General features: G+C 55.5%; 4 protein-coding genes across 7 annotated transcripts; 1 reads left to right on the forward strand and 3 right to left on the reverse strand.

Annotated features, from left to right (window-relative positions):
• Positions 1-4,399: 4,399 nt before the first annotated feature.
• LOC115640482 (chemokine-like receptor 1) lies at positions 4,400-5,497 on the reverse strand. Its single transcript, XM_030543270.1, has one exon. It carries the CDS (start codon positions 5,495-5,497, stop codon positions 4,400-4,402), a length of 1,098 nt encoding a protein of 365 aa, XP_030399130.1.
• Positions 5,498-12,260: 6,763 nt separating this feature from the next.
• LOC115640483 (chemokine-like receptor 1) lies at positions 12,261-17,328 on the reverse strand. Of its 4 annotated transcripts, none has more exons than XM_030543274.1 (3): positions 17,087-17,328; positions 16,373-16,563; positions 12,261-13,988 (listed from the first exon to the last, which is right to left on the reverse strand). In XM_030543274.1, exon 3 carries the CDS (start codon positions 13,945-13,947, stop codon positions 12,856-12,858), a length of 1,092 nt encoding a protein of 363 aa, XP_030399134.1. In that variant the 5' UTR covers positions 13,948-13,988; positions 16,373-16,563; positions 17,087-17,328; the 3' UTR covers positions 12,261-12,855. The 4 variants fall into 4 exon arrangements, with proteins under 4 accessions (XP_030399134.1, XP_030399135.1, XP_030399133.1 ...); XM_030543275.1 differs by lacking the exon at positions 16,373-16,563 and adding an exon at positions 16,928-16,931 and having other exon boundaries at positions 12,261-13,982; positions 17,083-17,328; XM_030543273.1 differs by having other exon boundaries at positions 16,359-16,560; positions 17,087-17,327.
• An 11,921-nt stretch (positions 17,329-29,249) lies between these two features.
• Positions 29,250-30,323, reverse strand: LOC115640430 (chemokine-like receptor 1). The gene has a single exon (XM_030543167.1). It carries the CDS (start codon positions 30,321-30,323, stop codon positions 29,250-29,252), a length of 1,074 nt encoding a protein of 357 aa, XP_030399027.1.
• A 14,710-nt stretch (positions 30,324-45,033) lies between these two features.
• Positions 45,034-51,141, forward strand: HAS1 (hyaluronan synthase 1). The gene is made up of 5 exons (XM_030543263.1): positions 45,034-45,129; positions 46,530-47,233; positions 48,079-48,304; positions 49,055-49,187; positions 50,275-51,141. The coding sequence occupies exons 2-5, from the start codon at positions 46,532-46,534 to the stop codon at positions 50,948-50,950; spliced, it is 1,737 nt and encodes a 578-aa protein (XP_030399123.1). The 5' UTR covers positions 45,034-45,129; positions 46,530-46,531; the 3' UTR covers positions 50,951-51,141.
• Positions 51,142-69,194: the final 18,053 nt, after the last annotated feature.

The raw sequence follows: 69,194 nt of genomic DNA on the forward strand, positions 1-69,194 counted from the left end.
GGAAACGGGCAACGTTATGCCTGTGTGGCCAATCGGGGTTGAATGGGTTTTGGGGACAGCATCAGGATGCGTCTCTATTTTCCCAAAGGGCTGCAAATCACAATCCTCTCTCAACCTTACAACCACTACTACCACATTACGGGTACTAAGTCGGGCACACAATTTACTAATCTCTGCCTCACACACCTGATGGCCCACTGCTGCCTTGGGTGCCTTATTCTCACCGGCCAGGAAGCGAGTTGTTGTTCTCACGTCTTCTAACAACGTTTGTGTGCGTGTGTTAAGGCTTTCTTATACTGTTCTGCATTCCTGCTGGCCTCGTCTCTCTCCTCTTGCACATTTCTATATACCGTCACCGTCTGAAGCTTTTCTGCTATCAGTTCACACCCGCCTGTCTCACATTTGTTCAAACGCTGTTGTAGCTGCTTGTTCTCCAGCTCCAGTTCCTGCCTCCTCTTTATCATTTCAGCCATGTCTGGACATGCATAAAATAACGCTGTCATGGTATAATTCCCCACTCTGAACCTTAGCGTCCAAAAGATGGGGTACCAGCATGAATTCCTCTAAGCTCAATTACCAGCTTAGAACCAGTAGCGCTGCCACCAACCAGGAATTCCAGCGCCTGGTACACTGTGGTCCCCCCAAGACCTTGCCCGGGGACCCCCAAGACCCAGTCCCTCTGGATCTTAACACAAGGAAAGTAAACCCTTTCCCCCACCGTTGCCTCTCCCAGGCTTCCCCTCCCTGGGTTACCCTGGAAGATCACTGTGATCCAAACTCCTTGAATCTTAAAACAGAGAGGAAAATTCACCTTCCTCCTTCCTTCTCTCTCTCCCTCCCAGATTCTCCCTGAGAGAGAAAGTAATCCTAACACAGAGAGAAATTAACCTTTCTCTCCCCCTTCCCTCCTTTCTCCCCACCAATTCCCTGGTGGATCCAGATCCAGTCCCCTGGGGTCTCACCAGAATAAAAAACAGTCAGGTTTTTAAACAAGAAAAGCTTTTAATTAAAGAAAGAAAAACAGTAAAAATTATCTTTGTAAATTTAAGATGGAATATGTTACAGGGTCTTTCAGCTATAGACACTGGGAATACCCTCCCAGCCTAAGTATACAAGTACAAATTAAAATCCTTTCAGCAAAATGCAAATTTGAACTCCTTCCAGCCAAATACACATTTGCAAATAAAGAAAACAAACATAAGCCTAACTCGTTTTATCTACCTAGTACTTACTATTCTGAACTTATAAGAGCCTGTATCAGGGAGATTGGAGAGAAACCTGGTTGCACGTCTGGTCACTCTCAGAACCCAGAGAGAACAATCACCAAACGCAAACAGCACACACACAAACTTCCCTCCCTCAAGATTTGAAAGTATCCTGTCCCCTGATTGGTCCTCTGGTCAGGTGACAGCCAGGCTCATTGTTCTTGTTAACCCTTTACAGTCAAAAGAGACATGAAGTCCTCCTGTTCTATTAACTCTTAACTATCTGTTTATGACAAACGCCCATGCAGCAGCCGCATCCTTTGTGCCACCCTGTGGCTTAAAAGTTCTGCAATATTGTTCAAGGCTCAGACTCGCTTCAGTCAGGGGATTCTCACCCTTAAAGCCTTCCCCAGGGGCATTTCCTCTTCTTCATTACCCATCTCTCAAACCTGTTGGTTTTCTCCTGGCTCGAGCGAGCAGCCATGGGGTTGGGGGTGGGGGGAGTTTCCAGCCTTCTCTACTTCCCTGATCTCTCTAATGAGCCCCACCAAAAGCTCTTTCACTTTCACAAAATCTTTACTTTTAAGGCACAACTCTTAAGCTCATTGCATGGTCCCACAGTTATTCTAAGCGCGATTCTTAGCTTAAATGTTACAGGACGTTACCATATATTCTATGAGAGGGAAGCCTCACTAAAGGAGCTTAGTCTGAAAAAGGAAGAGACAGTTTGTTCTGGTCTGTGCCTCAGTTGCCTCACTCCGCAGCAACTACTCAACAAGTACCATGTGATTAGGGTCACATGCTGCCCGCGTTCCTGCACCGATTTGTTACCAGATTTGCCCATTACTTTGGGGTACGCTCATTTCTTAGGTTTACTCTTCTGGGGGGAGGAGGCGGGGGGGTCTGTGCTTCTATCAATGTGCTGCTTGTGTCACTTGTCTTCTCATACGGAGCTTGAATTCTCCCTGCTCTAAGTTCCCTCTCAATGGGGCTACCCTGCAGGACCTCGGTTCCTCAGGCTGGATCCTTCCAGCCCCAGAATCAGATGAACATACACACACACACACACATTAACAGAGCGTGTCTGAGAGGACCAGGTTAATCAGCATTCCCAAGCTGACCCCTTAGATGTCCCTGGACTCAGTAGGCTGGGTCAAGCTGCTCTTCCAAGCTGTCATAGAATCATAGAATATCAGCGTTGGAAGGGACCTCAGGCGGTATCTAGTCCAACCCTCTGTCACCTTCATATGTCACAGGTTCAGCACATTCCTATCCCCACTTTCGCGTAACAGTTGTTCAGGTAGTAACCCATATGATGAGCAAACCCCACTGGATTTTTGGGCATTGCAGGGATCTTTTAGCTTAGGTACAAGAAGCGTTTCTGCAGAGCGAATGAGGAAGCCAAAAAACCACCCACGAGGTGGGGAGAGAGAGAGAGAGAGAAAAGCAACCAGCTTAACCATGAAAGTTATCTATTGCCAGGTAATAACCGTAGGGGAGGCAAACAAAACAAGGATAATATTAAATCTAACTTAAATTTGATTGCAAAAGTCAGGTTTATAAAACTATAACTGAACACAAAAGTCAGGGTCAGAAGGGTCACCTACAGAGAGAAAGCTGGGTTCTCACCACTCCGTGAAGCTTGAATCAATCAGGGGTCCCAGGTGGTGGTAGCTGGTCGGAGTGCTGGAGTCAGGCAGAACCTCCAGCACGATCAGTCAGGAGAAGATGGAGTCCCAGTGGAATTGATGCAGATGTTGGATCCAGTCATCAGAACCCTGACTGGAGCATGGGTAGGTGTTTTTGAAGAGAAAGAGCAATGGTTCAAGGAAGAACACTAGATTTGTTCATGGGTAAATTGATGGCTCAAGGGAGATGCCAAAGTTGTTTTGTTCAGGCTAGACAATAGGAACGGATTTTCCTGGTTTGGGGCGGTGTTCCTTGGAGGGAGCTCACAATGCAGTTAGGGAGCTTCACTATTTTGGATACCAATCAAGGATTCGTTACTAGCGTTGGTCTGATAACTGCTGAGCTGGGTGTGGGCAGGCGGGTTCATTAACATCTGGAGCAGAGATCCCCCATCATGCACTGCTTCCCGGCTTTTCTGGTTCCAGAGTTCCACGCGGTTCTTGCCTTGGGATCTCTGTTCTCCATTCTGTCTGCTAATAGAGATGCCTCCCTGTCCCATCTTCAATGCAAATGAGGCTAGGGGAGTTTCCTTAATCATGTCACCCTTTTCCGGAGGGGTTTAGGTGTGTCTCCCACAACCTTTTCATTCCTTTTGGTAAGTCTTTCTTCTGAATGGTTTTGATTCAAGCAGACGCAGGGGTTGGGGAGGGGGAAAGGTCTTTCATGAGTCAGACAGGCTCAGTACCGCACCCTGGTTCCCATCAATGGCAAATTTTAGATCGAGATTGGATGCTTTTCTGAAAGATAAACACTAGGTATCATTTTTTTTTAATTTTATGATCTGTGTTATCCAGGAGGTCAGACCACAGTCTGAGCACAATGATCCTATCTGGCCTTGGACTCCAGGGTTCTTTCCCAGATCTGGGAAAGAGGGGAGCTAGTGGGTCAGAGAAGGGGCACTGGGCATCACTTCCAAAGATTTTATCATCTAAACAGGCAAATGCAGGATTTTTTTACAGCATCGAAAGCTCCTGGTCTGAAGTCCTGGCTTATAGGCTGGGAACTGAACTCCTGACCTCAATCCTGTGGCCAAATGTAAACTGGGGTCATGGCAGGTACTGGTTCTCTTTCCTTGCTGGTTCCTCTTTTTGGAAAAACAGAACCAGAATCAACATTAAAACTGACAGCCTTTATTGTTTGCCTTACACGGGATTCCATCCTAGCTAGGTGATAGCTCTGGGAGGGGAGTGAGGTCCGGTGAATAGAGCAGGGAGGTCTGTGAGCCAGGATGCCTGGGTTCTATCCCCAGCTCAGGGGAAGGGAGTGGGGTCTAGTAGGTTAGAGTGGAGGGGTTGGTAGCTAGGACTCCTGGGTTCTATCCCCAGCTCAGGGGAAGGGAGGGGGGTCTAGTAGCTTAGAGTGGCAGGTTTGGTAGCCAGGACTCCTGGGTTCTATCTCCAGCTCAAGAGAAGGGAGTGGGTTCTAGTAGGTGAGAGCAGGGATGAGAGCCAGGACTCCTGGGCTTCTATCCTCAGCTTGGGAAGGGAGAGGTGTCAGTAGCCTGATCATAATGGGGGCAATTCTGCCTCTAATCTACTGCTGTCCTGGCTCTTGCTGGGGAGGTTGGCCTGGGCCTCAGCTTCACCGAAGGCCCTCTGGAAGGCCAAGACCACGGAGTGCCACAGCGTGTCCTTGCAGCCCCAGCCCATGAACGCATACAGGACAGGGTTGAGGCAGCTGTTCAGATAGGCCAAGGGAAGCGCGACATCAAGGAGCACCTGTATTGCTGGAGTCACCCCTTCTGCCGACATGGCCAATAGAGTAGAGAGGTGGTAGGGGAACCAGCAGAGAAAGAAAGCCGTCACCACGGCCACCATGATCTTGTAGGGCCTGCCAGAGTGGACCGGATGGTTCCTCGTCAATTTGGCCACCATGACTCCGTAGCAGGTCAGGATGATGGCAAACGGCACCAAGAACCCAGTCACAAAGCTGGTGAGCACCATAGCCTGGTGTCGATGCTTCCACACCATGGTCACCTCCTGGCTAGTGAAGTTCCCCATTGGGATGTAGTTGTTGTAGCAGAGGGTGATGTCTCCTTGAAGCGGGAAGCTCCTAATGTCCCGGAAAATGATATATGGTGAACTGAGAGCCAGAGCTACCAGCCAAACAGCCACCGCAACCCAGAAAGCCAGCCGGGGTGAGCGGTGGTTCTGGGCCCAGACCGGCCAGGCCACGGAGATGCAGCGGTCTACGCTGATGACGGTGAGGAGGAAGACGCTGGAGAAGAGGTTGAGGAAGGACACTGCACTGTGGATCTTACACAGTGTCCGGCCAAAGGGCCAGTGGAAGTTCAGAGCTGCATAGGCCACCTCAATGGAGAGGAAGGAGGTGAAGATGAAGTCGGCCACGGCCAGGTTAAGGTACCAGATCGAGACCACAGTCTTCGTCATCCGGAAGCTGGCGATGAAGATAACCAGGCCATTGCCTATTACTCCGAGTAGGAATCCCAGACTGAAAAGGATGGCAAAGAGAACTCCTATCCATTCACGTTGGGCTCCATCCTCTTCGTGCTGGTAGGGATCCCTGAAGGGGTGTAAGGTGCTGTTCACATATGCAAAGGCAGAGTGGGCCCCGAGGGACTGGAAGGGTGTGGTCTCCTCCATCCTACAACATCCAAACCCAGATCCACTGTCACTGTTAGCGCCAGTGGGCAAGAGAGCAGGGGTTAGAAGAGCTGGGCAGAAAACTTTTTTCCCATCCCACAAATTTTTGAACCTTTTGAAAAATTGTCCCATCCTGAATTGGAGCCAAAACTTGAAATCTCGACATTTTCATGAACCAAAAACCAAAAATCAGTTCAGGGCAATCATAGATTCCAAGGCCAGAAGCCACCATTGTGATAATCTAGTCTGAGCGTTACAACACAGGCCAGAGAACAGCCCCAAATCCCAGCCTGCTACCGAAATTGCCCATGGTTGAGAATCCACCCTCATCAAAACTCTCCATTCTGATCATTTCTAAATGTGGCATTTTCAATTCCATCTGCTTTTCATTTCTTTTTAATTGTTTTTACAAATGATAATTAGCTTAATTTTTCCCAAACACAAAAGCTGTCAATGAATCAGCTGTTTTAGACATTAAACCATCTTGTCAAAAGTTTCCTGACCAGCTCTGGAGATAAGTAGAGTGAGACAGGGTGAAAACCCCACCCCTTACCTCCCCTTGCAGAGGGCATGGGGCATTCTCTTTCCTGGGGGGTGGGCTTTCCCTGTTTGTCTCCTGTAGGAGTGGAGCAGCTTCCTCCCTGTCTCCCCTCACCCACACTCTGGGAGGGACTCGGGGCTGAGTTGGAGGGATCTGAGCCTTTCCTTACCCAGGTCTCAGAGGGACGTCTCTTCGCGGATCCCCAGAGTGGCTCTCCTACAGTGGCCCCAGTAGCTTGCACTCTGGCCAGGCTGGGAAACTTGAAGGGGTCATGGGAAAGGGAAGGAGGAGAAAGGGGTTGGGTCTGGGGCTGCAGACTCAGATCTGGAGAAGCTTCAGCATTTTCATTTCCTCTGGTGATTTGTTGCTAGCAAAGGGATCAGACAGCTTCTCAGGACTGCCCAGTGCTCCCCTCTCTGGTATCGTTCTAAGTTCCCTGTTTACTTTTTATCATGCCCCCTCCCTTGTCCCACTTGGACCCCACTCCCCTCCCAGAATGGAGGAGAGAACCCAGAAGTCCCAGCTCCCACCCTCACTCCTGTTCTAACTCACTAGACCCCAGGAGTCCTGACCCTTTCTAGTTCCATCCCTGCTCCCTTTACACAACCTCAGGGGTGTGAGGAAGTGGGGGATTTCCTGGTTTTTGACTTGTTTTTCCAATGGTTTGCATGCAGAGGGGGTGGGACTCAGTTTCCCTGGGTGTTACTGGTTTAATGAAGTGATGGGAGGGGGAGTTTGTTGTTACAGAGGACCAGGGACGGAACCTGGGACCCTGGCCAATGGCTGGGGACCTGGGGACCTGGAGGCCCAGCTCAGGAGTCACAGCCATTCTGGCCAGTAGGAGGGCAATGGGCTCTAAAGAGAGGACCCCGGTGACCTAACCAGCCAGTTACAGCCAGAGGGGGCCAGAAGAGAGGAAAGGAGGCCCAGCAACCCTGTTTACCTGGATAGATGACAATGGATGGAGGGAGGACTTGGGGCCGGTGAGATCAGATGCCCAGCTGGAACGCAGAGGATGTGATGTTGCAGTCTATAAGGTTTTATAAAAGTATGCTAATGAGTGTAACTGGAATATGCTTCATGCAAAAGGTCTGTTGTAAGGTATCATTACAAAGTTTATAATCTACTAAGTGTGATTATCCTATTTGTATAAATGTCTCACTCTTGTATGTGAAACTAGAAATACGAAATATAACTCTGAGGGCCTACTGTAATTATGCAAAGTGTGGGCCATTAATGGTGGTTTGGAATCTCGATGACTCCCATTAACCAGGACCATTGTCTGCAGATGGGTGTGTTTTACCTGTAAGTCTCTCTGTATACCTATGTGCTGGCAAGTGGGCAATGAAGTCTTGCAGTGACATGTGATCATGTCACCTGAACTGGAATCCATCTTTAACCTGGTGCTTTTCCATTTCAAAGGAGGGGGTGGGGACCCAGAGAGGGACAAAGGATTCCCACCTTATGCAAAAGATATATAAGTGGGTGGAACAGAACAAAGGGGTGAGCCAATTTGAGGAATCCCCTAGCTAGCACCTGAGCTGTTACAAGAGCTGTACCAGATGGAAGGATTGTGCCCAGGCCTAGAAGGTATCCAGTCTGAGGAAAAAAACTTACTGAAGCGTCTCTAAGGGTGAGATTATCTGTATTCAGTTTGATTAGACATAGATTTGTGCGTTTTATTTTATTTTGCTTGGTGACTTACTTTGTTTTGTCTGTCACTACTTGGAACCAGTTAAATCCTACTTTCTGTATTTAATAAAATCACTTTTTACTTATTAATTAACTCAGAATATGTGTTAATATCTCGGTGGGCGAACAGCCGTGCATATCTCTCTGTTGGTGCTATAGAGGGCAAACAATTTATGAGTTCACCCTGCATAAGCTTTATACAGGGTAAAACAGATTTATTTGGGTTTAGACTCCATTGGGAGTTGGGCATCTGAGTGTTAGAGACAAGCACACTTCTGTTAGCTGCTTTCAGGTAAACCTGCAGCTTTGGGGCAGGTAATTCAGACCCTGGGTCTTTGTTGGAGCAGACGGGAGGGTCTGGCTTAGCAAGACAGGGTGCTGGGGTCCCGAGCTGGCAGGGAAGGCAGGGTAGAAGTAGTCTTGGCACATTGGGTTGCAGCTCCCAGGGGCAGTTCTGTGAGCCAACCTGTCACGGGGGGCTCTGGGGTGTAGAGGGGGAGCAGAGAGAGCCCACCTGGATGCAGGGGGACTGGGATGTGCTGTGCTGAGGGAGGCCAGGCCTGAGGCTGAAGAGTTTCCTGTGCTCTGTTCAGACGCTCAATAAACCCTCCTGTTTTACGCTGGCTGAGAGTCACTGCAGTCTAGAGAGGAGGGTGGCATTATTCCCACTGGGAGTGGAGGCCCCAGGGGTCCAGAGCGCGTGGACTCCCTGCGGGGGCCCACGGCGAGAAGCAGGCGTGCTAAGGCTCAGAGAGGTGCAGCTCCAGGAGGTGGAGGGGCTTAACCCTCAAGAGAGAACTGACCCCTGAGAAGGGCTGTCACTCTGAAGGGGGTTCCCCCAGGGACTGCACGGGGCCAAGAGTGGGCGCAACCTGTGAGTCTGTGACAAGGGGCAAGAAGCAACCCCCTCTGCTTCTCTCCCCCCACTTGGACCATCCCCTTGTCTCTCTGCTCTTCCTCTACCTGCCAGTCCCTCAGGATCTCCGTTCTCCAGCTTAGACCCATGGTGGAGGCAGGGATACCAAGCTCTAGGGCAGAGCAAAGGGCATTTAACGAGGGAGCAGGATACCAGTCTCTATAGGCCCATGGGTCTGATCTAGTGTGGCAGGAGACACCAGGTTACCTGGGCCCCTGGATCTGTTCCAATGATCCCGCCATCCCTGCACTCTAACCTGCTAGATCCCACTCCCTTCCCGGAGCTGGAATGGAACCCAGGACTTGGTTCCTCCCTCTCCTGCCCCCCGCCCCCGGCACTGGTCTAGTCAGAACTGGATTGGACCAACTCCTGCCCTTTCATCTCTCAATATCCCACAGCTAATTATTGAGTGGCACTGACATGTGGCCAATCAGCAGGTGGCAAGGCATGGGGCGGCAGCTGCCAATCAACAGACAGAGCAAGAGCGGAGGGGGAAGACGTAGCCCCGCCCTTCTGAGAGAAAAGTGGGGAAGCCCCGCCCCCAGGGAAGAGAAAGCTCCGCCCACTCTGCAAGGGGAGGAATGGGTTGGGGGGTTCAGCCCATCTCACTACTTATCTGAAGAGCTGACATTTTCAACAAGAATTTTTTGCTTGTCCAAAAACGCCAGTTGGAACTTGTCATGGGAATTCCATGGATCTCCCAACTCAAAAAAGTTTTTGGTTTTTTTTTGGGGAGGGGGAGTTTTGAAATTCCAGACGAAAGAGTCTGATTCTTCCAAAACAGCCTTTTTGTTTTGGCAAATATAAGCTGCAAAAAATGTTCAAAGGGGTGGGATTGAAACACACCCTTTTGAAGTGGGTGGAACAGAGCGTTTTGGGGGGGGGAGCAGGGGCGGCTCCAAGCACCAGCATGCCAAGCATGTGCCTGGGGCGGCAAGCTGCGGGGGGTGGGCTGCTGGTTGCCATGAGGGCAGCAGTCAGGCTGCCTTCGGCGACATGCCTGCGGGAGGTCCGCCGGTCCCGCGGCTTCAGCGGTAATTCAGCGGCGGGGACGCTGAAGGCACGGGACCCGGGGACTTCCCACAGGCATGCCACTGAAAGCCGCCTGCCTGCCATGCTTGGGGCAGCAAAATACATAGAGCTGCCCCTGGGGTGGAGTCTCTGCCACTGGCAAGTTTTAAAGCGAATTGGGTTATTCGTTATCTGCCCCTGTTCAAGCAGAAATTAAATCAGGAGAGTCCTATGACCTGTGTTATCCACATGGTCAAACTAGATTAGAGGTCCCCGGTCTGGGAAGGCCGCTCCCTAGATGGGTGGTGAGGAACATTCGGGGATCACGGCTGGCACGGCTCCCCACCCCGGGCTCTGCTTTAAGCCCTGGCTGCCATCCCCACACCCAGGGCTCCATGTCCACTCCCAGCTGTGGCCCCAGCCTTGGCCCCCTTACCTCTGTCCGCACCCCTCCCTCTCCTGGAGCTCTGCTCCCAGCCCCAGCTCTGGGAGGTGGGGTGGGGGACATGGACAGCTGTAAGAGGGAGGCACAGTGTAAGAAATGTGGGGACCAGTGGACTAGATGATCACAATGGTCTCTTCTGGCTTTGGAATCTCTGATTGTCCCAAATTGATTTTTCCCCCCAGGTTTATGGTTCATGAAAATATTGGAATTTCAAGGTTTTGTTCCAATTTGGGCCAGGAACATTTTTCAGAAATGTGTGGCATGGGAAAACCAATTTCTGCCCAGCTCTATCAACTCCCTGCTCTCTTGGCCCACTGGCACTAATGGGGATGGTGGATGTGCGTTTGGATGGCATAGGATGGAGGAGACCATGCCCTTCCGGTCCTCTGGGCCCACCCCGCCTTTCCGTATGTGAACAGCACCTTACACCCTTTCTTCGGGAATCTCTACCAGCATGGAAAAGAGGATGGAGCCCAGCATGAATGGACAGGAGTTCTCTTTGCCATCCTCTTCAGTCTGGAATTCCTACTCAGCATGACAGACAACGGCTTGATCATCTTCATCGCCAGCTTATGGCCACCGTCTGGAACCTCAACCCAGCCATGGCCGACTTCATCTTCACCTCCTTCCTCTCCACGGAAGAGGCCTTCGTCATCCTCCTGGGGGGCAAGAACCAGCCCCCTCTGCTGCTCCCGCCCCACTTGGACCAGCCCCTCTGTCTCTCTTCTCCTCCTGTAACTCTTAGTGCCATGTGCTCTGAGATGGTGGAGCTGTCCAGTCCTGAGAAACCTACCAGGCCTTCAGGAGCTCATGACTGCGAATTTGGCATCTGAAAGGATGAACGCATGAGGGAGGGGGCAGGATACCAGGCTAGATGGGCCCATGACACTGATCTGGGGTAAAAGGCAGGGGGTGGAGTGCAGGATTAGATGGGCCTGGGTCTGACCCAGGTAGGCAGGGAGGGGGCGGGACACCGGGCAGGATGGGTCCATAGGGCTGATCAGTGATGGTAGTTCTGTGTCCTCGCCCCTGTACAAGTCTGGACGAGGCTGACGCAGGCAGGGGAAGGTGGCTGGCACAGAGTCAAGAGCTGCCATGGGGAGGTGGGAACATTGACAGGGAAGGAGTCAGGGCGTTGGTCCGGCTGCTCTATGGTGTGTCAGTCACCCCAGCCCAGAGCAGGAGGAGGATGGGCCTTGTGCTTTCTTGCAGCCGCAGCCAGAAGTTCTTTCCCCAGCTCCGGGAATGGGAATAGCATCTAGTGGGTAGAGCGGGGGGCTGGGATCCAGGATTCCTGGGTTCTCTCCCCAGCTCTGGGAGGGGAGTGGGATCCAGTGAGTTTGACCTGGGTGTCCTTTGTGCATTAACTCCATTTGTTCAGGAGTTAGTGCTTGTCAGATCCCTGCTCCCACCAGGTTTTAAATCCCACCATTATTATGAAGGCTGAATGCATCTGGCGAACCAGAGGCAACAAGGAAGGATCTGGTTTGTCCTATTCTGGCAACTGGCCCCTAAGTGCCAGTAATTTGGAACCATCAGACAGGATACTAACGCCGACCAACTCCAGGGTCCCTTCTGTCCTGTGCCCAGCTGTTCGCAATCCTTCACCCCCTCCCTTCAAAAAAGCCACCTGCCCCATAATCACATACAGGACTCCTGCCTCCAAGTCCCCACCATGCCCTGCTGTAACCCTTGACCCCACTCCCCTCCCAGAGCTTTGAATAGAACCCAGGAGTCCTGGATCCCAGCCTCTCCCCTGTCTGCCTCCCCCAACTTTAACCCACTATGCCCCACTCCCCTCTTAGAGCTGGGGAGAGAACCCAGGAGTCCTGGGTCCCAGCCTCTTCCCCGTCCTCCTCTCCCTGCTCTAAACCACTAGACCCCACTCCCCTTCCAGAGCTGTATTTCCAAACAAATAATCTTTTATTATAGTGATAACTTCTGATAATGAGCTCATAACCCCTTTGAGAGACCGTCCCAAATAATGAACTAAACTCCCCTACAGAGAATCCCCCCTTATAGTGAACAATTTGCCCCTTATTGAGAAGGTGTCTTTTTTTTTAATGAAGAAACCAGAATCTTTCTACAACACAGTTCTATTGTCTCTATTATCTTGACTGTGTCCACCATTCAGATACAATTCCCAGCTCCAAAGATCTGCAAGCACTAGCATTTTATTTCATACAGCCTCAGCTTTCAATAAAACACTGTTAATTAAGAAATCGAGCAACATGCTATTAAGAAGGAATGGAGAAAAGCCAAGGTTTCAGTGTCTGTTCTCAGAGACAAAATGGAGCAGTTTTAAAGAGATGTCATTTTGACAAAGTCCCTCTGAACACCAGATCTCTCTAGCTGGTTGCCCCCAAAATCACTCTTAGGTATAGAAAATGCTGCTCGAGTTATGCTCTCTGAATGCATTTACAACAGAGAAATCAGCGAAGGATCCCACCACCAGGTGATGGCATTTTGTTCTTTGCTGTCTTCTATCCATCCATATGGAAGCATCTGTTCGCAGAAATGTAGGGTTAGAAGAAACCTCAAGAGGCTTCCAGGCCTCTTCTCCCATGGCGAGACAGAACCAAGTGAACCTAGACCATCCCTGGCAGGGATATATCAGCATAAGTAGAGCTGAGTGGGAAATCATATCTGTGGAAGGGTGGAGTTCCCTGAGTCAGTTTTGCCCCTGTTAATGTGGGGGATAGATTCTGGCCGAACACAGGTGAGGTTCCCAGCTCTCAGCAGACGCATGGTACCTAGAAGACCTGGGAGTCCATGTCTGTGGACTTGCTCCTTGTGTTCGCAGTGGTGCTGGCGGCCTCGTCACTGAAGGCACTTTCGAAGGCTGAGAAGAGGGAGCGGCGCAGCTTCTCCTTGAAGTCCTGACCCATGAAGACGTAGAGGATGGGGTTGAGGCAGCTGTTGATGAAGGCCAGGCTGGCGGTCAAGGGAAGGCCAATAATGAGGGTGGTGTCCAGGCTGGGTGTCCGGTTCAACTCCAGGAAGGAGAAGATGTGGTAGGGGAGCCAGCAGAGGAAGAAAGCCACAATCACAGCGGCAATGACCTTGAAGGGCTTCCCAGATCGAGCCAGTTGGTTCCTCTTTAGCTTGGTCCAGATGGCACCGTAGCAGCACAAGATGACGCTGAAGGGGATATAGAAGCCTAATATAAAGCGGCTGATGATCATTGCCCGGTGGTTGGTGTTTACCGTCCTGGTTCTCTGCTCATTGGTGGCCCCTTCCCCGGCTGTGTCGAAGTTGTTGTAGCAGTTGGTGATGTTCTTGTTGAATGGGGAGGGTGCCGTGTGGCGGAAGTATAGGTTTGGAGAACACAAGACCAAGGCCAAGACCCACACACCCAAGGCTACCAGTAAAGCCAGGTTGGGTGTGCGGTGGTTTTGGGCCCACACAGGGTGCAGTACAGAGATGCAGCGGTCTATGCTGATGACCATGAGGAGATAGACGCTGGCGTAGAGGTTGAGGAAGGCCAAAGTGCTGTTGATCTTACACAAGGCCCTTCCAAATGGCCAGTGGAAGCCCAGGGCTGTGTAGACCACACTGAGGGGGAGAAAGAAGGTGAAAATGAAGTCGGCCACAGCCAGGTTGAGAAACCAGATGGTGTTGACTGTCCTCTTCATCCGGAAGCCGGTGATGAAGATGACCAGCCCGTTGCCCATCACTCCCAGCACGAAGGCGATGGAATAGATGATCATAGTGACCACATGCATTGTATTGAAGAGCGCTTGCTTCCGGACTGCATCTTCATAATCATAGCCAGAGTCATCATAATAGGAGGCAGAGGAGACATCTAACAGAGTTGTGGGGAGAGAGGTGCCCTTCACCGCCATGGGGATGTCTTCAATTCTCTCCGTCTTACCTCTTTCTCCACCTGTCACACACCAACACAACTCATCAATTAGTTATCTCCCCTGGCAACCTCCCAACCAGCCAGTGACTTGGAGGGAACACTACCTTTCAGAAGGGTCAAGGGAACTTGGGACTCCTGTATTCTGTTGCACCACATTTACACTCGGTGAGAAACTTAGACAAAGATGATAGAGAAAAGGGACCAAGATACTTTCCTGGCCCCTAACTGATAAATTAACTTACTTATTTACTGGTCACTGCATTAGGTCAAAGTCTTCAAATTCAAGGATGGTGATAAATTGAAGAGGATTCAGAGAAGAGCGATGGGAATAATTCAAATATTAGAACACCTGCCTTACAGTGAAAGATTCCAGGAAATCCATCTATCTGGCTTAACAAAGAGAAGTTGAAGGGGTCCCAGTCTATAGGTACCTACATGGAGAATAAATATTTGACCATGGGTTCTTTGGTCTTGCAAAGACCCAATGGCTGGAAGTTGAAGCAAGACAAATTTAAACTGGAAATAAGAGGCAACTTTTTAATGGTGACGAAATTCACCATCGGAATAACTTCCTAATGCCTGTAGTGGATTCTCCATCACTGGCAGTTTCAAAATCAAGACAGGAGGTGTTTCTAAAAGATTGGCTTTAGTTCAAGCAGGAATAACTGGGGGAGGTGTATGATCTGTGTTGGATGCCATTGGGTGCCCTCTAATAATGGACTTTTCAGTTTGTTGATGATTCCGAATCGTCAAGGAGGAAAAATTGTTTCAGATCGAACCACAATGAAATATTTTTGCAATTTTCATTGACTGAAAAAGTCAGGAAAAATCAGTTTGGGGAACCAATTCCTTCAACCTGAACAGAATGATTTCATTTGGATCTCAAGTGTTTTTCATGCCTTTGAATAATTTAAAAATGGATAAAATTCAAGGATATTTCAAAATGAGAAGTCATTTCCAATAGTCACTTTTTGTTTCCAAAAATGTCCAGTGGAAACATTTCAATGGGGGAGGGGGTGTTGTTTTTTGGCAGGCCGAGTGGGGGCAAGATCCTGAAATGAACAATTTAGTGAAACCAGCCTGGATTCATGAAATGTTTCAGTGTCACCAAATCTGCATTTTTCACTGAAAAAAACAATTTGATCAAATTATTTCACCAGGTGATACTCAAAAATCTGTAGGCTGCCAGTGGAGGGCACCGGACGCTGAGAAATTAGATGGAAAATCAAAATGCCTGTGGTTTGTTGTGTGTTGCACCATGATCAGTGAATTATTTACTACTATTTCAGTGGGGTTTAAATTATTATTCAGCACAGGCCCTCCCATAGTTACCTCACTATGACCTTCAAATCATGCAGTAGGGGACGAATTACCCAAATGTGGGAAACTGGCAGAGGGGAGGGTTTCTGTGCCCCACAGTGATTAGCAGGCTGTTCATTAATAGCTCCTCTCCCACCCAGGATATGCCTTGCAAACTTTCAGAAAAAATTGGGGATGATCAGCAGGCCTGGGTTCTATCCCCACCTCTGGGTGGGGAGAGGGATCCGGGGGTTAGAGCAGGGTGGCTGGGGTCAGGACTCCTGGGTTCTGGTACTGGGAGGGGAATGGAGTATGGCATGGGGAGTTGGGGGTCAGGACTCCTGGTTCTATTACTGGTACTAGGAGGGAGGACTGGCTTTTAGAGTACCTGCCTCTGGGATCTAGTGGTTACAATGGTGGGTCCAGCCCGGCTAGCCAAGTCCATAAATCTGGCCCATTCCTTCTGAGAGGCCGCGATCTCCACGTGAGAAAAACTTCCCACAGTCAGACCGCCCCTACCCTGAACTCTGCCCCCAGTTAACTGATCTGTGCAGGGAGAGCAGGGGCTACCTCCCCAGCTTTTGGGGGGCAACGACCTGGAGGCCTTGAGTTAAACGAAGGGCTGAGAAGTGCAGGGAAAGATTTGTAAAATCTGTAGAAATTGATTATAGTAAACGCTGGTAACTTGGCAGCTGGAAGGCTCTCTGCCCCCCTCTCGTGGTTCTCAGTCCGCTACTGCAACCATTTCTCCGGCACACCCTGTTCTTCGACAAGCAGGCCTCAGGATCCGTCCCACCCGATGTCCCAACCCAGGGCCGGTTGTTAAACAGGGGAAGAGGAAAGACAGACTCCACACCACCCCCGTCCCAGCGCCACTTCCTCTTCTGCACAGGATGGGAGCTCTGGTTACTTTAGTTATCTATTTACCCCTCCAGAACCAAGAATACATCCCAGCAGTCCTGGTTCCCAGCCCTCCACAGGTGGGGAGAGAACCCAGGAGTCCTGGCTCCCTGCCCCGCTCTAACCCCTAGACCCAGCTCCCATCCCCGGAGCCATGTAGAGAACCCAGGAATCCTGGTCACCCTCTTATACCTCTGAGTGCTCACTGTGTGTGTGATGTCTCCTTTCCTGTCTGTGGGGGACCTCCCCTGCTGATCCTCTCCTCTGAAGCCAGCCCCGTCTGTTCTTCTCAGGTAGAGGATCTCAAACCCTTCAGAGGCCCGGGATGGCTTTGTATCGTGCTGTCAGCAAGGCGTGATCCGCAGCACTTGACCAATACAGGAAGAACACTGAGCTTCTGACCCAACAGAGAGAACAACGGAAATGTGATGTAACCCCTGAAATCTGCACAGGCGTGGAACAGGACTCCTGGGTTCTATCCCTGGCTCTGGCTGAGGAGTGGGGTCTAGTGGGTGATAGCAGGGGGGTTGGGAGCCAGGATTCCTGTGTTCTGGCTCTGGCTGAGGAGTGGGGTCTAGTGGGTTAGAACATGGGGAGCTGGGTCCTGGCTGCTGTCCTCCCAGCTGTGGGTCTAGTGGTAAGAGTAGGGGGATGTTGTATTAATTTATACTAACGGACCCCAAAACTCAAAGTTGTGACCACGAATCTGAAACTGTTCAACATTAAACAAGGTTCAGTGTTTGCTCCACAGAGTCTGCAGCCTGTCTCTGACCTCAGAAAACACCCTTTTATTAAAGAAACAAGGGGAGGGAGGAGAGAGTGAATGCCCTTGCAAGGTAAATTATTAAGTCAGGCTTTCACTTGAACTATAACCCGTGTGCCCTTGGATGCAGAGAGATTTGGGGAAGGGAAAAACCCACCTGGTCTGATAGTGTTTTAGCTGGTGCCAGACTTGATCCCTGTCCTTTGGGGGATGGAGGAGAAGTCATCTGGGTTGAGCTGGAACCGGCGTCCTTGCCACTGTTGTTAAGGTCTGATGCTGTTTCCTAGAAGACAAAATGGGACAAACCCACAGAAAAAGGTGAGAAAACCCCAGCAAGGCGAGAAAACGCCGCTTCTGTCTCCTGGCATGACTCTCGCTTGCAACTTCGCTGCTGGAAAAGCCCCACCCCTAGACCTGGCAAACTCGTACCAGCATCAGACTGTGCTGGGTGCTGCTTTTAGCCACCCCTCTGGACGCAGAGGAGTGGCAGGGCTGCAAAATACACAGGCGTGGCTGGCTAAGCCAGGCTCTTTTGGGCCAGGTGGCAAAAGGAGAGGGATAGGAGCAAGACGAGGAGAGGGAAAGGACCTACAAAGTGGGGTGTCTGACTTCACTGGTGATAGTTACGGCGTCCATCAGTTATGCCCAGTATCCGACACCCCAACTGTGGTTCGCTGATCTCCACTCCCGCACGTCTCGAGTTTCCCTGGCCTCAGCTTAGCACCCACCAGACTTTGGGGTCCTCCTCTTTGGTTCCCTTTGGTACCTTTTCCCATCGACATCGATCGTTCAAGGAGGTTGTGACAGAGATGGAATTTTCACTCGCTTCTCCCAGCTGAGCTCGCAGTTACGATTCGTTTGTGGGCCCAGTTATTACAACAGAGTGGGAAGCCAGGACTCCTGGTTTCGATCTCCAGATCTGGGACAGGAGTGGGGTCTAGTGGTTAGGGGGGAGGGCACTAAGAGCCTGGGGACTTTCTGAGGTGGGGGGAAGGGTAACCCAGATCAGGAGCTTTACAAAGCCCAGGCAGATCACCTGGAACTTCCTGCTACTTCCAAGTGTTGCAACGGAAACTTTTCTCTGTCCAGCTGGGGACCTGAAGTCCCCACAAGTTTCTGTGCCACCCTTTCCCCCTCCCCCCTTCTATGTTCTCAGCGACATGAGCTCTCTTGCGGTTCGTGTAGCTTGGACGCCCCCGTGGAGCCGGACTCCTAACTGGTGTCCATGGCACAGATCCATTGACTGAAACACATCACTTTGCTGCAGCCGGGGATCTAGCCCTACTGATTCCAGTGGAGCTATGGCCCATTGACCTCAGCTGGGATCTGGCCCGATTGACTCCAATGGAGCTACGGCCCATTGACCTCAGCTGGGATCTGCCCCATTGACTCCAATGGAGCTACGGCCCATTGACTCCAGCTGGGATCTGGCCGATTGACTCCAATGGAGGTACGGCCCATTGACCTCAGCTGGGATCTGCCCCATTGACTCCAATGGAGCTACGGCCCATTGACCTCAGCTGGGATCTGGCCCGATTGACTCCAATGGAGGCTATGGCCCATTGACCTCAGCTGGGATCTGCCCCATTGACTCCAGTGGAGCTACAGGCCATTGACCCCAGCTGGGATCTGCCCCATTGACTCCAATGGAGCTACGGCCCATTGACCTCAGCGGGATCTGGCCCCATTGACTCCAATGGAGCTACGGCCCATTGACCTCAGCTGGGATCTGGCCCCATTGACTCCAATGGAGCTACAGGCCCATTGACCTCAGCTGGGATCTGCCCCATTGACTCCAATGGAGCTACGGCCCATTGACCCCAGCTGGGATCTGCCCCATTGACTCCTATGGAGCTACAGCCCATTGACCTCAGCTGGGATCTGGCCCCATTGACGCCAATGGAGCTACGGCCCATTGACCCCAGCTGGGATCTGTCCGATTGACTCCAATGGAGCTACAGCCCATTGACTCCAGTTAGGGTTCTGGCCCCATTGACGTCAATGGAGCTGCAGCTGATTGACCCCAGTTGGGGGGCTGGCAGATTTGCTTTGTCTTTCTCCCATAACCTATGCTGAAGTTCAAAGTGAGTTTAATACGTCAGCTATAATGAGAGACTTGGCTAAAGTAGATTAGATAGATAGATAGATAGATAGATAGATAGATAGATAGATAGATAGATAGATAGATAGATAGATAGATAGATAGATAGAGCAGATGTCTGGGGATGGATGGATGGATAGATAGATAATATGGGGATGGAGAGAGAGGGGTGTATGGGGATGGACGCATGGGTGGTGGGTATAATAAGCCCAGGGAGGAAAAGCCTCCCCTAGCTAAGCCCTGGCCCCGCCAACGCTCCTGCAGGGTTAGCCTCCCCAAAGCGGGGCTTATGTGCCGCCCATAGATGGAAGGGTAGTTTGGTAGATCAGTAACAGGCAGTTTCTTCTTCCTTCCTGCCCTGTCCCACAACTGTAAATGAAGCAGGTTGGCAGGACTTTGCTCAATTCTGCCCACAGAGTCGCAACTTCCCCAGTAGGGAGATGATGAAATGACTGGTGCTTGTGGAGCTAAAATCATGTGGACGGTGCATGCAGACTGTCAGTCCAGGCTCCGGGGCCCTGTTCCCAGCACTGGGAGGGGAGTGGGGTGTGGATGGAAAGCTGTGGCCAATTGAGACCAGCTTGGGGTCTGATCCCACTGACTCCAATGAGGAAAAGGCCGATTGAGCTTAGCTAGGATTCTGGCCAATTTGCCTTTTCTTTCTCCCACAGGCTATTTTCAAATTCAAACTGATTTTCATACATCACATGTAACGAGAGGTTTGGACAGAAGAGACTTTTACTGCATCTTTTGTGGTGAGCCGAAGCCTACATAGATTGATGGTCTGTATCAGGATAGATAGATAGATAGATAGATAGATAGATAGATAGAGGGGGTCGATGGGGACAGATAGATAGAGGGGGGCTATAGGGATAGATAGATAGATAGATAGATAGATAGATAGATAGATAGATAGATAGATAGATAGATAGATAGATAGATAGATAGAGGGGGTCTATGGGGATAGATGGATAGAGGGGGGCTATAGGGATAGATAGATAGATAGATAGATAGATAGATAGATAGATAGATAGATAGATAGATAGATAGATAGATAGATAGATAGATAGAGGGGGTCTATGGGGATAGATAGATAGAGGGGGGCTATAGGGATAGATAGATAGATAGATAGATAGATAGATAGATAGATAGATAGATAGATAGATAGATAGATAGATAGCCCCCCTCCAGTTCCCACTGATCCAGGCACTCCGTCCTCTCCAACCTGCAGAATCCTAAACCTACAGTAACTCAAGTAGTTTGAGAGGATGTTACTCATGTGTTACTAAGACCTTGTCCAGATTACAGAGTTTTGTTGACAAAAGCTTTTCTTCTTTAATTAAGCAGTTGCGTGTCCACATGAGCTCCGTGTGTCGGCAGTGCGCGTCCACACTCGCAGCTCTCGCATGGACACAGAGAGCAGTTCGGTGGGCTTTGGGAAGGGTTCGCAGCGCCTTGTGGGGCAGGGACAGCGTCACACAATGCCGGTGTCTCAATCCCATCCTTCCATGGGCATCCTGCTAGCTTGCCAGCTGCTTTTCAATTGAAGTGTGGGGGGAGGAGGGGGAACGGTGTGTGACAGGGACCAGTGGAGGCAGGGGAGACACCAAGACTAGTGTGTATTGGGGGAGTGAGTACATCATCACATAAGAACACAAGAACGGCCATACTGGGTCAGACCAAAGGCCCATCCAGGCAAGTATCCTGTCTACTAAGAGTGGCCAATGCCAGATGCCCCAGAGGGAATGAACCTAACAGGCAATGATCAAGTGATCTCTCTCCTGCCGTCCATCTCCACCCTCTGACAAACAGAGGCTAGGGACACCATTCCTTACCCAGACTAGCTAATAGCCATTAATGGACTTAACCACCATGAATTTATCCAGTTCTCTTTTAAACGCTGTTATAGTCCTAGCCTTCACAACCTCCTCCTGCAGGGAGTTCCACAAGTTGACTGCATTGCGTGAAGAAGAACTTCCTTTTATTTGTTTTTATTTGTTTTGTCACGCTCTCTTTAAGTTCAGACAGTGGCTGTAAGCAACTAGGCCTGAGGTAGAGGAATGGGGACACTCCTGACATTACCTCCCACCTCCCTTCCCACTTTGCACAGCACAGCACAGCAGTTGCCCGCCCCCCCGCCCCGAGCTGTGTTCCTTTTGCCGACCAAACTGGGTTGTGTAGACAAAGCCTAAGTCTCCACGTACAAAAATGATGCAATAAACAGAGGATGCTTGTGGGACAGACGTGCGGCTGTTACAGCGTTCGGAGGTGAGTGGGACTGCAGGTTCCATTCCATTCCCAGCTCTGGTAGGGGTGTGGGGTCATGTGAATGTTGGTTCAACGTTCAAGAGATCAGCATTGCTTTACAGAGCATGGTCTCTAGGGGGCATCTCCTCTGACATTAGCGATAACCGTACCTAGCAGACCACAGCAGGAAATAGCCATAGGAAGATATTTTATGTGGGAGAGTAAAATTCATAGACCCCAAGGCTGGAAGGGACCATTGTGATCATGCCATGTGATCTCCTGGATAGCACAGGCCAGAGAACTGCCCCTAACTAATTCCTAGAAAAACACCCAGTCCTGATTTTAAAATGGTCAGCGATGGAGAATCCACCATGACCCTGAGGAATTGTTCTAATCGTTACTTCCCTAGGCTGTCAAACAGTTACACTTCATTCCAGGCTTCAATTTCCAAGCATTGGACCAGTGTCAGACCTTCCTCTTCTGGATGGAAGAGCCCGTTACATGTTCACCATGAAGGTACTGACTGGGGTCAAGTCACCCTTTGACCTCCTCTTTGTTAAGCTAAATAGACAGAGCTCCTTGAGTCTCTCACTCTAGGGCAGGTTTTCTAACCTTACAATCAGTCCCTGTAGTTCTTCCCTGCTCCCTCTGCAATTGATCCACATCCTTCAGGAATTGTGGGCCCCAGGACTGGACACAGGATTCCAGTCGCACCTGTGCTAATTCCAGAGGAAAATGACCTCTCTGCTCCGACTCGAGATTGCCCTGTGGATGCATCCCAGGACAGCCAGATCCCTTTTGGCCACAGCATCGCAGTGGGAACTCATGTTCAGCTAACTATTTAGCACCAGCCCCAATCATAGCCAGTGTCCCTGCTGCCCAGGAGAGCGTCCCCCATCCTGCAAATCCCCCCGACACTCTTTGTTCCTAGATCTAAATGTTGACATTTAGCCATATTAAAATGTTAATTGTTTGCTTGTGCCATTTACCAAGCGACCCAGAGTGCTCTATATCGCAGGCCTGGCCTTGTCATTATTTACCACACCCCTGATTTTTGTGTCATCTGCAAATGTTATTCATGATCATTTTATGTTGTTGGTTTTTTTTTAGCTCACTAATAAAGATGTTAAAGAGCATAGGGCCAAGAATCAATTCCTGCAGGACCCCACTAGAAACACACCCGCTTGATGACGATTCCCCGGGTACAGTTACATTTTCAGGCGAATCAGTTAGCCAGTTTGTAATCCATTTACTATGGGCCATGTTCAGTTTATATGCTGGTTTTTTTAATCAAAATGTCATGCAGTACCAAGGCAAATGTCTGATAGGAGTCTCTGTCTACGACTTCGATACTGTTACTTTTATCAACCAACCTCCAAAAAAGATGTCAAGATGATTTGACAGCAGCTGTTTTCTACTAAACCAAGATTGATTGGCATTACTGACGTTACCCTCCTTTCATTCCTTATTAATCATGTCTCTTATCAGCTGCTCCGCTATCTTCTCAAAATCGATGTCCCACGTGACAGGCTGATAATTCCAGGATCATCCCATTTATCCTTTTTAAATATTGGTACAACATTCGTTTTCTTTCAGTCTTCTGCAACTTCGCCAGTGCTCCAAGACTTATTGAAAATCAGCTCTAAGGAGTTAGGGGCAGGGACTAGTTTTAGTGCAGAGTTAATAGTAGGGGCTAGTTTTAGGGTTAGGAGTGTAAGTTTGAGGGTAGAGTCAATGTTTAGGGTGAGGATGTCTAGTTAATTTTTGCTGCTTGGGTTAGCACTGCGGTAGGGTTAGGGTTAGGGTTAGGGTTAAGGATAGGGCAGGGGTATAATTAGGGTTAGGACAGGGATTAGGGTTAAGGTATCAATGAGAGTTAAGGTTAAGGTTAGAAGTAGTGGTTAGAGTCAGTGATCAGTTTTAGGGTTAGGGGTTGTTTCGGTGATGGCGTAGGGATATGTTGAGGGTTAGGTTTAGATTTTGTCATTAGAGTTAGGAGAGGTGGATTATGGGAGATTACAGTGACGAGTTTTATACACACACACACATCATATTAAATAAAAAAACCCTCCTGGATTATGCAAAGTATGAAGTGTCAGAGAATTAACACCAAAACCAATTCAACAGATCATGACACCACTGTGCCGGGCACTGCACAGACCCCAGCCGAGATCAGGGCCCCATCGCCATGGGTGCTGCACAGTACCAGAGTGAGAAGAATGTCCCTGCGCTCTGGAGAGCTCACAGTTTAAACAAACAAAGGCAGAATTATTTCCCGTGTTTTACAATTGGGGAAACTGAGGCACAGAGCGATCACGTGACTTTCCCACAGTCACCACCAACTTCTTCCACAGAGGCCACGAGATGAGGAATGACTCATCACCAGATTACAACCACACTCAATAGCCAGGAATGAGTGCAGGCAATGGGGAGAGCGGGATGGCGACGCTTGGAGCCAGGACTCCTGAGTTCTCTCCTCAGCTCTGGGAGGGGAGGGGAGTCTAGTGGATTAGAGCCGGTGGGTCTGGGAGCCAGGACTCCTAGGGTCTATCCACAGCTTGACTCCATACCCTGAACCAGCCAGTTCCCCCGCCATGGGGCCAGCTGGGGAGGGCATAGTGTTACCTAGCAGGTCTGTGTTCTTGGGGAACCAGGGCACTGTACCCAGCGTGTCTGACTCACGAAAGACCTTCCCCCTTCCCAGCCTCTGTTTGAACCAAATCTGCGTCAGAAGAAAGACTGACAAAAAGTAATGGAAAGGTCGTGGTAGATGCACCTAAACCCCTGGGATAAGGGTGACAGGATTAAGGAAATTCTCCTAGCCTCATTAACATACAGAAAGACAAACAGAGATCCCAAAGCAAGAACCGCATGGAACTCTGGGACCAGAAAAGCTGGGAAGCAGTGCATGATGGGGGATCTCTGCTCCAGATGTCAATGAACCCGCCTGCCCACACCCAGCTCAGCAGTTATCAGACCAATGCTAGCAATAAATCCTTGATTGGTATCCAAAATAGTGAATGGCCTTGTGAGCTCCCTCCAAGGAACACCGCCCAAAGCCAGGAATGATCAGCTCCCATGTCTAGTCTGAACAAAACAACGTTGATATCTCCCTTGTTTACACATCAACAAATCTAGTGCTCTCCCTCGAACCATTGTTGTTTCTCTACAAAAACCCCTACCCATGCTCAAGTTCCACTGGGACTCCATCTTCTCCTGACCTGATCGTGCTGGGGGCTCTGCCTCATTCCAGCACCCCAAACTCTCAGCTACCACCATCACCTTGGACCCCTGATTGATTCAAGCTTCACGGAGTGGTGAGAACCCATCTCTCTCTCTCTAGGTGTAGCCTTCTGACCCTGACCTGTGTGATCAGTTATAGTTTTGTAAGCCTGAGTTTTATCATCAAATTTGAGTTAAATTTAATATTATAGTTGTTTTGTTTCTTTGACTCCTCTATGGTTCAACGTCATCATGTTTCTATTACGCTTCTGGCGTTTAGGGCAATGACGAACTCCTCCACTCCTGTCTCTTTCTGGCAAGTCATTCAATGGTTCCCCAGCTCTGCCCCAGTTTTTTGAGCTGGGCTTCCACAGCTCTTCGCCGTGTTGTTTTCAGGTGGCTTCATTTTCACTTCCCTTCAGGTGCCCATCTTATTGCCACTCTGGTGATGGAATCAGTTTCCATTCGAAGCACACGGCTGATCCGTCTCCAACGCCTCCTGGCAATGATGGTGCTCAGGTCCTCTCGGCTGCACTCGGTCAACAGATCTTGGTTTGAGATTGTTCTGGATCAAAAGATACGGAGGATTTTTCTGAGGCAGGTTGTATGGAATGAAGACAGTTCAGACGTGTCCGACTTTCTCATTCCCCAGCATTCTGCTCTGTAAAGTAACGTTGAAAATATGCAGTTCTGATAAATCTTGAGTTTGGGTTTGGTGTTGTATTTTGATGATTTCCAGACTGTATTTTAAGCTCCTGAAGGTGTTCCTGGCTTTATTCATTTTGTTCCGGATGTCCTGGCTTGTTTCACCGTCCTGGCTGATGGTGCTTCCCAAGTATGTGAATGTTTCTACGTTGGTGAAAACATGATCCTCTATCCGTACTGGTGATGGTGAAGCAATATTAAAGATCACGATATCTGTCTTATTGTGGTTGATTTTCAGTCCATTTTGCTGGCTGAATGCATTGAGTCGAGTTGTTTTTTCTTGTATATGGTGGTGGGTATGTGATAGGAGAGTGACATCATCTGCGAAATCCAGGTCTTCAAGGGATGAGAAGAGTGTCCATTTAACGCCTCTTGGCATGTCTTCTGTTGTACGCCGCATTACCCAGTAGATGGCAATGTTGAAGAGGATTGCAGACATGACACACCCCTGACGTACTCCTGTTTCGACTTCAAAACTGAGCTCACTGTGATCAACACTGCATGTAAAGGTGAAACAGAAGCTTTTGATAACGTTGATTATACGGAAAGGAATTCCGTATGCCCGCAGAATGTGCCATAGGTTGGTCCTCTGAATGCTGATTTTCAGTGGCACTCACACTGCCCAGGTCCTGGCCACCAGTCTGGGGGGCTCTGCATTTTAATTTAATTTTAAATGAAGCTTCTTAAACATTTTAAAAACCTTATTTTCTTTACATACAACAATAGTTTAGTTTTGTATTATAGACGTCTAGAAAGAGACCTTCTCAAAACGCTAAAATGGATTACTAGCAGGTGAAACCTTAAATTAGAGTGAATAAATAAAGTCTCGGCACAGCACTTCTGAAAGGTTGCTGACCCTTACTGTAGAGTCACAAATTTTAGCAAGCTTATTCTTAAGTACACCATTTCGTCTTTCAACTGCACTTGTGCTCTGTGGGTGGTAGGGACAGTGCAACAGGTGTGTGATATGTAATACACAATCCAGGTGTTGAGCAAGTTATCTGGTAAAATGTTTACCCCGGTCACTGGACAGAGTGGCAGGAATTCCCTTGGCAGGCATAAAATGATTTAACAAACATTTGGCAACAGATAGTGAGTCAGCCTTGCGACAAGGAAAGGCTTCGATCCAACCAGAAAATAAACATACCGTAACCAAGATAAATTCATATTATTGACACTTGGGCAAAGCCCTGTCCATTTTCACCTGGTTGCTGTATACCCGAATGTTGCAGAAAAACATCAGTCAGCCGGGTGCGATAGTCGCCCGGGTTTTCTCCCTGTCGCTGTTTACAGCAGTGTATGGCTGTCCAGTTGATTTTAGGAGTCCATACTCGAGGGATGGCTTCAAGCAGATTTTTAGCGAGGTCCTTACACTTTTCCCGGTATTCAGCATCAGGACCGCTGTCTGGCAAATCAGAGTGGCGCTCACTGATGGGACAATTTGTTGCCGTGAGCCATTTTTCATGCTTGCTAGGGGTTACAAGTAGCTTGCACAGCTACAGGAGGTCTGCCTCAGAGGGTTCATAGGTGTCGCACACTAACAAAATTTCTTCTGTGAATTTGGTAGGATTTTCCAGGGGCTTCGGAAAGCCTTTTACAATTGAATGGAGCTCTGTGCGGGTCCAGGGTTTATAGTTCCAAGTGGGACCCACTTCTTGGCCCCCAGTATGCAGGATTCGGAGGGGAACCTGGACAGTTTTAGAGTCAGAGCACAAGTGGTAGGCCCAATTCTTAGTCAGGTTATCTTTGCATGTATAAGAAAAAGCAGAGGAGTCAGGCAGACTGGAGGGTTTTGGGGGAACAAAGGATTTTTCTTTACAGGCCTGAGTGCTACCAGAAGAATGGGCCTGGGTAGCATTGGATGGTCCAGACAGATCTGAACTGGTGACCTCTGAGACTTGTTCCTGAACTGGGGAGGCTGGGGATCGTCTATTGATCTGATGCAAGGCTGCCAAGCCAATTAATGCGTCTTCCTCATCAGCGTCCCCAGAATTTAACAAGGGGTTTTCTTCGTCCTTTTCCACAATGAGATGGGAGTATGAAGGGGGTTGGGATCGATCTGAGTCCGCTCGGAGAACGGGGTAAAGGGGAGTGCTTGGTCTGGTGGTGGGAGAGGAGGCTTCCAATAAAGCTTTTAACTTATCATTTGAACCTTTGAGAGAGGCGAGTTTTGATTCTGTCCACCTACAATTTGGCTCTTCCCACCACTGCATGAAACAATCAACCTCTCCTCTGGCCAATTTAGTTTTAGTTGGCCAAGTTTGTCTCTTAAGACGGCCACTCAATCTTTCTTGCAAGATCCTAACAGTGGCCACTAAGTTTTGGGATCCCCCTGAGTTAGCCTAGACAATTTTTCCAGAAATTTACAGGAGTCCGGACCCTTCCTAAAATCCATAAAAGGAGCCGGCGTTCCTTTAGGGAACTGACCCGACTTAGACGTCTGGTTACCCATACAGGAGGACTTCACACACCAATTGCACAAGAAGGAAATTCGGGTTCGTCAGAGCGATGCCCAGTGCAACATACAAAAGGAGCCCACAGGCTACTGCCTCAATCGCCCTTGCTTTCACACCAAGGGTTTTACCCAAGGTGCGGTGCGGCTGCGATTGTGCAGATTTCACTCAGACCGCGGGGACAGGAACCCCTTGGTTGGCCGATCCCCAGACGGAGATGGCACCCAGACTCAAACACTCTACAGGGAGGATGGATAGACATAGAGACAGGACAGTCCCCAGTCTGCACAAAACACAGAAATAATCACCTGACCAGATTCCTGATGTCAGATCCCGGGATCCCTACCAGAACAGAGTGGGAACCAACAGGTTCGATGGCATAGACTTCACTGTGATCGTGCGCCTTTCCATTCAGGCGGAGGACCACTCGGGCCAAATGCCCAGGTACTGGATGCCACGGTCATCCTACAAAAACGGTCAGGAATCACATAGCCCCAGTGAAGACGGTTGCCATCTCGGTGGGACCTCCAAATTGTCAAAGTTAGACTCAGGACTCACAGTTTGTCAGACCACTCTGTTTTATTAGCACAGCGCTCTGCTAATACACCCAGATAATGTGAGCACCATGCAAGACCCACCCTACCTTATTTTATACAGATAAAAAGGGCGCAAACTTAACAAGAAGACAAAAGAAAGCAGAACTGAGAAGTTTATCTGAGGCTAGACATACATGGCTAATTTCCTTACTAACTTTTACCAATCTCCAGTTAAAGTTCCACCATTAGCTTGAGTGGACTCATTGTTTATGCCTTAATGTTTCTTTTCCTGACACCTGTATTTCAACATTCCTTATTTCTGCTTAAAGGTACATTCAGCATTTCTTTAATCCATTCTATTTTCACAATGAAGATGTGGTCTGTGCATCCACGCCCTTTCCAAAAGGCTTGCTTCCAGCTTGCTCTTTTCTGAGAACACTATCAACTGCCTCTGATAAAGGCTGGACTATGATCTTACACAATACTTTGCTTGGCACAGATAAAAGCATGATACCACTCCAGTTATTGTAAGCACTGAATTCCTTTCTTCGGTATCTTCACTATGACTATAGATAGATAGAGCCCTGCAGTGCCCAAAAGTCCTGTGGGGTTTGCTCATCAAGTGGGTTACTCCCAGAACAATTGTAACGTGACAGTGGGGATAGGGACATGCTGAACCAGGGACATATGAGGGGAGGTGCTGCTCGACCCAGCCTACTGAGTCCAGGGACATCTAACGAGGTCAGCTTGGGAGAGCTGATTAACCCAGTTCCCTCAGACGCTCTTCTGTGTGTGTGCTGCAGGGCAGCTCCATTGGGAGGAAACTTGCAGCAGGGAGAAGTCAAGCTCCATATGAGAAGACAAGTGACACAAACAGCACATTGATAGAAGCACAGAACCTCCCTCCTCCCCCCAGAAAAGTAACGCTAATAAATGAGTGTACTCCAAAGTAAAAGGCAAAGCTGGTAACAATAAGTCCCATTCCATGACCTCCTTTTGGCCAGTTGGGAGCCGGTGCCCCTATAGAGGAAAGACCCCTGAGCCAACCCATCCCCTCTACACCAGGTGACACTCAGCCTCGGCATTGGCCTTGCTTTTGCTGGCTGGGAGGGAGGACTGGCAGGAGACCTCGCTGAAGGCGCCTTCGAAGGCCAACAGCACCGAGCTCCTGAGCTTCTCCCTGAAATCCCGGCCCACGAAGACGTAGAGGAGGGGGTTGAGGCAACTGTTGAGATAGGCCAGGCCTGAGGCCAGTGGGATCCCCACTGCCAGGAGTGACTGAAGCTGGGGCGTCACCGCAGTGACTGACACTTCCAGGAAGGAGAAGACATGGTAGGGGAACCAGCAGAGGAAGAAGGCCGTGACCACGGCCACTATGATCTTGTAGGGCCTACCAGAGCGGGCCAGCTGGTTCTTCCTCATCTTGGCCGCGATGACTATGTAGCAGGCCAGGATGACAGTGAATGGCACCAGAAAGCCAACCATGAACCGGGTCAGCACCATGGCCTGGTGCCGGCTCTCCCTCAGCCCAGCCATTTCCTCCCCCTGGAAGCCATCCGACAGGGCATAGTTGTTGTAGCAGTGGGTGACGTTCTCCTGAAAAGGGGAGCTCCCAGTGTCCCGGAAAACCACATAGGGGCAGCTGAGAGCAAGGGCTGCCAACCAAATGGCCACGGCCACCAGAGAGGCCAGCTGGGACGAGCGGTGGTTCTGGGCCCAGACCGGCCAGGCCACAGTGACGCAACGGTCGGCGCTGATGGTGGTGAGGAGGAAGACGCTGGCGAACATGTTGAGGAAGGCCACGGCGGTGTTGATCTTGCACAAGGCCCGGCCAAAGGGCCAGTGGAAGCCCAGGGCCACGTAGGCCACGCCGAGCGGGAGGAAGAAGGTGAAGATGAAGTCGGCCACGGCCAGGTTGAGGAACCAGATGGCGTTGACCGTCCTCTTCATCCGGAAGCCAGTAATGAAGATGACCAGCCCATTGCCTGTCACCCCCAACACAAAGGCGATGGAATAGATCACCATGGAGACCACGTGCATAGTGCCACGCAGCCTGGCACCGGCCTCCACGCTGGAGTCATCCTCATAGTCTTCATCATAGTCGTAGGGGGAGGAGGCATTTTCAGCCATGCTGAAGGAGAACCTGCAGAAAAGGAGTCATTTGCCATAAGGAGAAAGGCCCCGTGCCCCATTCCCCACCCCTCCTGAGCCAGCCAGTCCCCATCATGGGGCTGGATGGGAGCCAGCACCCCCTATAGGGGAAAGATCACATGCCCCATTCCCCACTCGGACTGACCCCCTAAGACACCAAGGCCCCACCCTGGGCTTGGATTGGGGCCAGCGCCCCTTAGAGGGGAAAAGCCCCATGCCCCATTACCTGCCTCCCTGAGCCAGCCAGTCCCCGCCTTGGGGCCCAATCTGAGCCAGCGCCCCTGACGGGGGAAAGGCCTCCAGTCCCATGCCCAGCCCTCCTGAGTCAGCCAGGCCTCAAAACATTTAGCTGTGTGGTACCAAGGAAACGGTAATTGCATCCAACTGACACTTTCCCAGATCCAGCCGCGTTGCCACATCGCTGTGGTTACTGGCTGGGCTAGGAAAATCCTGAGGATGCGCAACTTCATTCTGGAGCCAGGATGCTGGTCACTCAGCCAGGAACACCACAGATGTGTGGGATGGTCCCCAGTCCAACACCCCCACTCCCCACCCAATCTCAGTCAGACTCTTCCCTTGTTCAGCACAGTAGGGAGAGACCCTGAGATGCCCAGCTCGGACCCGGCTCCTACCAACTGTGACGGCTTCCCCTGAGCTCTCAGCTCTTCTCTGAGCATGACGAGCCAGGGGGCTGGGAGCCAGGACTCCTGGGTTCTCTCCCCAGCTCTGGGAGGGGAGTAGGGGCTACTGGCTACAGCAGGAGGGGGCTGGGAGCCAGGACTTCTATCTATCCATCCCCATCCATTCCATCTATCTATCTGCCTATGAATCTATCAGCTACTACACTGATGAAGATAGATAGATAGATAGATAGATAGATAGATAGATAGATAGATAGATGGGGTGTATGGGGATAGATAGATAGATAGATAGATAGATAGATAGATAGATAGATAGATGGGGTGTGTGGGGATAGATAGATAGATAGATAGATAGATAGATAGATAGATAGAGGGAGTGTATGGGGATAGATAGATAGATAGATAGATAGATAGATAGATAGATAGATAGATAGATAGATAGATAGATAGATAGATAGATAGATAGATAGATAGATAGATAGATAGATAGATAGATAGATGGGGTGTATGGGGATAGATAGATAGATAGATAGATAGATAGATAGATAGATAGATAGATAGATAGATAGATAGATAGATAGATAGATGGGGTGTATGGGGATAGATAGATAGATAGATAGATAGATAGATAGATAGATAGATAGATAGAGGGAGTGTATGGGGATAGATAGATAGATAGATAGATAGATAGATAGATAGATAGATAGATAGATAGATAGATAGATGGGGTGTATGGGGATAGATAGATAGATAGATAGATAGATAGATAGATAGATAGATAGATAGATAGATAGATAGATAGATAGATAGATAGAGGGGGTGCCTGGGGACAGACAGACAGATGATAGGTTTGCTCATGCTGGCCCAGAGGTTTGTTACCTTGTTCCTGAGTCTCTCCTCTGCTGGCTTCGTGATTCACTCCCTCTCTCCCTGATGCCCCCGAGTGTCTGCAGAGATCTTGGTACCGCCGGTGGCTATGGGGAGGTGCCAGGAAGTGAGGTGGGAGGTGGGGGGATCCTGGAAGTGGTGCTTCCCCTAGCCTTGGTCTCTGTCCTGGCACCAGGTTGCCCTCTGCTCTGGGATTCTCCATGCAGTGGGGGGAGCGTGGGGGTGTGGGGGCATTGTGGGGGTCTGTGTGTTGAGATCTGTTGTGGAGATTGGGGGGCTGAGTCCGGGGGGCTTGAGGAATTATGTGGGTTGTGTTTGGGAGGTTCTGGGGAGCTGTGGGGTGGGGGCCTGTGTTGGGGCACTGTGGGTCATTGTTGGGGACTGTTGGGGGGATTGGGGGACTGTGTTTGGGGAGAAATTGGGGTGGCTGGGAGTATTAAGGGGGCTGTTTATGGAGGGTTCTGGGGAGCTGTGAGGGGTAGGGACTTGTGTTGGGGTACTGTGGGGTGTTGCTGGGGGGCTGTGTGTTAGACGTTATTGGGAGGATTTAGGGGCTGTGTTTGGAGGGAATTTGGGGGCTCAGGGGAATTAAGTGGGCTTTGTTTGTGGGGGTTCTGGTGAGCTGTGGGGGCTGTGAGCCTGGTGGGGTGCTGTGGGGTGGACTGTGGGGCATTGTTGGGGGTCTATATTTGGGGGGGTGGGGGGCTGTGGGGAGTTGGGGGGATTATGGGAATTGTGTTTGTTGCAGGGTTCTGGGGAGCTTTGAGAGTGAAGGCCTGTATTTGGGTGCTGTGAGGAAACTGTGGGGCATTGTTGGGGGGTTGTGTGTTGGGGGCTGTAGGGAGGCTTTGTTTGGGGGGAATAGGGGGGGTTGGGGTAATTATGGGGGCTGTGTTTGTGGGGGGGTCGGAGGAGCTGAGCCCCTCCTCCATGAGGGAAGGGGGGTCCGTGTGTCCGTCAATCGTCCATCCCCCCACCTCCAGAGCTCGTTCCCACAGAGACAATTAGATCCAGGCTCTTACTCCCCCCACCCCACCCCACCCCCCGCGCAGGGTCTCATATTTCCCCATTAAGTGACTCAGGCCTTCCCAAACCAGGGCCACGGCAATTCCCCCTCCCCTGCTCTGCCAGTGCCCCTCACTCCTGACCCGCAGCCACCTCTAGCTGTGGCCGGGGGGGGTGGGTCAGGACTCCTGGCTTTACGCCAGCCTATGCATCCAGCCTGGAGGTGGAGCAACCCAACAAACTCAACACACAGTGGTGGGTGCCCTCAGACCACATCCTCGCACCAACGGGTCACAGGGACCAGATCCATCTGCGGCTCCGAACCTACCCGTGGAAACACAAACAGTCCTTAGCAAAACCCCAACCCCAGGAAAACAAACCCCATTAAAAACCTCGTAACTAAGCAAAATTCCCGGCTGCTTGGTGGGCAGAGAGAGAACCACCAAAAGCCACTGTCTGGGCCCGTGCCAGAGCTGCCCAGTGCCCGGGGCCAGCCTGACGCTGGCAGAGGAATTTCAAACGGGGCAAGGGGGGGTGGGATGCCCTGGGGTGACGCCGCTGGGCTCCTGCATCCGGTTCTGGGGCCCACGGTTCACCAAGGATGTTGGCCGGCTGGGGAGGACTCAGAGAAGGGCCGGGAGGAGACCTGCCTCAGAGCGAGAGGCAAGTGAGAGGCTCCGTGGTTGTCAACCTCTTTTCCTCTGCGGGCTCCTAAAACCTTCCCCATGCAGGTGCAGACCCCTTGGGAAATCTTAGTCAGCGTCTGTGGGCCCCCGGGGCCCCGCTGGCCACGGGTTGGCAAAGGGGTGAGTGGATCCTGTCTGTCCGTACCGACACGGGGAGCAAATAATCAGGCATGAAATCAGGCGACACTTGTGACCCGAGGGGGGGGGGTGAACCGGGGGGCAGTGGGGGGCAGTTGCCCAAGGAGTTGAGTGGAGTCTCAGTCCCCGGCAATTTTTAAATCAGGCTGGTTTGGTTGATGGGGACAGATGAAAGGGGGGGCAGGTGTCAGATCACAAATGTTTGGGGGATTTCGAGTTGTCGTCTAGATTTGAGAAGGGAACAATTGTTGGAGGGGGTCAAAAATATTTACCAAAAAGGGGAAACAATGTGTGTGTGTGTGTGTGTGTGTGTGTGTCCGTCCCTGCTGCCCCCTGCTGGAAGGGACAGGCCCTGTTCTCTGTGTGTGTGTGTGTGTGTGTGTGTGTGTGTGTGTGTGTGTGTGTGTGTGTGTGTGTGTGCTGCCCGGGACAGGCCCTGGTTTTGTGTGTGTGTGTGTGTGTGTGTGTGTGTGTGTGCTGCCCGGGACAGGCCCTGGGGTGTATGCGTGTGTGTGTGTGTGTGTCCCTGCTGCCCCCTGCTGGAAGGGACAGGCCCTGCTCTGTGTGTGTGTGTGTGTGCATGTGCATGTGTGTGTGTGTGCTGCCCGGGACAGGCCCTGGTTTTGTGTGTGTGTGTGTGTGTGTGTGTGTGTGTGTGCTGGCTGGGACAGGTCCTGGTCTTTGTGTGTGTGTGTGTGTGTGTGTGTGTCTGTGTGTGTCTCTGTGTTACTGTCCCTGCTGCCCCCTGCTGAAGGGGACAGGCCCTGCTCTGTGTGTGTGTGTTTCTGTGTCTGTTAGTGTCCCCGATGCCCCCTGCTGGCGTGGACAGGCCCTGCTGTGTGTCTGTGTTTTTGTGTGTTAGTGTCCCCACTGCCCTCTGCTGGCGTGGGCAGGCCCTGTTGTGTGTCGCTATACAGCACATCTGTGTGTTCATGTCTGTCTCCGTGGGTTGCTATGTACGATGTGTTTAACTATATATATTATGTGTATTCTTTGCGTGTTGCTGTACACTGTGTGTGTGTTCTCTTTGGGTGTGTCAGTGCGTCTCTGTACAGCCCCATCACTCCCCTACCCCCCAGCTCATCCGAACCCCAAGGGCTACAGGCAGAAGCCGGGTGTCATCCACCAGATCCCAAGCTACAGCTGCCGTCCCAGCCCTGGGGGAGCGGCTGTAGTTAGCTCTGGGGCTGGGTGACACATGGCCCAGCACAGCCAGCACGGCTGTGACAGGAAGGGGCCGTGGGAGGATGTGGCTGACTCTGTCCCCAGTTGCGGTTGGGATCAAGGGAGTGTGTGGCCGGTGGGGAGTCCCAGTGGGTTGCTTGGGAAGGTTTCAACTCCAGATCCATGATCCAGTCAGCACAGAGACACACCACAGTGTCTGCACCCCTTCCTGCCGCTCCAATCCCCAGCTCCCCCCACTCCCACTGTAAGCATTAGATCCCACTTCCCTGCCAGAGCCAGGGAGAAAACCCAGGAGTCTTTGCTCCCAGCCCCCCATGCTCTAACCACTAGACCCCACTCCCCTTCCAGGCCTAGGGAGAGAACCCAGGAGTCCTGGCTCCCAGCCCCCCATGCTCTAACCACTAGACCCCACTCCCCTTCCAGGCCTAGGGAGAGAACCCAGGAGTCCTGGCTCCCAGCCCCCCATGCTCTAACCACTAGACCCCACTCCCCTTCCAGGCCTACGGAGAGAACCCAGGAGTCCTGGCTCCCTGCCCCCTGTTCTAACCCTGTCAAGGTTGAATCCCCACTCTGGCACTTCGAGTGCAGAAGATGGGGCTCTCAAGGATACTAAAAATTAACACTGGCTACTCCAGGCTTGTATTCAACTCCCAGGGTTACAGCTTTTCTCTGACCTTGGCTTGGTAAACGCTGCCACCACCCAAATGCAGAACCCCTTGGAGAGCCCAGGAAGGGACACTTGGGAATTCCTCCCTGTGGGGTACCCTCAAGCCCTTTCACCCCCACTCTGGGGAAGAGCTGAGAAAGAAAACAAAAGAAATTAGCTGTTGCTACCAGAGAATCAAATAACATCCACAAACCTCTTAGGACGCCAACAATCCAGTTCTGTTCTTAAAAAAAAGGTAAATTTTATTAAAAAGAAAAAGAAAGAAAATGCATCTGGAATGTACGCTTTTGCTAGATTTAAAAAAAACAATTCCAAAAATCAAGCACCTACAATAGCTTTGGGGGGGAGGGGGGTTCAGCTAAAGGTTCCAAGCAAACAGAAGCATCTGGGGTTAGCACAGAGGAGTCCACAAGGCCAAGTAAGAAATAAACCTGATCACGTCTACCTTGGCATTCCCTGTCCCAATGAGTCCTTCCAGGTATGGAAAATCATTTTTCATACCTGATTCACACCTTACACAGATTCCTGCTTATAGCATGGCTGCTCTGTGTCCCTGCAGCCATAGGCGCCGGCTCCGTGGGTGCTCTGGGGCTGGAGCACCCACAGGGAAAAATTGGTGGGTGTACTGCACTCACCAGCAGCTTCCCACCCCGCCATCCTGCCCCAGCTCACCTCCTCCTCCGCCACCTCCCCTGAGCACGCAGGGCCGCCCAGAGGATTCAGGGGGGCTGGGGTCTTCGGCAGCGGGTCCCAGGGCAGGAGGACCTGCTGCTGCGGGACTTTGGGGCACTTCAGTGGCGGGACCTGGAGCGGAAGGACCCCCTGCTGCCAAATTGCCACGGAAGACCTGGAGCGGAAGAAGCTCTGGGGACCCGCAAGAGTTTTCCGGGGCCCCCGGAGCAAGTGAAGGACCCCACTCCAAGGCCCCCAAAAAACTCTCATGGGGGCCCCTGTGAGGCCTGGGGCAAATTGCCCCATTTGCCCCTGCCCTCTGGGCAGCCCTGTAGGCACGCCGCGTGGCTGCTTTTCCTCCCAGCATTTGCGCCACAAAACAGCTGTTTCACGTGGCTGGAAGGGAGGGGGGAGGAAGGGGAACGCGGCGCGCTCGGGGAAGAGGCGGGGAGAGGGCGGAGATTTGGGGAAGGGGTCCAACAGGGGCAGGGAGGAGGCGGAGTTGGGGTGACGATCTTGGGGAAGAGATTGGAATGAGGCGGGGCAGGGACGGGGAATGGGTGGGGCAGGGCGGGGATGGAGGGGGGGGAGTCCAGAGACAACAACAAACAAAGAGAAAGTTTCTTTCCCAATTTTGAAAAGTTCTACCTTCCCATTGGCTCTTTTGGTCAGATGCCCACTTCCGTTTCTTTATCTGGGGGACTTTTTAACCCCTTACAGGTAAAGCAATTTAAGAACAGCTACCAAGAGGGATTTTACAGCTAATTGGCTGAGTGAGTGTCCATCAAAGAGAGCTACCTCCCCCCCACTTCATTTATCACATGCCCCCCAAATCACAGCCGGTGCTGGCCAGCCTGGTTCAGATCAGGTCCATGCCAGCTGGGATTTCTTCCTGGAGGCTTAGGAAACAGAGTTAATAAGATACATGCACCTCTAATTTCACTAATAATTACATGAGGAACCAAACAGTCCTTTATACATTTCGGGGACTACAATGACGTAGAATACAGGGACATTGTCACCGGGCTGATTCTGGGAAACCTTCCCAGGAGAGTGCATCAGCCACTCTGTTAGAGGCTCCTGAAACGTGTTGTACCTCAAAATCAAAGTCTTGAAGAGCTAAACTCCACCGAAGAAGTTTTTTGTTAGTCTCTTTGACCACGTGAAGCCCCTTCAGTGCAGCATGGTCAGCGAGCAGGTGGACCCGCCGTCCCCAAAAGCATGGGCCTAGCTTCTCCAGAGCACACACAACAGCGTAACGCCCTGTTTCTGACACTGACCAGTGGCTTTCCCTCCCCTCTCAGAAAGCTTTTTACTGAGAAACACAACAGGATGGAATTGTTGATCTGGTCCTTCCTGCAATAAAACTGCTCCCACACCACGCTCGGGCGCATCTATGGTTATCACGAACGGTTGGTCGAAGTCGGGGGCCCTCTCAGACATAAGGGCCACCTTAAGCTGGTTAAAGACTTTCCGACACTGCTCAGTCACCGAACTGCATTTGGCTGTTTTTTCCTGGTCAGGTCTGTCAGTCGGGTGGCAGTTGGGCTGTAGTGTGGTACAAATCGTCGGTAATACCCAGCCAAGCCCAAGAAGGATGGACCTGCTTCTTTGACTTGGGGACAGGTCAATTTTGGAGAGCATTTTCCTTAGCCTGTAGGGGGTTGATAGTACCTTGACCCACCTGGTGTCCAAGGTACATTATTTGACACTTTTTGACCTTAACGGTTAATCCTCGATCCCTCATGCGCTGGAAGACAGCTTGGAGATGTTCCAGGGGGTTTGCCCATGAATCTGGGAATATAGCCACACTGGTGACTGCAAATTCCCCAAACCCAGCCAGAAGGTTATCTAGCAGTCTCTAGAAGGCGGCAGGTGCATTAAATTCATACAGCCCTACGTGGGCGATGAAGGCTGGCCTTTTCTTGGTGCATTCATCGAGCCGTGCTGGCCAGTTCTCCTTAGTTAAGTCTAAGGGAGAGATGAATTGAGCACATCGCAGTTTCTGCAATAGCTCATCTGTGCGTGGCATTGGATAGTTCTCTGGGTGAGTTATAGCATTTAGGTTACAAAAGCGGATTTCCCCATCTGGTTTGGGAACCAGAACCACTGGAGAGGCCCATGCCCTGATTACACCCATCCGTAACATGTCCTTGATCTCTCTCTCTATTGTGGTTTTGGCTTGAGGAGCCATGCGGTAGAGAACCCAGGAGTCCTGGCTCCCAGTCCCCCGCTCTAACCACCAGACCCCACTCCCCTCCCAGGGAGAGAACCCAGGAGTCCTGGCTCCCAGCCCCCCACTCTAACCAAGAGACCCCACTCTCCTCCCAGGGCCATGGAGAGAACCCAGAAGTCCTGGCTCCCAGCTCCCCCGCTCTAACCACCAGACCCCACTCTCCTCCCAGGGCCAGGGAGAGAACCCAGGAGTCCTGGCTCCCAGCCCCCCGCTCTAACCACCAGACCCCACTCTCCTCCCAGGGCCAGGGAGAGAACCCAGGAGTCCTGGCTCCCAGCTCCCCCCTGCTCTAACACATCAGCCCCAGCACACGCTGCACAGGGGTCTAGGACAGGGGTAAAGATGAGCGGACAAGATGCGCTGCACAATTTCATCAGCAGGTGGCACCTAAATCATTCCAGAACATACAGGGCACTTCTGGGTTCTCTCCCCAGCTCTGGGAGGGGAGTGGGGTCTAGTGGTTACAGCGGGAGGAGGGGGCTGGGAGCCGGGACTCCTGGGTTCTCTCCTAGGCTTGGGGAGGGGAGTGGTGCCTAGTGGTTAAAGCGAGGGAGGGGCTGGGAGCCAAGACTCCTGTGTACTCTCCCTGGCTCTGGGAGGGGAATGATGTCGAGAGGTTACAGTGGGGAGCCTGGGAGTCGGGACTCCCGGATTCTCTCCTGGGCTCAGGGAGAGGAGTGATGTCAAGTGGTTAGATCAGGAGGGACTGGAAGATTGGACTCCTGGGTTCAATGCCCAGCAAAGGAAGGGGAGTTGTGTCTAGTGATTGGAGCAGGGGGCTAGGAGCCAGGACTCCTGGGTTCAATCCCCAGCTATGAAAGGGGAGTGGTGTCTAGTGATTAGACCAGAGGGGCTGAGCACCAGGACTCATGGAACCAGAGAGGTCATCTACTACAGTCCCCTGCACTCAAGGCAGGACCAAGTTTTATCTAGACCAGGGATGATCAAACTATGGCCCGGGGGCTGTATCTGGCCCTTCAGAAGTTTTAATCCAGCCCTCGAGCTCCCGCTGGGTACCAGGGTCCAGGGCTTTCCCCGCTCCAGCTGGGGAGCGGGGCCAGGGGCTCGCCCCGCTCTGCACGTGCCGTGACTCCACGTGGCTCCTGGAAGCAGCGGCAAGTCTCCCATCAGGCTCCTACACATAGTGGCAGCCAGAGGGCTCCGCATGCTGCCCCCACCCCAAGCGCTGCCTCTGCAGCTCCTATTGGCTGTGAACCGTGGCCAATGGGAGCTGCAGGGGCGGTGCCTGCGGACGGGGCAGCACACCAAGCTGCCTGGCCATACCTCCACATAGGAGCCGGAGAGGGAACATGCTGCTGCTTGAGGTAAGCACCACCTGGAGCCTGCACCCCCAACCCCCTCCCATGCCCCAACCCCCGTCCCCAGCCCTGATCTCCCTCCCACCCTCCAAATCCCTTGATCCCAGCCCGGAGCACCCTCCTGCACCCCCATCCCCTCATCCCCAGCCCCACACCCCCAGCCAGAGCTGCACCCCCCCGTCCCCCGACCCCCCTGCCGCACCCTGACCCCCTCCTGCGCCCCAACCTGCCCCAGCCTGGAGCACCCTCCTGCACCCCCAGCCCCTCACCCCCAGCCCCACACCCCCAGCCAGAGCTGCAGCCCCCCTTCCCCTGACCCCCCTGCCGCACCCTGACCCCCTCCTGCGCCCCAACCTGCCCCAGCCTGGAGCACCCTCCTCCACCCCAGTCCCTCATCCTCAGTCCCACCCAGAGCCCACACACCCAGTCGGAGCCGCACCCCCCTGAACCTCCAACCCCCATGCCGCACCCTGACCCCCTCCTGCACCCCAACCTCCTGCCCCAGCCCGGAGCCTCCTCCCATACCCAGAACTCCTCATTTCTGGCCCCACCCCAGAGCCCGCACCCCCAGCCGGAGCCCTCACCCCCTCCCGCACCCCAACCCCGAATTTCATGAGCATTCATGGCCCGCCATCCAATTTCCATACCCAGATGTGGCCCTCAGGCCCATCCCTGATCTAGAGCATCCCCTGGGTTCTCTCCCCGGCACTGGGAGGGGAAGGGGGTGTAGTGGTTAGAGCAGGGTGGGAATGGGGCTGGCACATCTCTCAGCTCCTGCTTTGTCTCAGTGACAGGCGGGCGGTCCCAGGGGACGGGTGTTGCCGGGCGGAGGTTCCCAGGCAGCTGCAGAGGAAATGGCAGCGCCCTGAGCCATGGGCTGATTAGGGCTCAGCACAGACTGTTTGGGAGACGTCGGTTCCCCTGCTGCCATGGAAACGGGGCCCTACCAGCCTCTGACCACTAGATCCCGCTGCCCTCCCTGAGCCGGAGAGAGAACCCAGGCGTCCTAGTGCCCAGACCCCCACCCCCTCTAACCACTAGATCCCACTGCCTTCCCTGACCCAGGGAGAGAACCCAGGCATCCTGGTTCCCAGACCCCCACCCCCTCTAACCACTATATCCTGCTGCCCTCCCTGAGCCAGGGAGAGAACCCAGGTGTCCTAGTGCCCAGACCCCCACCTCCCTTCTCTAACTGCTAGATGCCACTGCCCTCCCTGAGCCAGGGAGAGAACCCATGAGTCCCGGCTCCCAGCAGCCTCATGCTCTAACCAGTAGACTCCCCTTCCCTCTGAGTCATGGTGCCATTCCCTTGTTCCCCCGATTGCCCAATGCCCAGTCTGGGCTGGGGAGTGCCTGACTGAGGTCAGGGCTGAGTCAGCCCCTTGTGCGGAGCACATGCCGGGAAGGCTTCTCCCTGGACCGTGTCCCCATGCCAGTGTGTGCTGGGGAGGCCGCCATAGCTGGATGGGTGTGGTGGGGGGAGCCTCTGGGATCCTGGGCCAACCTGCAGGGAGGGGCCAAGAGGTGGGGCAGAGCGCTGGGGAACAGGGTCAGCGAGATCAAGGGGGCAGAGGTGGGTCTGGGGGCCTGAGGTTAGGGAGAGGCTGGAGGTTACAAGGCTTGGGGACTGGGAAGGAGTTGGGGGCAGGGAGGCTGGCAGCTGGGGGTCTCCAGGACAGAGATCCAGCCCCTTGGCTGGCAGCGGTGGGGGTCACAGCTTCCCTGGGCTGTCGGGTGGTGGAGCCGCAGGTGCTGAGCCGGGTTACACCAGCACGTATTGGGGCACATTCCCTCTGAGAGGCAAAGCAGAGGGCAGGACGCCTGGGTCCTCTGCCCAGCCCTGCCATGAGTCCGGTGCCCTCTGGAAAGGGGGCAGGATTCTCCGGCTGCCTCCGGGCAGGGCCAGGAGCCCAGGGCAGAGATTCACGGCTGGGGAGCGGGAATTACACCAGCCGGAGGCCGGGGTCCCAGCTCAGGGCAGAGGTCTCACAGCTCAGACACGTGCCCCCCTTCACCCCTCCCCCGTGCTTCCCCCATCCCAGCATGGGTGTGGAGGGGGCTGATCCCTGTGGTCCATCCAGGGGGTGGGTTAGTGCCCGGGGGTCAGGGGAGCTGTCCCTACTGGGACTGAGGCTGAGACCCGGCAAACTCCATTCACACCTGAGGCCACTGAACCCCCTACCCCAGAGCCAGCCAGTCCCTCCCCTCCACCCCCCGAGGGAAAGGCCCCATATCCCAGTCCCCTTGGGGGGGGGTAGGAGAGGAAATGAGCAATCCAGCCCTATCCCCCAGGTGTCCAAGGGGTTGGGCACGGCCCAGAACCACGCCAGGAATGTGGGGCGGGTGAACCACAGGGCCGCACTCCTGGGCAGCCCTGGGTGACTCCCACTGCCCCGAATTCCCGGAACCCCACTCCCATCGCTAGCCCTGGCCCCAGCCCCCCACCCCAGCCCATAGCCCAGCCCCCACACTTCACCCCCCTTCACACACACACACACACACACACCTGCCTGCTTGCAAACTTCCCCAGTGGGAGCACAGCAGGTTGGGGCTGTAGGGGGGAGGGTGTTGGCACCTGGGCGGGGGGGTGGGGAGCTCAGCAGAGAGGGGTGGGGGATAAGTGGGGTGGGGCCTGGCACAGGCAGGGGGAAGGGGGGGGATCAGGGGGCGGGGACTGGCACAGCCTGGGGAGGAGGGGATAGGGAGATCTCTGGGGCGGTAGCTGGCACAGGCGGGGGGAGGGGATGGGGGCATCTGTGGGGCAGGGACTGGCAGAGGCAGGAGGGGAGGGGGATCTGTGGGGCAGGGGCTGGCACAGGAGGGGGAGGGCATGAGGGATCTGTGGGGTAGGGGCTGGCACAGGCAGGCAGGGCCACCCAGAGGGGGAAGCAAGAGGGGCAATTTGTCTCAGGCCCTGGGCTCTGCAGGGGCCCCCACCAGAGTTTTTCGGGGCCCCTGGAGCAGGGTCCTTCAGTCACTCCGGGGGCCCCGGAAAACTCTTGTGGGGCCCGGGGCCCGGAGCTTCCTCCGCTCCTGGTCTTTGCTGGCGTGGGGGGCGGAAGGACCCCCGCTGGCTGCACTTCGGCGGTGGGTCCCGCTTTGGCGGTAATTCGGCGGCGGGGGGGCCCCTGCCGTGGGTCTTCAGGGCACTTCGGAAGGTCCCTGAAATCCTCTGTGCGGCCCTGGAGGCAGGAGGGGAAGGGAATCTGTGGGGCAGGGGCTGGCACAGGCAGGAGGGGAGGGGGATCTGTGGGGCAGGGCTGGCACAGGCAGGAAGGGAGGGGGATCTGTGGGGCAGGGGCTGGCACAGGCAGGAGGGGAGGGGGATCTGTGGGGCAGGGGCTGGCACAGCCAGGAAGGGAGGGGGATCTGTGGGGCAGGGGCTGGCACGGGGGGAGGAGGATCTGTGGGGCAGGGGCTGGCACAGGCATGAGGGGAGGGGGATCTGTGGGGCAGGGGCTGGCACTGGCAGGAGGGGAGGAGGATCTGGCGGCAGGGGCTGGCACAGGCAGGAGGGGAGGGGGATCTGTGGGGCAGGGGCTGGCACAGGCAGGAGGGGAGAGGAATCTGTGGGGCAGGGGCTGGCACAGGCAGGAGGGGAGGGGGATCTGTGGGGCAGGGGCTGGCACAGGCAGGAGGGGAAGGGGATCTGGGGGGCAGGGGTTGGCACAGGCAGGAGGGGAGGGGGATCTGTGGGGCAGGGGCTGGCACAGGCAGGAGGGGAGGGGATCTGTGGGGCAGGAGCTGGCACAGGCAGGAGGGGATCTGTGGGGCAGGGGCTGGCACAGGCAGGAGGGGAGGGGATCTGTGGGGCAGGGGCTGGCACAGGCAGGAGGGGACGGGGATCTGGGGCAGGGGCTGGCACAGGCAGGAGGGGACGGGGATCTGTGGGGCAGGGGCTGGCACAGGCAGGAGGGGACGGGGATCTGTGGGGCAAGGACTGGCACAGGCAGGAGGGGAGGGGATCTGTGGGGCAGGGGCTGGCACAGGCAGGAGGGGACGGGGATCTGTGGGGCAGGGGCTGGCACAGGCAGGAGGGGACGGGGATCTGTGGGGCAGGGGCTGCCACAGGCAGAAGAGGATGGGGATCTGTGGGGCAGGGGCTGCCACAGGCAGGAGGGGATGGGGATCTGTGGGGCAGGGGCTGGCACAGGCAGGAGGGGATGGGGATCTGTGGGGCAGGGGCTGCCACAGGCAGGAGGGGACAGGGATCTGTGGGGCAGGGGCTGCCACAGGCAGAAGAGGATGGGGATCTGTGGGGCAGGGGCTGGCACAGGCAGGAGGGGACGGGGATCTGTGGGGCAGGGGCTGGCACAGGCAGGAGGGGACGGGGATCTGTGGGGCAGGGGCTGGCACAGGCAGGAGGGGACGGGGATCTGTGGGGCAGGGGCTGGCACAGGCAGGAGGGGACGGGGATCTGTGGGGCAGGGGCTGGCACAGGCAGGAGGGGAGGGGGATCTGTGGGGCAGGGGCTGGCACAGGCAGGAAGGGGGATCTGGCGGGGCTGGGATGGAGTTCATGGAAAAGTGGATGACGGGGGGGCGGGGGCACCGGATTGCTCAAGTCCCATCTATTTATTTTGTTGCCACCCTGACAACGGGCTCGTCTGGGGCAGGATTAGGGAAGGTCCCAGCATCAGCTCCGGGGCTGGGCTAGCAGGGGCTGCGGGTCGGGAGTGAGGGGCAGCAGCAGGGCGGGGGGGGGGGAGCCCAGGTCTGGGCTGGCAGGGGGCTGCGGGTCAGGAGTGAGGGGCACCAGCAGGGCGGGGGGGGGGAGCCCAGGGCTGGGCTGGCAGGGGGCTGCGGGTCAGGAGTGAGGGGCACCAGCAGGGCGGGGGGGGTCAGGTTCCCTAGTGCTCTCTCTTGTGCTCTCCCCCCCACACACACACTTCCTGTCTGGTTAACATCCAGCCCCCCAGCGACTGACCAGCAGGACCCACCTGCGAGGCGGGGGCCGTGGGGGGGGGTGTTACTCACTGGGCTGCCCCAACCCGCTGACGTTCCCAGCCCCCCCAGCTCAGAGCCCAGGAATCTGCCCCTCACTCCCGACCCGCAGCCCCCGGAGAGAACAGGGACCGGGCCAATATTCAGGGCTGGCTGATGGGCAGTGAATTCCCAGCCAGCGGGGGCGGGGGGGGGGGGAAGCGTGGCTGGGGGGAGGGGCGCAGCTGGGAAGACGAAGGGGGGGACACTCGGAGGGGGGGAGGCTGGGTCGCCCAGCCTGACGCAGACACGGCGTGTCCCCCTCCCCCCGCCGCCAACACCCTCCTTCCCGCGGTTCAAAAGTTCCCCCCCGCCGCTGTAACGGAGCCAGAACCCAGCACCGGCGGGGAGAGCAGCCGGCAGCAGGTGAGGGCAGTGCGGTCCAGTGGTTAGAGCGGGGCAGGGGCAGGAGCCAGAACTCCTGGGTTCTCTCCCTGGCTCCGGGAGGGGAGGCCAGCAGCTAAAGAGGGGGGCACGGTCTGGGAGCCAGGACTCCTGGGTTCTCTCCCTGGCTCAGGGAGGGGAGCCTAGAGGTTAAAGCAGGGGGAATCTGAGAGCCAGGACTCCTGGGTTCTCTCCCTGGCTCGGGAGGGAGGCCAGCGGTTAAAGCCGGAGGGTTCTGGGAGGCAGGACTCCTGGGTTCTATCCCTAGCTCTGGGGGAAGGCCAGCGGTTAAAGGGGGGGGGGGGGATCTGGGAGGCAGGACTCCTGGGTTCTATCCCTGGCTCGGGAGGGAGGCCAGCGGTTAAAGCGGGGGGGGGTCTGGGAAGCAGGACTCCTGGGTTCTCTCCCTGGCTCGGGAGGGAGGCCAGCGGTTAAAGCCGGAGGGTTCTGGGAGGCAGGACTCCTGGGTTCTATCCCTAGCTCTGGGGGAAGGCCAGCGGTTAAAGGGGGGGGGGGATCTGGGAGGCAGGACTCCTGGGTTCTATCCCTGGCTCGGGAGGGAGGCCAGCGGTTAAAGCGGGGCGGGGTCTGGGAGGCAGGACTCCTGGGTTCTCTCCCTGGCTCGGGAGGGAGGCCAGCGGTTAAAGCGGGGGGGGGGGGGGGGGATCTGGGAGGCAGGACTCCTGGGTTCTCTCCCTGGCTCAGGGAGGGGAGCCTAGAGGTAAAGCAGGGGGGATCTGGGAGGCAGGACTCCTGGGTTCTATCCCTAGCTCTGAGCAGGGTTGCCCCAGGACGGGGGGCAAGTGAAGCAATTTACCCCGGGCCCTGCGAGCCCTGGCTCAGCAGAGGCGGTAGGGGGGGGCCCTTCAGTGCTGCCAAAGTCGGGGAGTGACTGAAGGGCCCCCGGCTGCAGAAATGCTGCTGAAGACCCGGACGCTGCCGGGTGAGTACAAGCACCGCAGCTTTGCCCCAGGCCCCCTGAATCCTCTGGGCGGCCCTGGCTCTGGGAGATGAATGGGGGTGGGTGGTTACAGCAGAGCGTGGGGGCTGGGAGCTAGGACTCCTGGGTTCTCTTGCTGGTTCTGGGAGAGGAAGGGTGGTGGATCACAGCAGGGGGGACTGGGATCCAGTGCTCCTGGGATCCCTGACAGGGGAAGTGCCACGCTCTGTGTGGGTCATTTATTTATTCCAACGGACCTTTTCGGGTGCCGTCACCCGGACAACACCTCCTTCCCAGCCCAGTTTAATCATCCTTATTGCCGTGCCCCAGAGCTCCTGCCAGTTTGGGCAGCCCTGTGCGGTGAAACTCCCATTGCTCAGCTCTGGGGGGGTCCAATCCCCACCCATCCAACCGCAGCTCACCCCATTCCCATCCCTTGCAGAGATGGACCCCAGAAAAGCGCCTAAATACCTCATCTCCGCCGGGCGCCGCATACTCACCAGCGCCTTTGCCCTGCTCATCTTGGGGGTCCTGACCTGGGCCTACGTCGTTGGGATCCAGCTGGTGGCCGACCAGTATCGGATCATGGCCTTCGGCCTCTACGGAGCCTTCCTTGCCGCCCACCTGGCCGTCCAGAGCCTCTTCGCCCTCCTGGAGCACCGGCGGATGAGGAGGGAGTCGTTGACCTGCAGCTACACCAAGACGGTGGCGTTGACCATCTCGGCCTACCAAGAAGACCCGTCCTACCTCCGGCAGTGCCTGGAGTCGGTGCGCGCCACCCTGTACCCCCGCGAGAAGCTGCGGATCCTCATGGTGATCGACGGGAACAGCCCCGACGACCGCTACATGCTGGACATGTTCCGGGAGGTCTTCGCCGGCGAGGACGTGGGCACCTACGTCTGGGAGAACAACTACCACCAGCAGCCCCCGCTGGAGGGCGAGGGGGCGGGCAGCGGCTCCCAGGGGGCGCGAGGGGAGGAGCCCGGGCCCTACACCGAGGTGGAGATGGTGGACCCAGGCCAGCTGGTGGTGGAGGAGTTGATCCGCTCCAGGCGATGTGTCTGCATCATGCAGCGATGGGGCGGGAAGCGCGAGGTGATGTACACGGCCTTCAGGGCGCTGGGCGACTCAGTGGACTATATCCAGGTAAGAGCAATGAGCTGGCCACCCTCCCCCGCACTCCCCCAGTGCAGCGCCCCCCACTGCCGTTCTGGGCCCTGCCTGCCAGGGGAGAGGCCCCCACCCTGCCCCCTGCAGCACAGCGCCCCCTAGCACTGCCCTGGGGCATCGGGGCCGGCCCTGCCTGCCAGGGGAGAGACCCCCCACCCCACTCCCTGCAGCACAGCGCCCCCTAGTGCTGCCCTGGGGCATCGGGGCCGGCCCTGCCTGCCAGGGGAGAGCCTCCCGCCCCACTCCCTGCAGCACCCCACTCCCATGGGGCATCAGGGCCAGCACTGGCTGCCAAAGGAGAACCCCCCACCCTACCCCCTGCAGCACAGCGCCCCCTAGTGTCACACTAGCGCATCGGGGCCAGCCCTGACTGCTGGGAAGAGGCCCGTCCCCACCCTCTGCAGACAGCGCCCCCTAGCGCCAGCCTGGGGCATCGGGGCCAGCCCTGACTGCCATGGGAGAGCCCCCAACCTGCCCCCTGCAGCACAGCGCCCCCTAGTGCCAGCCTGGGGCATCGGGACCAGTCCTGACTGCCATGGGAGAGCCCCCACCCTGCCCCCTGCAGCACAGCGCCCCCTAGTGCCACCTAGGGGCATGGGGGCCAGCCCTGACTGCCAGGGGAGAGCCCCCACCCTGCCCCCTGCAGCACAGCGCCCCCTAGCGCCAGCCTGGGGCATCAGGCCAGCTCTGACTGGCAGGGGAGAGACCCCCCCACCCTGCCTCCTGCAGCACAGCGCCCCCTAGTGCTGCACTGGGCATGAGGCTCAGCACAGCTCCCCCTGGGGGACTCAGCAGGTAACACCCCTTCTTGCTGCCCCCAGGTGTGCGACTCGGACACCAAGCTGGACCCCAGGGCCACGGTGGAGCTGGTGAAGGTGTTGGAGGCCAACAAGCACTACGGAGCCGTGGGGGGTGACGTGCGGATCCTGAACGTCTCCGACTCCTTCATCAGCTTCATGAGCAGCCTGCGCTACTGGATGGCCTTCAACGTGGAGCGCGCCTGCCAGTCCTACTTCGACTGCGTCTCCTGCATCAGCGGGCCCCTGGGTGAGCCTGCCAGGACGCCTGGGTTCTCCCACACTCTGGGAGGGGAGTGGGGGCTAGCGGTTAGAGCAGAGGGCTCTGGGAGGGGAGTGGGGTCTGTTCGGGAGAGCGACAGGGATGGGAGCCAAGACTCCTGGATTCTCTCCCCAGCTCTGGCAGGGGAGTGGGGTCTAGTGATTAGAGCAGGGGGCTGGGAGCCAGGATGCCTGGGTTCTCCCCCTCTCCGGGAAGGGAGTGGGGTCTGTTGGTTAGAGCGAGGAGGCTGGGGCTGGGAGCAAGACACCTGGGTTCTCTCCCCAGCTCTGGCAGAGGAGTGAGGTCTAGCGGTTAGAGCAGGGGGACTGGGAGCCAGGACGCCTGGGTTCTCTCCCCACCTCTTGGAGGGGAGGGGTGTCTAGTGGTTAGAGAAGGGGGCTCTGGAAGGGGAATGGGGTCTGTTGGGAGAAGGACGGGGCTGGAAGCCAGGACTCATGGGTTCTCCCCCTCTCCAGGAGGGGAGTGGAGTTTAGCAGTTAGAGCAGGGTACTGGGAGCCAGGACGCCTGGGTTCTCCCCCTCTCCGGGAGGGGAGTGGGGTTTAGCGGTTAGAGCAGGGTGCTGGGAGCCAGGACGCCTGGGTTCTCCCCTTCTCCGGGAGGGGAGTGGGGTCTGTTGGCTGGAGCAGGGGGTTCTATCCCGGCTCTAGGAGGGGCAGGGAAGGGAGTGCTGGGAATTCTGGCTTTGCTGACCCTGTGCCGCCTGCTGCCCCCTGCAGGCCTGTACCGGAACGACCTGCTGCAGCAGTTCCTGGAGTCCTGGTACAACCAGAAATTCCTGGGCACTCACTGCACCTTCGGCGACGACCGGCACCTCACCAACCGCATGCTGAGTATGGGCTATGCCACCAAGTGAGTGCGTGGCCCACCTGCGCCCGGGCCTCCTTTGGGGGCTGAAGCCAGGACTCCTGGGTTCTCTCCCCGGGGCTGGGAGGGGAGTAGGGGCTAGCGGTTAGAGCAGGGGGGGGCTGGGAAACAGGACTCCTGGGTTCTGTCCCTGGGTCTGGGAGGAGAGTGGGGGTTTAGCGGTTAGAGCAGGGGGGGGCTGGGAGCCAGGACTCCTGGGTTCTCTTCCTGGGTCTGGGAGGGGAGTGGGGTTTAGCGGTTAGAGCAGGGGGGATTGGGAAACAGGACTCCTGGGTTCTCTCCCGGGGTCTGGGAGGGGAGTAGGGGCTAGAAGTTAGAGCAGGGGGGGCTGGGAAACAGGACTCCTGGGTTCTCTCCCCAGGTCTGGGGGGGAGAGTGGGGGCTATCGGTTAGAGTTGGGGGTGGGGCTGGAAGCTGGGACTCCTAGGTTCTCTCTCTGGGAGGAGAGTGGGGGCTAGTGGTTAGAGCAGGGGGGATTGGGAAACAGGACTCCTGGGTTCTCTCCCCGGGGCTGGGAGGGGAGTGGGGGCTAGCGGTTAGAGCAGGGGGGGGCTGGGAAACAGGACTCCTGGGTTCTGTCCCTGGGTCTGGGAGGAGAGTGGGGGTTTAGCGGTTAGAGCAGGGGGGGGCTGGGAGCCAGGACTCCTGGGTTCTCTTCCTGGGTCTGGGAGGGGAGTGGGGTTTAGCGGTTAGAGCAGGGGGGATTGGGAAACAGGACTCCTGGGTTCTCTCCCGGGGTCTGGGAGGGGAGTAGGGGCTAGAAGTTAGAGCAGGGGGGGCTGGGAAACAGGACTCCTGGGTTCTCTCCCCAGGTCTGGGGGGGAGAGTGGGGGCTATCGGTTAGAGTTGGGGGTGGGGCTGGAAGCTGGGACTCCTAGGTTCTCTCTCTGGGAGGAGAGTGGGGGCTAGTGGTTAGAGTAGGGTGGATTGGGAGACAGGACTCCTGGGTTCTCTCCCTGGGTCTGGGAGGGGAGTGGGGACTAGCGGGTAGAGCAGGGAGGCTGGAGTCAGGACTCCTGGATTCCAACCCCAGCTCTGCATTAGCTAAGCCCCCCGCTTTCCCCGCCCCCAGGTATACAGCACGCTCCCGCTGCTACTCAGAGACCCCCGCCCAGTTCCTGCGCTGGCTGGCCCAGCAGACCCGCTGGACCAAGTCCTACTTCCGCGAGTGGCTCTACAATGCCCTCTGGTGGCACCGGCACCACCTGTGGATGACCTACGAGGCCGTGGTGGCCGGCGTCTTCCCCTTCTTCGTGACGGCCACCGTCCTGCGCCTCTTCTACGGGGCCAGCCTGTGGGACGTGCTGTGGGTCCTGCTCTGCGTCCAGCTGGTGGCCTGCGTCAAGGCGCTCTACGCCTGCTGGCTGCGGGGCAGCCCTCGCATGCTCTTTATGAGCCTCTACGCCCTGCTCTACATGGGCGGCCTGCTGCCGGCCAAGTACTTCGCCATTGCCACCATGAACAAGAGCAGCTGGGGGACCTCCGGGAGGAAGAAGATGGTGGGCAACTTGATGCCCCTGCTGCCCGTCTCCATCTGGGGGCTGCTGCTGCTGGGGGGGCTGGGTTACACCCTCTACCAAGAGGCCCAGGCTGACTGGACCAGCCTGCTCAAGCAGGCCGAGCTGGGCTACCTGGTCATCGGGGTGGGCGTCTACCTGGGCTACTGGGCCGGCATGGTGCTGCTGTACTGGGTGTGGATCCGGCGGTGCTGCCGGAAACGGGCCGATCACTACACAGTCCAGGTGTGACACCCGGACGCCGGGGTTCCTTGTTATTCTCTTCCTACCTCCCACCCCCGGCCTGACTATGGGGAAGCTGGAAGTCTGGGTTAGACAGGGAAGTGATGGCTAATGGAGAGTGAAGGGAATGAGGGCACCAGGGGGTCTGGGTTCCATCCCCTACTCTGGAAGGGGAGTGGTGTCTAGTGGTTAGAGCGGGTGGTGTGTGGGAGCCAGGACTCCTGGGTTCTCTCCCTGGTGCTCTGGGAGGGGAGTGGTGTCCAGTGGTTAGAGTAGCGGGGCTGGGAGCCAGGAGTCCTGGGTTCTATCCCCAGCTCTGAGAGGGGAGTGGGGTCTAGTGGTGGGAGCAGGGGGGATTCTGTCCCTGACTTTCACAGGGGAATGGAGTCTAGTGCAGGGAGTCTCAAACTGGGGGTCGGGACCCCTCAGGGGGTCTCAAGGTTATTACCTGGGGGGTCACAAGCTGTCAGCCTCCACCCCAGACCCTGCTTTGCCTCCAGCATTTATAATAGTGTTTAATATAAAAAAAATGGATTTTAATTTATAAAGGGGGGGTCACTCTCAGAGGCTTGCTGTGTGAAAGGGGTCACCTATATAAAAGTTTGAGACCCACTTGCCTAGTGGTTAGAGCAGGAGGCTGGAAGTCAGGACTCCTGGGTTCTCTCATCACTACGGCCGTGTCTGCACTACAGGAACTATAGTGACATAGGGTCAGTGCCAGAACGATGCCAGCCTAACCCCGTAGCATAGACTCAGCCGATGACAGGGGGGGCCCTCGGGATAGGACACACCCCTCCCCGCTAGTGCCGCTCACGGACGCCTTCTTCCACCGACCGCTGGGCATCTCTTCAGCGCTCGGGAGGGTCGGGGTGGTAGATTTTTCACCCTCGGCAGCACTGTCGCTTTGTCAGCCCCAAGACACAGCAGCTCAGAAACTTCCATCTTTCCCCTAGTACCTAGTTAATGTTCAGCTCCAGGCGATTGTCTGACCTCATTTTATTTATTAATCTCATCGTCTGCAGCTCCCATACCCGCACGTCTCCATTGGGACATGCTTAAGCCAGTGTTGAAATGCAGCTGCCTCTGGGGTGTGGCACAGGGGCTGTTTACACAGAGTGTCCCTTGCCAGGCGCTGAGACATCGCTGTTTCTGCTGTCGGGTGCAGGAGCTGTTTATCTAGTATGGCACTGAGATGCAGCTGCCTCTGGGGTGGGGCGCGGGGGCTGTTTACACAGAGTGTCCCTTGCCAGGCGCTGAGACATCGCTGTTCTGCTGTCGGACGCAGGAGCTGTTTATCTAGTATGGCACTGAGATGCAGCTGCCTCTGGGGTGGAGCAGCTGTTTACACAGGGATCCCTTGCCCAACTCTGAGATTCATCCGTCTCTGGGGAGGGGCACATCATTGCAGGACTTCATGTTGTGGATGTCGATACGTCTGCTGAATGGCCACGCTCATTGGTCGACCCTCATCTCTTTCAAGTCAGAGATGCCTGCTAGCTACGGGAGTATCTCCCTTCACAGCGGTAGTAGGTTTTTATCCTGCACTGTGCAGTTTGCCCACTCCGGTCCGACAAATGCTCCAAAGTTTACATCCTGATGCCGTTTGCTCGCACTGAAAAAAATCCCACCCCAGAGTCTGAGTTTGGGGATGAAGGTTTGGAGAGGAAATTTGCTGCTCTTGCTGGGTGGATCCTTTCACTTCGATAAACTTTACCGATCGTGAGGGCGAGAGGCGCCCCCTTTCCAGCAGGGAAATGAAGGAACGTCGTCTTATTTATTTGTCTGTAATAATTACAAAGAGCTGTTTAAGAGGAGAGATTTGTATTGGATTTATTTTATAAAATGTGGCAAATAAAATGTATTTTTTTTTGAAAAATTGGTCTCCTCAACCCTTGTCATTAACTTTCCTTGTGTTAATTTGGATTGTTATTGATAAACCTTTGCTTTATACATGGACCCCTGGCCCAGTGCTGAGAAGCAGCCACTTCTGGGGTGCAGTGCGTGGGTCGTCTGTCCAGGAATCTGACCTCACTCCCTGCAGCACAGTAACCCCTACACCACACTGGGTCATTGGGACAAGCCCTGTCTGCCAGGTGTCACGGACTCATGGATCGTGCCCACTCTTGGCCCCATGCGGTCCGTGGGGCTGCCCCTTTCAGGGCGACAGCCCTTCTCGGGGGTCCACTGTCTCTTGGGATCAGGCCCCTCCACGTCCTGGAGCCACACCTCTCTGAGCCTTAGCACCTCTGACTGTCACCGTGGGCCCCCCTCAGGGAGTCCCCTCGCTCTGGACCCCCCCGGGTCTCCTCACCCCCGAAGGGGTTGATGCCCCCTGTTCTCTAGCCCGGAGCAACTCTCAGCCAGCATCAAACAGGAGGGTTTATTGAAAGTTGAACACAGCACAGGAAACTCTCAGGGCCTCAAGCCTGGCCACCCTCAGCCCAGCACGTCCCAGTCCCCTGGCAGCCAGGTGGGCTCTGTCTGCTCCCCCTCTCCAGCCCAGAGCCCCGCTGCTCCCAGCTGGGCCTCTGATACCCCCGGTCCCAAGCCCCCTCTGTCCATTGTCTTCTCTCCAGGGAAACAGGGTTGTAAACAGGAAGACCTGGGTCTCCTCTCCACTCAGACCTCCTCTGGCTGGAACCGGCTGGTCAGGTCACCGGGGTCCTCTCCCTGCAGCCCATTGTCCTCCCACTGACCAGAACCAGCTGTGACTCCTGAGCTGGGCCTCCAGGTCACCAGTCGCAGCTCCATCCTCCAGGCCATTGGCCGGGGTCCCAAGTTCCCTCTCTGGTCCTCTGTAACAACAAACTCCCTCTCCCCTCACCTCGTTAAACCCGTAGCACCCAGGAAAACTGAGTCCCATCCCTTCTGCATGCAAACCATAGGAAAACCAAGAAAATCCCCCATAGGAAACAAGGAAAAGAAGAAACTCCCCAACTTCGTCACATCTCTCTCCCCTTCGAGGCTGAATGGAGCAGGGTCACTTAGCCAGCGACCTGGGGAAGTTCAGGGCCCCCGCCCCGAGATAAAGCATCGGCTATAACGTTGGCCCTCCCCCTCATGATCCACCTCCATGTCATACCCCTGGAGGAGCAGGCTCCATCTCAGCAGCTGGGCATTAGCCCCTTTCATTTGGTGCAGCCACGTCAGGGGTGAATGGTCCGTGTACACGGTGAAGCGCCACCCAAATAGATACGGCTGCAGCTTTTTGAGGGCCCCCACCATGGCCAGGCCTCTCTTCTCGATGGCCACATAGCGCTGCTCCCGGGGTACACAATGGGGTGTCTCTCTCCCTTCGTATCAGTTTGCATCAGCACCGCCCCAGCCCTGTGTCGGAGGAATCAGTGAACACCAGGAAGGGTTTGTTAAAATCCGGGTTTACCAGCACCGGGCCTGGAGAAGTGCCCCCTTCAGCGCACAGAGAGCCCTCTGGCACTGCTCGGCCCAAACCACCTTGTCCGGCTTCCCCTTCCTACACAGCTCCGTGAGGGGAGCTGCCAGGGAGCTCAGCTGGGGCACAAACCTCCGGTAGTGCCCCACCATCCCAATGAAAGCCTGGACCTGCTTCTTCGTCCGGAATGTGGACCAGTCCACTTTGGCCAGGTCCGGCTTCAGGGGGCCGCCCCCCACCTTGTGGCCCAGGTATGACACCTCGGCCATCCCCATCTTGCACTTTTCAGCTTTTACCGTCAATCCCGCCTCCTGGAGGCAACCCAGCACCCTCTTCACGTGGGACACACGTTCCTCCCAGTCTGGCTAAAGACACAGATATCGTCAGTGTAAGCCAGAGCAAAGTCCTCCAGCCCCCTGAGCAACTGAGCCACCAGGCACTGGAAGCAGGGCCGGCTTTAGGCTGATTCACCCGATTTCCCTGAATTGGGCCCCGCGCCAAGGGTATGTCTATCCTACGAAATTAGATCAATTTATAGAAGTCGGTTTTTCAGAAATCGTTTTTATACAGTCGACTGTGCGTGTCCCCGCACAAAATGCTCTAAGTACATTAAGGCGGGGGACTGCGTCCATAGTACCGAGGCTCACGTTGACTTCCGGAGCGTTGCACTGTGGGTAGCTGTGAGTAGCTATCCCACAGTTCCCGCAGTCTCCGCTGCCTATTGGGATTCTGGGTTCAGATCCCAATGCCTGATGGGGCAAAAACAGTGTCACGGGTGGTTCTGGGTAAATGTCGTCAGGTCCCCCTCTCCCTTCCTTCCTCCATGAAAGCAAAGGCAGACAATCGTTTTGCGCCTTTTTTCCTGGGTTACTTGTGCAGACGCCATACCATGGCAAGCATGGAGCCCGCTCAGCTCACCGTCACCATAAGTCTTCTGGGTGCTGGCAGACATGGGACTGCATTGCTACACAGCAGCAGCTCCTTGCTTTTTGGCAGCAGATGGTGCATTATGATGGGTAGCCATTGTCATTGTATTCCTGGGTGCTCTTTTAACCGACCCTGTGAGGTCAGTCACGGGCGCCTGGGCAGTCTCCTTCTGCCAAGCACCCAGGAGATGACAATGGGTAGCAGTCATAGTGCAGCATCGTCTGCTGAGCACACAGGAGCTGACAATGGGTAGCAGTCAAACTGCACTGTCTGCTGCCACCCTAAAGATGTAAAAGACAGATGGAGTAGATCAAAACAAGAAATAGACCTGATTTGTTTTGTATTCATTTGCTTCCTCCCACCTGCCGTGAAATCAACAGTCTGCTAAACTCAGGGTTTTAAGTTTGATCCTTGAGGGGGCCATTCTGTGTGTGACAGTTGTTTGTGTTTCTCCTTGATGCAAAGACACCCCCTTTGTTGATTTTAATTCCCTGTAAGCCATGTTGTCAGTCAGCCGTCCCTCCGTCAGAGCAGACAATCGCTTCACACCTTTTTTCAGCTCAGACGCCATAGCACTGGGATCATGGAGCCCGCTCAGATTCCCCGCGGCAATTATGAGCACTTTAAACACCACTCGCAGTATCCTGGAATATATGCAGAACCAGAACCTGCCAAAGCGAAACCAGGCGAGGAGGCGACGGCAGTGCCGTGACGAGACTGATGAGGACATAGATTTCTCACAAAGTACAGGCCCCAGCAATGTGCACATCATAGTGTTAATGGGGCAGGTTCACGCTGTGGAACACTGATTCTGGGCCTGGGAAACAAGCACAGACTGGTGGGACCGTATAGTGTTGCAGGTCTGGGACAACTCCCAGTGGCTGCGAAACTTTCACATGCATAAAGGCACTTTCATGGAACTTTGTGACTTGCTTTCCCCTGCCCTGAAGCGCCGAATACCAAGATGAAAGCAGCCCTCATAGTTGAGAAGCGAGTGGCGATAGCCCTGTGGAAGCTTGCAAAGCCAGACAGCTACTGGTCAGTCGGGAATCAATTTGGAGTGGGCAAATCTACTGTGGAGGCTGCTGTGATCCAAGTAGCCCATGCAATAAAAGATCTGCTGATATCAAGGGTAGTGACTCTGGGAAATGTGCAGGTCATAGTGGATGGCTTTGCTGCAATGGGATTTTCTAACTGTGGTGGGGCGATAGACAGAAGTGAACCCATATCCCTATTTTGGCCCTGGAGCATCAAGCCAGCGACTACATAAACCGAAAGGGGTAATTTTCAATGGGGCTGCAAGCACTGGTGGGTCACAAGGGACACTTCACCAACATCAACGTGGGATGGCCAGGAAAGGTACATGACGCTCACATCTTCAGGAACTCTGGTCTGTTTCAAAAGCTGCAGGAAGGGACTTTCTTCCCAGATCAGAAAATAACCATTGGGGTTGTTGAAATGCCTATAGTTATCCTGGGGAACCCAGCCTACCTCTTAATACCATGGCTCACGAAGCCATACACAGGCAGCCTGGACAGTATTCAGGAGCTGTTCAGCTACAAGCTGAGCAAGTGCAGAATGGAGGTAGAATGTGCATTTGGACATTTAAAAGCACGCTGGTGCAGTTTAATGACTCAGATAGACCTCAGTGAAACCAATATTCCCATCCTTATTACTGCTTGCTGTGCACGCCACAATCTCTGTGAGAGTAAGGGGGAGACATTTATGGCGGGGTGGGAGGTTGAGGCAAATCGCCTGGCCGCTGATTACATGCAGCCAGACATCAGGGCAATTAGAAGAGCACAGCAGGATGCGCTGTGCATCAGAGAAGCTTTGAAAACCAGGTTCATGACTGGCCAGGCTACGGTGTGAAAGTTCTGTTTGTTTCTCAGTGATGAACACCGCCCTCCCTTGGTTCACTCTACTTCCCTGTAAGCTAAACACCCTCCTCTCCCCCCTTCGATCACTGCTTGCAGAGGCAATAATGTCATTGTTGCTTCACATTCGTGCATTCTTTATTAATTCATCACAGAAATAGGGGGATAACTGCCAAGGTAGGAGGGGTGAGGGTGGAGGTAAGGACAAGGCCACAACACAGTTTAAGCTTAAACTTAAAAACTTTAAAACTTATTGAAGGCCAGCCTTCTGTTGCTTGGGCAATCCTTTGGGGTGGAGTGGCTGGGTGGCCGGAAGCTCCCCCACTGCGTTCTTGGGTGTCTGGGTGAGGAGGCCATGGAATTTGGGGAGGAGGGCAATTGGTTACGCAGGGGATGTAGCAGTGGTCTGTGCTCCTGCTGCCTTTCCTGCAGCTCAACCATACGCTGGAGCATATCAGTTTGATGCTCCAGCAGTCGGAGCATCGAATCCTGCCTTCTGTCAGCAAGCTGACGCCATCTATCCTCCCCAGCCTGCCTGAGATGTAGCCCCTCGCGTTCCTGGTGTGCTTTCCTGCACTCTGACATCGTCTGCCTCCACGCAATCCGGTGTGCTCTGTCAGTCTGGGAAGAGACCGGTAGCTCTGAAAACATCTCATCCCGAGTGTGGTTTTTTTGCACCTTCGAATCTTCGCTAGCCTCTGCGAAGGAGAAACATTTGCTGGGGGGGAAAGGAAGATTTGTGGTGAAAAAGACACATTTTAGAGAACAATAGGATCACTCCTTCCCATTAAACCTTGCTGTTCACATTACACAGCACATGTGCTTCTGTTACAAGGTAGCATTTTGCCTCATATATTGAGGGCCTGCTGGTGTGGTGTGAGAGATCACTCATGCAGGGCCAGGCAACAGAATCCAGCTTGCAGGCAGCCACGGTAAGCCACAGTCTTTTGGGTTCTTTAACTTTCATAACATGAGGGAATGGTTTCAAACAGCAGTGCCCTCGTTTTCCATACCAAGCAGCCGTTGGGTTGGCCATTTAAAATGGGTTTGCAATTTAAAAGGAGGGGCTGCGGTTTGCGGGTTAGTGTGCAGCACAAACCCAAATAACTCCCTCCCCCGTACACACACACACGCTATTCTCTGGGATGAGCACTTCACCCCTCCCCGCATCAGGTGGCTAACAGCGGGGAACATTTCTCTTCAGCCACAGCCAAACAGCCTGTCAGGAACAGGCACCTCTGAATGTCCCCTTAATAAAAGCACCCTATTTCAACCAGGTGACCATGAATGAGATCACTCTCCTGAGGATAACACAGAAAGAGATAAGGAATGGACATTGTCTGAATGCCAGCAAACACCAGGATTTCCGCTCCATCCCCATACGTTAACAGACTTATCCAGTAGCTATACCGGCAGCAAATGCCAGGGCAGATTAATCATTAAATATGCCTGCCTTTAAACCACATGTAATATTTACAAAGGTACACTCACCAGAGGTCCGTTCTCCGCCTGCAGGGTCCAGGAGCATGCTTTGGGTGGACTCGGGGGGTACTGGCTCCAGGTCTAGGGTGAGAAACATATCTGGGCTGTTGGGGAAACCGGTTTCTAGGCTTTCTTGCTATGAGCTATCTTCAGTCTCTTCGTCATCATCTTCCTCGTCCCCAGAACCCACTTCCTTGTTGCGTGATTCTCCATTGACAGAGTCAAAGCACGGGGCTGGGGTAGTGGTGGCCACACCCCCTAGCATGGCATGCAGCTCAGCGTAGAAGCGGCATGTTTGCGGCTCTGCCCTGGACCTTCTGTTTGCCTCTCTGGTTGTGTGGTAGCCTTGCCTTAGCTCCTTCATTTTCACGCGGCACTGCTGTGCGTCCCTGTTACGGCCTCTGTCCTTCATGCCCTTTGAGACTTGTTCTAATGTTTCAGCATTTCGTTTACCGGAACGGAGTTCAGCTAGCACAGATTCATCTCCCATATGGCGAGCAGATCCCGTGCCTCCCGTTCGCTCCATGCCGGAGCTCTTTTGCCATCCTGGGACTTCATCACGGTCACCTCTGCTGATGAGATCTGCACTCACCTGCACCTTGCCATGCTGGCCAAACAGGAAATGAAATTCAAAAGTTCGCGGGCCTTTTCCTGTCTACCTGGCCAGTGCATCTGAGTTGAGAGCGCTGTCCAGAGTGGCCACTATAGAGCACTCTGGGATAGCTCCTGGAAGCCAATACCGTCGAATTGCATCCACGCTACCCCAAATTCAACCTGGCAAAGTCGATTTCATGCTAATCCCCTCGTCAGAGGTGGAGTAAAGAAATCAATTTAAAGAGCCCTTTAAGTCAGAAAAAAAGGGCTTCGTCATGTGGACGGGTCCAGGCTTAAACCAAGGTAATGCTTCTAAATTCAACCAAAAATCGTAGTGTAGCCCAGGCCGAAGAGGGCCCCATGCCCAAGCCCCACGCCCATGGCCCGGCTTCCCCAGGGAGCAATTTAAAGGGCCTGGGGCTCCCAACGCCCCCTAGTGCCACCCTGGGGCATTGCGGCCGGCATCCCTGTGAGCAGCTTGTGAATTGTGCAGCCAGTCCCTCGCTGGCACGGGGGGTGATCGAGTGGCTACCCTCAGGACAGTGCTAGAGCAAACTGCCTGCCCCAGCCCCACGCTGCTAAACACTGATCCTGCTCCAAACACCCCTACTCCTTCCAGGAAGCAGCAGCTCCTTAAGACCCTGGCCCGGCAGCTTACGTCGATCTAACCCCGTCGCTGCTCACGCTGCAGCCTTGCCACTGCCGATGCAAGTGCCTCGCTCCCCCGACTTAACAACCCCAGCTGCATGGAGGCGCAGGGATAATGTGGGTGTCGCTGGGGCGACACCGTGATGCGATGGCGGCTGTCCTCATCCATTTCCCTGCTAGGGGCTGGAGCCCTGAAACTGACAAGCAAGGCTGGTGGGATCCTGTTGTGAACCCCGTGCCCAGCTCGCAGGTCGGGTTTTCCTCCCTGGGCAGGGGTGGGGTTCCAGATAGATCCCGGCAGCCGCCCAGGCTCCCACTCCCCACCCTTTCCGGGAGCCCCGCACCCCAGAGGCCAGAGGGCCTGGCAGGGAGGCTGGGAAGCAGTGGAGCGCCGGGGCGCAGACACACTCCCAGCCCCACCCACTGCACCTCTTAAGTCGGTGGAGGACTGAAGCTTGTAGTTTAGAAATTCCCCCGTTTGTCCCTTTGTTGCCCTGGGCCGCCGGCTCCAGGCTGAGGCCTGTGCCAGCTGCAGATGAGCTCGGTGTTATTCACGCCGGTTACTCAGCAGCCAGGCTGGGCCAGGGCTGACGGATTAGAGGCAAGATGAGGCCGGTGACGGGGGATCAGGGCCCCTCCCAGCCCACCCTGTCTGTTCTGCACAGCTGGGCTCTGGGAGCGGTTTCCAGACGTCTGGTCAGGGGGAATTTCTGGCAAAGTGAGAACCTGACGGGAAATGATCATCCATCACCGCCTGGATTTGGGGAATGGGCCTTGGATCTTTCCGCTTAGGGGGTGTCAGCTCCCATCCGGCCCCAGGTGAGGGACTGGCTGTCTCTGGGAGGGAGGGGAGAGGAATGGGGCACGGCACCCTACCCCCTTAGGAGCCACCGCAGAGGGGCTACATCTCAGTGTTGGGCAAGGGGTTCCCATATAAACAGCCCCTGTACCCTACCCCAGAGGTGGCTGCATCTCAGCACCGGGGAGGAATCCCTGTATAAAGAGCCCCTGAACCCTACCCTAGAGGTGGCTGCATGGAATCACAGAATCTCAGGATTGGAAGGAACCTCAGGAGGTATCTAGTTCAACCCCCTGCTCAAAGCAGGACCAATCTCCAACTAAATCATCCCAGCCAGGGCTTTGTCAAGCCTGACCTTAAAAACCTCTAAGGAAGAAGATTCCACCACCTCCCTGGGGAACCCATTCCAGTGCTTCACCACCCTCCTAGGGAAATAACCGAGCTGCATCTCAGAGCCAGGTGAGGGACCCCTGTATAAACCGTCCCTGTAGCCCACCCCAGAAGCGGCCGCATCTCAGCACCAGGCAAGCCATCTCCATGCATCCAAGGCTTTGGGAGGCTCCACAGGACCTGTGGGGGGGCTGTGTGGCTGAGCCCAACTCCAGGCTCTAATTAGCCCTTATCAGCCATGTCGCTGGTTGGTTCGCACCCCACTCAGTCTAGCTCGTAGGCGCTGGGCCCTGGCAAAGGGCCGGAGCAGCAGGGCAGGGGAAGGGGCGGAGGGTGCTGAGGGAATGGATAGACGGGTGGAGGCAGCGATGGAGTGAGAGAGAGGGAGACTCCCAATTGAGCTCAACCACGGGCAGGGGAGAGGGGACTGAACAAGACACACCCACCGCTCCCCCCCCCAATACACCCACACTCCTGGCAACATAAACCCAGTGCCCCCCTCTCCGCAGCCCCATTCCCCACCCCCCTTAGCCAGCCAGTCCCCCCACTCTGGTGCTGGATGGGCTCTGGGATCCCAGCCCAGTTCTGGCCTGTAGGACCTGGGCTGAGACCACAACAGCTCGTGACATCCTGACACCGAAGGATGGGTTGGAGGTGGGAGCTGCATTGGTGCCATCGCCACCTGCTGGACAAAGGGGAACCATCAGCCCCTGGGCGTCGCAGTGAAGGAGACAAGAAAGTCAGCAATTGTGTGTGTGACACTTCTGCATTTGTACGTCTCATTTTGTATGTTTTGAAGTGACCTGGAACTTGGGGGTGTACAAGACAAGTCAGAATCCTGCAAGGGGTGCGGCCGACTGGAAAGGTTGAGAGCCACTGTCCTAGGGCACAGCCGGGGAGCCCAGCCTGTGGGCCAGGACCCCCCACAGTGGGCACTGCAATAGCCCCCTGCCTCCCATCCTGCGGCCCCCTGCTAGCTCAGCCCTGGGCTCTCCCACTCCTGGCTCTGCTGGTGCCCCTCACTCCCGACCTGCAGCCCCCTGTTAGCCCAGCCCTGGGCTCTCCCACTCCCAGCTCTGCCGGTGCCCCTCACTCCTGACCTGCAGCCCCCTGTTAGCCCAGACCTGGGCTCCCCTACTCCCAGATCTGCAGGTTCCCCTCACTTCTGACCTGCAGCCCCCTGATAGCCCAGCCCGGGACTCCTGCCTCTTCAGCTCTGCTGGTGCCCCTCACTCCCGACCTGCAGCCCCCTACTAGCCCAGCCCTGGGCTCTCCCACTCCCAGCTCTGCCGGTGCCTCTCACTCCTGACCTGCAGCCCCCTGATAGCCCAAACCTGGGCTCCCCTACTCCCAGATCTGCAGGTTCCCCTCACTTCTGACCTGCAGCCCCCTGATAGCCCAGCCCGGGACTCCTGCCTCTTCAGCTCTGCTGGTGCCCCTCACTCCCGACCTGCAGCCCCCTACTAGCCCAGCCCTGGGCTCTCCCACTCCCAGCTCTGCCGGTGCCTCTCACTCCTGACCTGCAGCCCCGATAGCCCAAACCTGGGCTCCCCTACTCCCAGATCTGCAGGTTCCCCTCACTTCTGACCTGCAGCCCCCTGATAGCCCAGCCCAGGACTCCTGCCTCTTCAGCTCTGCTGGTGCCCCTCACTCCCGACTCGCAGTCCTCCACTAGCCCAGCCCTGGGTTCCCCAACCTTGAGCTCTCCCTCAAGCCCAACCCGCAATCCCTGGTTGTCCCAGCTCCCCATCCCTCCAGCTCTGTGATTCTCCCAGCTGTTCTCCGTAGTGAGGAAAAAATAGTGACCCCCAGGCTGTGGGGGGCCTGTCTTTGATTAAAGCAACCTAGTGACCCCCCCGACCTTTGCCTGCCAGGCAGGGCTGGTCAGTGGAGGAGGGAGCAGCTGGGGTAGGGAGAGGTCCCTGTATAACCAGCCCCTACACTTTACCCAAGAGGTGGTCGCACCTCCACACTGGGCAAAGTTTCCTTGTATAAACAGGCTCTGCGCCCCACCCCAGAGGTGGTCGCACCTCCACACCAGGTGAGGCGTCCCTGTTTAACCAGGACCCACCACAAAGATGGTAGTTTTCACTCTGGAGGTGTGTATAGAGGGGTTCTGCAGGCCGGGGGTGTGTGAGAGAGAGAGTGCATAGAACAACACAATTACAGGCAGGCAGACACAATGCCCCAGAGATATAAGCAGGGACACATGATCTATTTCAGGCTCTCACACAGAGCAGAGCTCGTTCCCTCCAGCAGGGGGCACCGTGCACGCACACACCCGCACACACACACACACTCCTGCCTCTAGCATCACCACACCTCTTGTGATGGCTTATGGGGAACACACAGAGAGCACAGATTGGTGCGAATCCCTTATACCAAGGGGGGCTGGGAGCCAGGACTCCTGGCTTCTATCCTTGGCTCTGGGAGGGGAGTGAGGTCTAATGATTAAAGGGGGTTGGGAGCCAGGACTCCTGGGTTCCATACCCAGCTCTGCGAGTGGGGCAGGAATTCAGGATTTTGCGGGAGGGCGGTTGACGAGAAACCAAGGCATTAAATGTCCTTGCACGACCCCGATGTGAAATGTGCTGGCAGCATAAATTCTGTGACACCAACATCCCCGGCCCGCCCCAGGCAGCGGGGAGGGCGGGTCTCTGGCTAGGAGGAGACAGCTACTAACTGGGGGGAGTGTCGGGGGGGGGATATCATGGCGAGAAAGCGAGAAATGACAGCCCAGGACTCCCCCCCCCCCCGCAATGGGAACGGCAAGATTGGCTCCCAAAGGGTTAAATCCCCACCAGTGACTCCCAGGGCAGAGCGCCCCCTCCTGACCCCCACAGCCCTCCCCCTTCAGCCCAGCGCCCCCTCCTGACCCCCACAGCCCTCCCCCTTCAGCCCAGCGCCCCCTACTGACCCTCATCACTTCTCCTGTAGTCCAGCGCCCCCTACGGACCCCCCAAACTCGCCCCCTGACCCCCACCCTGCCCCCTGCAGCCCACCACCACCTACTGACCCCCCACCCCTCCCTCTGCAGCCCAGCGCCCACACTGACCCCAAACCCGCCCCCTACTGACCCTCCCACCCTGCATCCTGCAGCCCGGCCCCCCAGGCCTTGGTCTCCCATCCCGGGGGGGGGGGGGGCCGGGGCCGCCGGGCAGACCGGGATCCTGCCATCCGATTGGCCAGAACGAGCCAACCCAGGCGGGATTTCCCCATTGGCTGGGGAATGAGGGCGTCAGGCGGGGGCGCGGCGGGGCTTCCTCAATATCCCCAGTCTAGGCGCTGCCTGGGGTGACGGGACGTCCCAGTCCCGCCCCCAGCCCACCCCAGCCGCCCCCCCGCCTCTCGCCTGCCCCCCCGCCCCGCCCCCTGCCTGTTACCTGTCCCCCCCCACTCCAGCACAGCCCCCCCCAGTCCCGGCTCTCACAGTTCCCTCATCCACCCTTCCAGCCTAGACCCTCCCCGCCCTCCAGCCATCCTGCCCCCGAGACATCTCGGTCCCTCCCTCGGTCCTTTCATCCCCGGACACCCCCACTATCTATCCATCCCCAGACACCCCATGCATCTATCTGTCTGTCTATCCCCACCCCATCTATCTGTCTATCCCCATCCACCCTCTATCTATCCCCAGGCACCCTCTATCCATCCCCAGACACCCCCTGCATCTATCTGTCTATCTATCTGTCTACCCCCACCCCATCTATCTATCTATCCCCATCCACCCTCTATCTATCCCCAGCCACCCCCACTATCTGTCTATCCCCAGACACCCTCTATCCATCCCCAGACACCCCCTGCATCTATCTGTCTATCTATCTGTCTACCCCCACCCCATCTATCTGTCTATCCTCATCCACCCTCTATCCCCAGACACCCCACTATCTATGCCCACCCCCACTATCTGTCTATCCCCAGACACCCTCTATCCATCCCCAGACACCCCCTGCATCTATCTGTCTATCTGTCTACCCCCACCCCATCTATCTGTCTATCCTCATCCACCCTCTATCCCCAGACACCCCCACTATCTATCTATCCCCAGACACCCTCTATCCATCCCCAGACACCCCCTGCATCTATCTGTCTATCTATCTGTCTACCCCCACCCCATCTATCTATCTATCCCCATCCACCCTCTATCCCCAGACACCCCCACTATCTATCTATCCCCAGACACCCTCTATCCATCCCCAGACACCCCCTGCATCTATCTGTCTATCTATCTGTCTACCCCCACCCCATCTATCTGTCTATCCCCATCCACCCTCTATCTACCCCCAGACACCCCCTCTATCTATCTATCTACCCCCAGACACCCCCCTCTATCTATCTATCCCCAGACACACCCAGCGCCCCCCCCGACTCACCCTGTTGTTCCCACCACCACCGGTTCTGCTCCCTCCAGCTCCCCCTGCGCTCGAGGGCTCTGTCCTGCGGGGGTACAGGGCTCGGGGTGCCCCCCCTGCGCCCCGGCCAGGTGCGCGGAGACGGTGTCACTAAACCCGCCCCGGTCCCACCTACCCTGTGCATGGCCCGGGCAGGAGCAGGTCGATTCCCGGCCCCCCCGGGACAGATCGGGGAAGGGGCTGGGTCCCTGGGGCCCACCCAGCTATCGGGCTCTCCGCTGGGGCTGCCAGCCAAGGGGCTGAGACCCCACCGGGCCACTGAGCCAAAGGGGCCTGGAGCCCCCCAGCCAGCCCCCTGCCTGGAGGGGAAAGGCCCCACCCCGGCGGCCAGTCCCCGCCCTGGGGCCGGAGCAGAGCAGGGGAGGGGGAATTTCCCTGCAATTGTGAACTCCCTCCCCCTCCCCCAGCTAAGACCAGGCACCCCCCCCCCTTCCCGGCGCTCCCCGCTGCAGCAGCCAAGGGGGCGGGAGATGGAATTTTTTGCTTTGGCTTCCAGCCAAAGGCAGAGGCTGCCGGGTGCTGCGGGCGGGGGGAGCCCAGGGCTGCGGGTCGGGAGTGAGGGGCAGCCGCAGAGCTGGGGTGGGAGGGGGCAGGGCTGGGCTGGCAGGGTCTGCGGGTCGGGAGTGAGGGGCACCGGCAGAGCTGAGGGGGGCAGGGCTGGGATAGCAGGGGCTGCGAATCAGGAGTGAGGGGCACTGGCAGAGCTGGGGGGGCAGGGCTGGGCTAGCAGGGGCTGCGGGTCGGGAGTGAGGGGCACCGGCAGAGCTGGGGGGCAGGGGTGGGATAGCAGGGGGCTGCGAATCAGGAGTGAGGGGCACCGGCAGAGTTGGAGTGAGAGGGGGCAGGAGTGAGAGTGAGGGGCACCAGCACTGGGGGTTCCCTCACTGCACCCTAATTCCTGAACTCAACCCCATCCCAGGGATATATCCCCATCCCTTTGGCCTGGTGCCTCCTACTTTCTCTCTCATCTGCCCCTCACCCTGATGTCTGGTCCCTATAGACGGACAGCCCCACTCCCCTGAGCCAGCGACTCCCCAACCCCATCCTGGGTCAGAGCTGGTGCCTCTTTTTCTCCCAACCCATCCCCTCTCGGGCCTCATCGCCCCCTCCTTTTTGTCCCACCCCCCCTTCTGACCCCACTATAAACAGCCCCTGTGCCCGTCCACAGACATGGCTGCATCTCAGCGCCGGATGAGGGGGTCCCTCAATAAAGAGCAACAGTGCCCCACCCCAGAGATAGCTGCCTCTCTGTGGTAGGTGAGGGATTTGTGTCTGTGCAAAGCCCTTTGGGGCATTAGGTGCTAGAAAGAGAAGTTTAAATACCCCTGACATGGGAACACAGAGACCAGAGAGGTGAAAACGTCCCACCAACAGTCCTCAACACACACACCCAACACACACACACGTACACCCTGACAGCCCTCAGCACACACACCCTGACAGCCCTCAACACACACATACACCAATAGCCTTCAACACACACACGCTGACAGCCCCATACACACGCTGACATCCCTCAACACACACACACACACATCCATACACCAACAGCCCTCAACACATACACACATGCCCTCAACACACACACATACACCCTGAAAGCCCTCAGCACACACACACACCAACACACACACACACAAACACTGACAGCCCTCAACACACATACATATGCTCTCAACACTCACACATACACCTTGACAGCCCTCAGTACACACACACACTGACAGCCCTCAACACACACACCCCCAGCGCGCACACACACACACACACACTGACAGCCCTCAGCACACACACACACATACACCGATAGCCCTCAACACACACACTGACAGCCTTCAGCGCGCACGCACACACACCAACACAGACACACCCCAACAGCCCTCCACACTCTCTGTCTCTCTCACACACACACACCCCTTGACTGCCAATGCCCAGCCCGTCCTCCCGGTCCCCACCTGTAGGTCGTGCTGGCCCAGGGCGTCTGACCTGAGCCCAGGACCCCCCCACCCCAGAATGCCTCGGCTAGCGGGGGCTGCGGGTCGGGAGTGAGAGGCACCCGCTGGCAGAGCTGTGAAGGGAAGTCCAGGCCTGGGACAGCAGTGATTGTTCGTTATCGTTCTAGCTCCTGTTAATTAATTCTGCCCCCGATTAGCAGTGGATAATCCCATTTCTGCTGCATTATTTTCTTCTCTCCCTGCAGTGGGATGGATCCTTGAGGTCAGGGAAGCAATTCCCGTTCCCGTCACACCAGTGTGAATGCGCAGGCCCAGGGCCCATGGCAGGCCGGGGGGGACCTGAGACCAGAAACACTCCCGAGATTAACCTACAGTTGTATACAGGTAGAATTGGCTGGCTCTGGGGGCAGGGAATGGGGCACGGGGCCTTTCCCCTCGGGGTGGGGGGGGCTCCGGGCCCAGGGCAGGGACTGGCTGGCTCTGGGGGCAGGGAATGGGGCACTGGGCCTTTCTCCTCTGGGGAGGGGCGGCCCCAGGGCAGGGACTGGGGGTAGGGAATGGGGCGCGGGGCCTTTCCCCTTGGGGGGGGCTCCAGCCCCAGGGCAGGGACTGGCTGGCTCTGGGAGCAGGGAATGGGGCACCAGGCCTTTCTCCTCTGGGGAGGGGCGGCCCCAGGGCAGGGACTGGGGGTAGGGAATGGGGCGCAGGGCCTTTCCCCTCTGGGAGGCACTGGCTCTGATCCGGCCCCAGGCAGGGGACGGCGGGCACAGGGGGCGGCAGCGGCCTGGGTGGTGGGCACTGACTACGGAAATCCTGAACTCCAGGGTGGGGAATCTGTTGCTTTTTGCTTCCGGGACTCAGAATCCCTGGCTCTCTCCCAGCCACCCCCCCCCCCACCGATGATGTCACCAGCACCCCCAAAGAGCCTCTCCCAGCATGCTGCGCGGAGGGCGCCCTCCTTGGCTGGGGGATGCAGATGGGGCTCGGGTCCCGGCAGGTGAGTTGAAGGCAGGGGCTGGGAGGGGGCAGTGCGTGGTTGAAGGGGGGGGGGGTAGCATGGATACTGCCCCCCCCCTCAGCCAGCCCCAGGGAAGGACAGAGACACAGCCGGAGACTCTCTCCCTGCGGCTCAACAGACACTTCGGGGTCTGCAGATGACACTCCCCTCCTCCCATACGCCCTGCCAGTCTGTCTGTCCATCTATCCCCATAGACCTAATTCCTCTATCCATCCTTCTGTCAGTCTGCCCCAGACACCCCCCATGCCCCCCTCTATCTATCTATCCCCATAGACCCCCTCTATCTATCTATCTATCCCCATAGACCTAATTCCTCTATCCATCCTTCTGTCAGTCTGCCCCAGACACCCCCCATGCCCCCCTCTATCTATCTATCCCCATAGACCCCCTCTATCTATCTATCTATCCCCATACACCTAATTCCTCTATCCATCCTTCTGTCAGTCTGCCCCAGACACCCCCCATGTCCCCCTCTATCTATCTATCTATCCCCATAGACCCCCTCTATCTATCTATCTATCTATCTATCTATCTATCCCCATACACCTAATTCCTCTATCCATCCTTCTGTCAGTCTGCCCCAGACACCCCCCATGCCCCCCTCTATCTATCTATCCCCAGACACCCCCTCTATCTATCTATCTATCTATCTATCTATCTATCTATCTATCTATTTCTGGGTGTATCTTTCTATCCATCTCTCTCTATCCCTGTCTCTCTCCACCTCTCTCCCTCCATCCTTCCTTCCTTCTGTGTATTTCTG

The sequence above is a fragment of the Gopherus evgoodei genome, unplaced genomic scaffold (genome assembly GCF_007399415.2).
Source record: "Gopherus evgoodei ecotype Sinaloan lineage unplaced genomic scaffold, rGopEvg1_v1.p scaffold_31_arrow_ctg1, whole genome shotgun sequence".
Taxonomy (NCBI): domain Eukaryota; kingdom Metazoa; phylum Chordata; order Testudines; family Testudinidae; genus Gopherus; species Gopherus evgoodei.

Excerpts from the sequence above, each read along its gene's own strand:
- LOC115640482 (XM_030543270.1), bottom strand. The coding sequence starts at position 5,497 with ATGGAGGAGACCACACCCTTCCAGTCCCTCGGGGCCCACTCTGCCTTT.
- LOC115640483 (XM_030543274.1), bottom strand. The coding sequence starts at position 13,947 with ATGGCGGTGAAGGGCACCTCTCTCCCCACAACTCTGTTAGATGTCTCC.
- LOC115640430 (XM_030543167.1), bottom strand. The coding sequence starts at position 30,323 with ATGGCTGAAAATGCCTCCTCCCCCTACGACTATGATGAAGACTATGAG.
- HAS1 (XM_030543263.1), top strand. The coding sequence starts at position 46,532 with ATGGACCCCAGAAAAGCGCCTAAATACCTCATCTCCGCCGGGCGCCGC. Across the intron at positions 48,305-49,054 it reads CTGCATCAGCGGGCCCCTGG|GCCTGTACCGGAACGACCTG; the intron begins GTGAGCCTGCCA and ends TGCCCCCTGCAG. Across the intron at positions 49,188-50,274 it reads AGTATGGGCTATGCCACCAA|GTATACAGCACGCTCCCGCT; the intron begins GTGAGTGCGTGG and ends CCCCGCCCCCAG.